Source organism: Citrus clementina, unplaced genomic scaffold (genome assembly GCF_000493195.1).
Source record: "Citrus clementina cultivar Clemenules unplaced genomic scaffold, Citrus_clementina_v1.0 scaffold_7, whole genome shotgun sequence".
NCBI lineage: Eukaryota > Viridiplantae > Streptophyta > Magnoliopsida > Sapindales > Rutaceae > Citrus > Citrus x clementina.
Genome location: NW_006262075.1, coordinates 14,096,555 through 14,168,643, shown reverse-complemented (window position 1 = coordinate 14,168,643; position 72,089 = coordinate 14,096,555). Strand labels below are relative to the sequence as shown.

The 72,089-nt window shown below is 33.2% G+C and overlaps 5 protein-coding genes across 5 annotated transcripts in view; 1 reads left to right on the top strand and 4 right to left on the bottom strand.

The window, feature by feature from the left end:
• Positions 1–14,740: 14,740 nt before the first annotated feature.
• On the bottom strand, positions 14,741–17,495 carry LOC18035773 (probable receptor-like protein kinase At2g23200). Its single transcript, XM_024180110.1, has one exon. It carries the CDS (start codon positions 17,405–17,407, stop codon positions 14,867–14,869), a length of 2,541 nt encoding a protein of 846 aa, XP_024035878.1. The 5' UTR covers positions 17,408–17,495; the 3' UTR covers positions 14,741–14,866.
• Positions 17,496–21,027: 3,532 nt separating this feature from the next.
• LOC18035779 (G-type lectin S-receptor-like serine/threonine-protein kinase CES101) lies at positions 21,028–23,028 on the bottom strand. The gene is made up of 6 exons (XM_006427512.2): positions 22,835–23,028; positions 22,544–22,737; positions 22,262–22,472; positions 21,857–22,094; positions 21,625–21,772; positions 21,028–21,411 (listed from the first exon to the last, which is right to left on the bottom strand). Exons 2-6 carry the CDS (start codon positions 22,724–22,726, stop codon positions 21,103–21,105), a joined length of 1,089 nt encoding a protein of 362 aa, XP_006427575.2. The 5' UTR covers positions 22,727–22,737; positions 22,835–23,028; the 3' UTR covers positions 21,028–21,102.
• Positions 23,029–29,376: 6,348 nt separating this feature from the next.
• Positions 29,377–44,779, bottom strand: LOC18036023 (probable receptor-like protein kinase At2g23200). The gene is made up of 2 exons (XM_024180256.1): positions 43,613–44,779; positions 29,377–31,004 (listed from the first exon to the last, which is right to left on the bottom strand). The coding sequence occupies exons 1-2, from the start codon at positions 44,651–44,653 to the stop codon at positions 29,505–29,507; spliced, it is 2,541 nt and encodes an 846-aa protein (XP_024036024.1). The 5' UTR covers positions 44,654–44,779; the 3' UTR covers positions 29,377–29,504.
• An 11,789-nt stretch (positions 44,780–56,568) lies between these two features.
• LOC18035810 (coumarin 8-geranyltransferase 1b, chloroplastic) lies at positions 56,569–60,465 on the top strand. Its single transcript, XM_024181214.1, has 12 exons — positions 56,569–56,632; positions 56,979–57,286; positions 57,416–57,499; positions 57,577–57,651; positions 57,987–58,070; positions 58,563–58,652; positions 58,767–58,868; positions 59,463–59,558; positions 59,680–59,751; positions 59,947–60,042; positions 60,143–60,247; positions 60,424–60,465. The coding sequence occupies exons 1-12, from the start codon at positions 56,569–56,571 to the stop codon at positions 60,463–60,465; spliced, it is 1,218 nt and encodes a 405-aa protein (XP_024036982.1).
• A 10,195-nt stretch (positions 60,466–70,660) lies between these two features.
• The window catches only part of LOC112096963, a 3,337-nt gene continuing 1,908 nt past the window's right edge, over positions 70,661–72,089 (bottom strand). Inside the window, exons 3-4 of the mRNA XM_024181213.1 lie at positions 70,976–72,001; positions 70,661–70,932 (exon numbers count right to left, since the gene is read on the bottom strand). Of these exons, the coding sequence (XP_024036981.1) occupies positions 70,661–70,932; positions 70,976–71,993 (1,290 nt within the window). The 5' untranslated portion in view covers positions 71,994–72,001. The remainder of the gene's footprint in view (positions 70,933–70,975; positions 72,002–72,089) is intronic.

The following is a 72,089-nucleotide window of genomic DNA, read 5'->3' as shown; positions in this document are numbered from 1 at the left end:
TCTTCCCAGACTAGCTTCTCTATTTGATCTCAAGGAACACACTAGAAGCTGCTACTTAAAGTCCGTTTTTGGTGTGTTAATTGCCAACGACCATTTCCCACTAAAACCAACCAACATAATAGCCTCATCACGTGCCAATCACAAGCCACTACTAATGAGATTAAAAGCGACAAACAACCTGCGTCGTTTTGAGCAGTCACAAATAGGTTATTATCACCTGTTATACATGTGAGTTATTTATAAATTCAGATGACATTCTAAACATATCGGTTTGGCCTTAATGCTTCGCTGATGACATGTCCGACAAACTCGAACAGTCAAAATGACAAGTCAACCATTTGAGTTTGAGTTCATCCTCATCGACGATTGAGGCTGAGATTAATCTTATCCAATTAAGTCTTGGTGCCGATACATAAACGTTGAAATCATTAATCGACCGATTTTGTTGATAATTTTTTTGGGAAAAGGAGAACTACACTCCTATGATCAAAGGTGGTCATAAAAAGTAATTTAATAAATATGTCAGTAGTTAGATTTATGGAATTACCGACAAACTTTAAATATAAGACCTCTTCACGTATACGAAGACTCTATTTTTCTCTAAATTGGCCTCAAGCTGGTCAATATTTCATAGATAATTAATCTTTGAGAGTCCATGCTAGATTTTAGTTGTAAGTAGACATCTTGTTTCAAATTATTAAGTGCAAGGTTGTCTATGACCAACTCTACGCTATAGATAATAGACTCATGCAGTTCATGATCACTTACAAGTTTATAAGAGTAGAAAGTAGAATCTAGAAGATCAAACCGTATGAAAGCATTTTTTTGCATGTATCTCCACCAATGTTTTATTGTCAATTATTGACATTTAACCAAAGCTTTCAATTTTTTTCCCGGTAATCCTTCTAAGTAATTAGTTTGAACTTCTGAAAATTTATGGATTAGGCTTTAGTATGGAATCATTGGTCAAGATTTATTTTTATTTTTAATTTTATATTTTACTTATCAATAACTACTAATTTAGTGCTCAACAAAAAATAGCTCAGAATTCTTATCCAAAATTTAAACTCTATTATTCTTTTAAGCCCAAAAGCAATTCAATTTTCCTCACATATTCTTGGAATGTCAAACCTCTTACTTTTAAGATTAAAAAAATTAACCGACTTAATTAATTGACACCCAAATAAAAAGATAACGATTAATAATAAAAAAATGAAATGAACTTTATCATTTTACCATCCCACACAATCTCATTCATTTAAATTTTATCTACAATCTCATTCACTATTTTCATGCCACAAAATTGGTGGTCGGTTGTTTTTCTGTAGACCTGAAGTCCTCCTCAGCTGCTTTCTAGTCAATTTCTACTTGCACCTCCCAACTTTTACGTTGGGGTGTACATAATTTCCAGGAAATTTGGCCATCTTTTTACAAATAATTAATTAGAAAGTGACAAGGACTTTAAGATTTTTCTTCGGACATATAAAATAAATGAGGCCGAGATTACCCTTAAGTCTTGTAGAGCAACAAAATAAATAAATGAATCGAATTTAAATTGAATCGTAAACAAATTAGGTTAAAATTCTACTGATTGAGATTCGATTTGTTTATTAAACAAATTAGAATCTTAGAATTTGAATTTGATTTGTTTATTAAACAAATATTCGATTCGATTCGTTTAATTTATTTAGTAGAATTAATAAATGAATTGAATCAAATCTAGATTTATTTACTATTTGTTTATCCTATAATGAATCCATAACGAATCGAATTACTAAATATTTTGTCTTATTATAATTTATTATTACTATATTAGCTTTCAAGTTTTAAAAATTTAGATACATATTTAAAAATAAGTAAGTAATTTAATTAAATAAATTTTAAATGAATAGATTGTATTTAATTCATTTATGTCCCATTTATTAAACGAACCTTGAATGAATCAATAAATCAATGTCTTCAAATTTAGATTCGAGCGAATCATACTAAATTCATCTATTTATTGAACGAATTAATATTTTTAAAGTCAAACCCATTTAATTTGCATTAAATTGAATTGAATAAGCCTAGATTGGCATTCCTAGTCTTGCGTGCCGACGCGTAAACGTTGATTCAGTAATCGACCTATTTGCTTCGATAATTTTTTGGGAAAAGAATAACTAAATAATAGCTGATGAAATAGTCATAGACTCCTTTTTAACAATATATAGCAAGTTAGATACAAGACTTCTCCACGTATAGAAGACTTTTAGTTTCCAAGTCTACACCTCTCATGACTCACGAAAGAGTTCACAGTTGATGGTGAAAGGGCCTGTAACTGTTATTCGTTATTGGTTTTGAGTCGATCTTTATCTTCAAATTGGCACCTACTTGGATATATACAGGCAATTTATAGTCAATATTTGCTAAACTTTAGTTGTAGCAGTAGAAAATTAAGACTCAATTTCAAAAAAAATCAAATAAAAATAAGAAAAGACAGACAAAGTCCCAAATTAATAAACTAGTTAACTTTTGGTGAAGAAGTATTATTGAAAAATTTATAACACTTAGGCGGCGATTGTTTTTTGTCTGAAATCTAAATAAATATGAATTAAGCTGAAATTTAAACAAAGTTAAATGCCTGAATTTGAATAGCATATTTCCTTTTTGTTTGAATCTTTGAAAATAACTATTGAGTTGTTTTTTATAACTTAAAAAATTTTAAAATTAGTACTTTTATATTTTTACCCTTATAAATTTTAAATGTTAAATAAATAATAAAATCTCAAAAACATAAATAAGATAGTATTTTATGATAACATGAATCATGTTCAAGTGAACATAAAACCTTTAATATTTTAAATTAGAATATCTTAATAAATTTTATTGCAATTTATGATGTTTCATATAAAAAAACTCATAAAAAATTATGAAGATAGATAATGCTAATTTAAAGAAAAAAAAAATTATATTATATTACCACAAGTTATAAAGATAAATAGTAACACTAATTGGTAGGTTTTATTTAGGTAAGGATGAAAAAAACTAATTAGATAGATATATTTTAAAGAGTATCCTTTAATGATGTTATTCAAAAAAATTGGATTAATTATAAATTTTAAAGATCAATCGTCTAGTATACAATTTGTAAGATTAACTTTGTAATAATATCGATAAGAACTTCTACAAATTTTAATTGCCATCAATTGTGGAAATTTAGTTTTGACTTTTCCAAGTCTCCAAAGTTAACTATTTGCGCCTCTGGCGTAATGGCACTCGCATCCCCGTCATATGTTAAGGAAATGTGTTCAAGTCTTATGAGACTCATTTCTTTCAAACTGATAAATTTCTCCATACATATTAGTGAGAGTGTATTTTGAGAGTTAATTTCTCCATACATATTAATGAGCTTATATTTTGACAATTTTAGTAGATTTTATACATTGTGTAAATTGTAAGAATTTCGTAAAAAAGAATAAAAAAAGTCTAGAAAAACTCGAGCACCCAACTAGCTATATATTTATAGCATTATGCCTCACACAAATGATTTTCTCGTCATTCTCTCGTTATCTAGCAAAAGAAATTATATGCACCAGAAGTACACATGACTTTTAATTTCATTATTCCATGTCAACCAAAGTGATTGAAGTCCTAGATACAAGGGGAGTGAATAGCGAAGGATTGAAGATGGCTATGCAAAGAGTATGGAAAACATCAAGGGAAGTGAAGATAGAGAGCCTCAGAGACAGTGTGTTCATGTTCAAATTCGGCTTAGAGGCAGATAAGAGAAGTATAATGGCTGGGGGGCTATGCCAGTTTGATAGAGCTCTCATGGTGCTTACGGAACCAGTCGAGATAAGGGATGTGAAAAAGCAAGATTTTAGACTTTTGAATGATGATGATGTGAAAAAGCAAGATTCTAAAATGATGATGCGTAGGCAGAGCATAATTATAATATGTAACCTCTTAAAACTTTTGAATTTTACTAGGAACTAAAATCAGAATTATTATTATTATTACTAGGGATATTATCATTTTACTACCAAAGTTTTACTGACATATCATGTCAGTACCAATGTTTGTCGAAAAGTGCATTTTATTACCAAAGTTTTGCGCCGTTATCAATTCACTACCATTCCGTTAACAACATTAAAAAATTACTGATGTCATAAGGACATCAAAGACATTTCCAGCTGTAAGAGTAAAATTGTCTATTAATTTGATAGATAAATTATCATTTTACTACCAAGTTTTTAGGGAAATTATCATTTTACTACCAAATTTTTAGGGGAATTATCATTTTACTACTGATTTTTTTGGGGAATTATCATTTTACTACCAAACTCTTGGGGGTAAAATCAATTTTTAACTCAATTCCCGTTAAACATTAACTTTTTCTTAGCGGAATGGTAGTGAATTGATAACGGCACAAAACTTTGGCAGTAAAATGCGCTTTTCGGCAAACTTTTGTACTGACATGATATGTCAGTAAAACTTTAGTAGCAAAAAGATAATTTCCCTTATTACTATTATAATAAACATGCATATATTGTAGAGAGTCAATAAAGTGGCTTCCAATTTCAAAATTGCAAGCTGTAGAATATGTGATTTTTGACAATCCTGCACCAAATGAAGAAAAATGAAAAAGGTTAGCAAAATTTGTCAAATTGACAGATAGGAGAATTGACAAATTGCAAAGCGGATGGTGCAATAGTGCCATTGTTTTGCCTATAAATAGATGGCACTTCTTTCATTATAAGCATCCCAAAAATTTGTTAAGCTTATAATTTTCTAAGCTTTTGAGAGTTATGAGAATGTGAGCAATTGGAGAGTGTGTGTGAGAGTACTGGTGTATTTGGGTTCTAGGAAAGTGAGATTTATTTACTCAAATTTGTACTCAAATAATTGTTAATATATAATTATTTTTCTTTTGCTCCCATGAACGTAGACATATTGTCGAACCACGTAATTCTTGTGTCCTTTATTTTTCTATAATTATCTGATGCGCTTGATTCCACATTCCGTGCACAACAAGTGGTATCAGAGCCAACGGTTCGTACTTGGGGGATATGATATTATTCACGTATACAGTGCTATTCACGTATACTGTACTATTCATGAATACGGTGGAGACGGCCATTTGTACTTGGGAGACAATCTATTGTAAGTAGTGTGTATTTTTGCATGTCTAGGAAAGTTCTGTCAACAAGGCGATAAGAATCTAAGGATTCTGGTTTTTAATTGGGATCGAGTTCCGATCTAGTCTCCTGGGAACTTTCCTGGTGCATTTATTCATGCGAAATTAACATCATAAAGGCTGTTTTTCAAGTGGAAATAGTTCATTGAGAAAATAGTAGAATGTGAAACTTCTAGAATTTGGGAGAGATCTACCAAGACTATTTCAGGAGACACTTCAGGTGGGAGGCGAGATTTGTCAAATCGTTATTCAGCACCTATTATAGGAGGCCAGAAAATCGATGTTGAAAAGTTTGATGGGAAAATCAACTTCGATATGTGGAGGCGCGAAGTTATGGATGTCCTTATTCAAATCGATCTCGATGTTGTTCTGAAAAATAAAAGACACTTGTATGATGAAGATATTTGGGATCGTATGAACGAGAAAGTCTGTGGTCAGATCAAATCTTTTTTTACCAAGGAGGTGAAATACTTGGTGAAAGATGAGGAGTGAGCGATGACTTTGTGGCGTACATTGAAGGAGAAGTACTTGCTGAAAAGTCCTGAAAATTATCTTCATGCAATGTGCCAAGTATATGGCTTTCGAATGAAGCTTGGGTGTCAATGCATGATCATGTCTCAAGATTTGAAAAATTACTTGCTGATTTGAAGAATCTTGATGAAGATATTAAGGATGAAGTCAAAGCTATGATTCTGTTACACTCACTACCAGAGGAATATAGTCATTTTGTGACTACCTTGATATATGGGAAGAGTATGATCGTCTTCAAAGATGTTTGCACAGCATTGACTAACTTGGAGATTCGGAATAATGATAAAAATTCTGAACGAGCATCGTCTGAAGCTTTGGTGAGTAGAGATTGGGCGATGGAGAAAAAGATGAAGCGTGGTGGAAAGAATTCTCGATCCAAATCGAGAAGCAGAAATATAACTCGAGATTAGTGTGCCTTTTGTCATGAAAAAGGCCATTGGAGGAAAGATTGTCCAAAGGCTCAAAAGAGAAATGAGAAGAAACCAGTAGCAGCAAACATGGCACGTAAAGATGAGGCCTTTGATTATTCGCTAAGTATTACTCCTGTAGCATACGTGGCTAGTTCGAGTGAGTAGATACTTGATGTTGGAGCAACCTATCATTTGTGTCCTATTAAGGAATGATTTATAGATTTTCGTAATCTGGAATCCGTGCAGTTGTGATGGGGAATGATTAACCTTGTCGTACATTGGGGATATGAACAATTCGGCTCAAAATGTTTGATGGAATAGTCAGAGAACTCAAAGAAGTTAGATTTATTCCAACTTTAAAGAAAAATCTAATTTCTGTGGGTGCTTTGGAAGCTAAAGGCTACAAGGTTACCATTGAAGATGACACAATGAAGTTTACACATGGGGCTATGGTGATTCTGCAAGGGGTTCGGCGTCACAATCTGTACTATTTGAAGGGAGGTACAACTAATGAAGCAAATGTTGTTGAGGCGCACAATGCCACCACTAAGCTATGGCACGTACGACTAGGACATGCTGGAGAAAAGTTTTTGCAAACTCTGATGAGGCACAGACTCTTAAAATGTACCAAAACCTGTAAATTAAATTTCTGTGAGTATTGTGTAGTAGGCAAGAAAACAAGGGTCAAGTTTGGTATGGCTAATCACGATACTCGTGAGATCTTTGAATATGTTCACAGTAATGTATAGAGACCAACCAAGACTGCAGCAATTGCTGGAAGCTATTATTTTATTATATTTGTTGATGATTTCTCTATACGTGTGTGGGTGTACACCATGCGAGTAAAGGATGAGGTTCTAGAGATTTTGTAAAATTGAAGAAATTGGTGGAGACTCAAATTGGTAGAAAGATCAAAGTATTAAGATCTAATAATGGGGGTGAATATACTTCTAATCCATTCTTGCAAGTATGCCAGAACGAGAGTATTAAAAGACATTTCACAATGAGACATACTCTGCAACAGAACGGTGTGGCTGAGCGTATGAATGGTACTTTATTGGAGAAAGTACAATGTATGTTATCTAATGCTAGTTTAGATAAAAAGTTTTGGGCTGAAGCTGTGAGCTACGCAAGTCACTTGATAAATTAGTTGCCTTCTGCTGCAATTGGAGGTAAAACTCTTATGGAAATGTGGTCTGGAAAGAATGCACAGGACTATGATTCCCTTCGTACATTCGGGTGTCCAACTTATTATCATGTCAAAGATGGTAAATTGGATTCTCGTGTTAGAAAAGCTATCTTTGTTGGATTCAAAGGTGTAGTAAAGGGCTTCAAGCTTTGGGATCTCAAAGATAAAAAATTTGTGTGTAGCAGAGATGTCACATTTGATGAAGCTTCAATGATAAAAGCTTCAAGTTCTCAGCAAGTGGAGAACAAGATCAAAGAGGTATTGCAGCGAGTGAAGTTTGATGCAACTCCGTATGTACCAGTTAGTTCTACATCAGAGAAGGGTTCAACTATGGAGGTGACACCTAGAGTTGAAGAAGAAGTTGTTTTTTCTAATGTCCCACAACATGAAGAAACAATTGATGATGTAGATAATGATCATTTTATAGCAACAGGGAGGCCAAGGAGAGAGATAAAGAAACCCAGATGGCTTACAAAGATATGGTGGTAGCCTATGCACTTCCAATTATTGATGATGACATCCCCAACAATTTCGGTGAAGCATTATGCAGCAGTGAAAGTGATCAATGGAAGTTAGCCATGGAAGAAGAGATGAAATCTCTCCATCAAAACCAGACTTGGGAACTTGTAGAGTTACCAAAGGGGAAAAGGGCTATTAGCAATAAATGGGTCTACACCAAGAAGCAAGGATCTCCAAATCAATCAACTCTTCGATACAAGGCAAGGCTTGTTGCAAAAGATTTTACTCAGAAGGAAGGTATTGACTATAATGAAGTTTTTTCTCCAGTTATAAAACATACTTCCATTCGTATTATACTTGCCTTAGTTGCAGAATATGAGTTAGAGTTGGTCAATTAGATGTTAAGACGACGTTCTTACATAGAGATTTGGAGGAAGAAATCTATATGACTCAGCCTTGTGGTTTCAAAGTTGCTGGAAAGGAGAATCATGTGTGTAGGTTGATTAAATCTTTGTACGGACTGAAGCAATTGCCAATGCAGTGGTACAAACGATTCGATCAATTTATACAATGGCAGAAATTCACCAGAAGTGAACACGATCATTGTGTTTACTTTAGAAGACTACTAGATAGAACTTTCATCTATTTGTTACTCTACGTCGACGATATGTTTATAGCTTCAAAGAATAGAGATGAGATTGAAAGATTAAAGAAGCAACTGGCTTTTGAGTTCGAGATGAAAGACTTGAGTGGTGCACAGAGAATACTTGGGATGGAGATTCCTAGAGATAAGAAGAATGGGAGCGTATAATTTACTCAAAAGTCTTATTTGAAGAATTGCTGGAGGTCGATTCTACAATCGACAATTGCTTTGTCCACTACGGAAGCAGTGTATATGGCAGCAACTGAAGCTGTAAGAGAAGCTATCTGGTTGAAAGGTTTGTTAGGTGATTTGGGAGTAATCCAAGAGAATATTGTGGTCTTCTGTGATAATCAAAGTGCGATATTCCTTGCGAAGAATCAAACATATCACGCTTGGACGAAACACATAGATGTGAAATATCATTACGTGAGGGAGATTATCGAGGGTGGCGATGTGTTGTTAAAGAAGATCCATAACAAAGATAATCCATCAGATATGTTAACAAAGGTAATTTTTTTAGTTAAGTTTCAACATTGCTTGAAACTATGTCAAATTCTACGAATGTGTTAAGTTTGGAGAATTTTGAATTACGGTTGGCTTGATCCAAGATTATGGGTACGTAGGTAATCACAGAGATGCAGCCACTTTGGGGATGATGATTGGTTGGTAGTCAGCTCAGATTTAGCCAAATCTTTGCTGAGGTGGAGATTTATAGAGAAGTCAATAAAGTGGCTTCCAAATTCAAAATTGCAAGCTGTAGAATATGTGACTTTTGACAATCCTGCACCAAATGAAAAAAAATGAAAAAGGTTAGCAAAATTTATCAAATTGACAGATAGGAGAATTGGCAAATTGCAAAGCGGATGGTGCAATAGTGCCATTGTTTTGCTTATAAATAGATGACACTTCTTCCATTATAAACATCCTAAAAATTTGTTAAGCTTATAAGTTTCTAAGCTTTTGAGAGTTCTGAGAGTGTGAGCAATTGGAGAGTGTGTGTGAGAGTACTGGTGTATTTAGGTTATGGGAAAGTGAGATTTCTTTACTCAAATTTGTACTCAAATAATTGTTAATATACAATTATTTTTATCTTGCTCCCGTGGGCGTAGGCATATTACCGAACCACGTAATTCTTGTGTCCTTTATTTTTCTGTAATTATCTGGTGCGCTTGATCCGCATTCCACGCACAACATATACTTCTTTTAAAAAGTTTATTTATTTATTTTGTTATTGGAAAATAGATAATTTTAACTAACGGCATTTTTATATCTTGTTAACGATCTACTCCAATTATAAGATAAAGTAAATATATTAATGGGTATATTATTGATTCTTATTGTTGTTGTTGTATTTCAAATAATCAAATTATTCTGATTTTCATTCTCCACTCTAATTCAACTTATTACGATTACGATTCATTTCAATTTCAACATATTCTAATTTTAAGTACGTGACGCTCCATGAATGGTGAGATTTGAAAATTAAGTTGATACATAACTACATTCTGTAAAAGAAAAATATGCACATTAAGAATCCTTATCCTATTTAAATTAGTTTCCTAGATTGTAGTTAAGATATGTACATTTATTCAACTCTCACAGTCGTGCAATTACTTGAGAAAATTTTACCTCTGCTTCTGGGCTTGGTCCTCACGCGGTAGAAAATCAAGCCTAAGATGCCCACTGCGGCCAGGTGATCGACAATAATAACAAGATGATAAAAGAAGCTGAACCTACTCCTCTAGATAAACCAAAAGTGAATGCTAATATCAAGAAGACAGCAGACACCAAGGCAACAAACATAATGAGGATTGCAAATGATCCATTGAGATCAAGGATCAAATGAACACGTTTAGAAAAATGCCAAGGACGACTTCAGGTCAGCAGGGAAGAGTCGTAAACATCATGTGCTGATTATGCACATGGATTTTGAAAGTACAGCGAAGATTCGTAACATGTTGTTGGACAAAGAATCGAAGATACAAAAGTTCAAACTAATTAATGCAGGCAAGATTTAGAAGGATCAGCGATAAATCTTTTTTTTAAAAAAAAAAAAAAGAATAGACGAGGATCAGCTATTTTTTCCTCTTTTTTTTTCCCTTGATCTTGTTTCATAAAAACTGGAGTTAGTTTAAGAAAAAGTAAATGGGCAAGTATTAAAAAGAATAGCATTTAGTTATTACCATAAAAAAATTTTAAATTTCTATAACTAATGCTTTATGATAATGTTCAAAAATCTCATCTAAAAAAAGGAAATAACATGTACAAACTAAAAATCATATACACATGGAACCGTGTTTGTCAAAACAAACAATTTGCAAATAAAATTAACTCCAGTTCTTATTAAATAAGATTTGGAAAAGAAGGGAAAAAAAATCGGATATTATACTAGAGAGATACGTACGCAAAAATTTGACAAAGAGGGAAAAAAATGGTAGAAAAATTTTCAAAATTTACAAATAAACGGTTGCTGTACCAAGAGGGTTGCTAAAAAGAATGCAGAAAAAAGTATTTTGTGGGCCTGGCTGGGAGACAGCCAACCGACAAACCCCATTTTTTTTCAAACTCTTCTCCGCAGTGCTTTAGAAGTGGAAAAAGGCCAATTTACAGGCCCCCCAAATATATTTTCTTGAATTTCATTTTTGCAATACGGAAAATATCAAATAATATCACACACAACATGAGGCAACAAAAATATTGAAGATTGCAAAGCGATCTGTTGAGATCGATCAAATGATTATTCCTAAGGGTGTTTGCGGATCATATTTTACGGATTGGATATTAATTCATATTCGATCCATATTTTACGGATTATAAATTCTCAATCATATCATATCCATAAATTGGTAAAATTCAATCTAAATCTAATTCATATGTTTACGGATCGAATATGAATTTGACTCAATCCATATCCAATCTACCATTTTATAAAATGGTTTGAGAATAAAAAAGTTTTAATTATGTTCAATCCATAAATTAATTAAATATAAAATTAATTTTTAATTATGTCCATCCAAATTCAAAATGGAATAAGATTAAATAAATTAAATTTTTAAATAAAACTAAAAAATACATTCAAAGTTTCAAAATATAACACATTGAAAAGAAAAAATCTCATTTATTTCGATACATGAAAATTAACTAAAATTACGAGAATTAATTGTTTGAGAAGTTATATTTGTTCATTTAATTATTTTTATTTCATATTATTATCGGATAAGATATAATACGGTGTTAATATAACTATATTTTAATTTATTTAATTATTAGTAAGCACTAATGCCATATTTATAAGTTTTTTAATTAAATAAATATTTCTTTTTTTTTATGGATTTTACAAAAGTAAATCCATATCCAATTCACCAATTGCAGATTTTTTAATTTTCAATGCAATCAAATCCACTAATCCACAAATAAAAATTTTATTTTTACGAATCAGACGGATTGAGTGAATCAGATTGGATTTTGAACAACCCTAATTAATATAAATCAATAAAGAGTTTTTAATTGTTAAAAAATTATTTAAAATTTTTTTATCCAATCACTTTCAGGCATTCATTATGGGGTGGGTACCGTGGATTTATTTTATAGTAAAATATTTTTATTTTATAATAAATTTTTTTGTCTTCTAATAAATATATTATATATATATATATATATATATATATATATATATATATATATATTTTCATGCATCAGTATGATAAATATCTAATAATTGATTGAATGCAATTGGTCCTCGCGTCCAACTCAATCCCTGCTTGCGGGTCCCCGTAGACATGGTAGCGTCTTTAATCATTTTATCGTTGGTTCTATGAAGAGTCAAGTCAAGATTCATATGCGCGTCAGAAAATTAGCATATGAAGAAGGACCAATGAATCATTTACCACATAATCTCTAGCTCGTTAATTACTCTATCTCACAGCAACTACTGAATTATAAAGTCATAAATATCACCTCAATCCAAAACAAGGTTAAGAACTGTATGTTGATTTGATATTTACACTGGCTACTTAGAAAGATTTGATTAGTAACTATTGGATATAAATAGAAATATATGTAGGTCTACAGTGGTAACATACTCCATTTATTGTATTTTTTTTTAATTAATTACACTGCAATCCCTATTTTATTATAAAATTAAAAAAATAGTCTTAAATTCCGGCTCATTAGTCCTACTTATTTTAATTTTTTAAATTTAAATCAAAAGGTGGGGCTATTTTTCTAATTACTAATTCACACACCAATCATCAACATTGTAAAAAGAAAATTTACTCTGTACATCTACCTAAATGTCATATATAACCTTGATAAAAACTATTTTTTTTACTAAATAAATTAATTAAATAACATATAAAAAAACTAATTAAATTGTTTACATGCCCGTTAGTTTCAATTTCATATCTCTAGCAATTAACAATTGCATTTTATCATTGACTCAAAGTTATCGAGTATGAGATGTGAAAAAAAAAATTCTAAAAAGTGTGGAGCATAAAATTGTTTTGGCTCCAAATCCTTATTAAAAACTTCCAAACTTGTTCATCAAGCTTCTAGATGTAAGAATAAAAGAAGAGCTTTTTTTTTTTTTTTTTGGGGCTCAACTTTTGGTACTGTCTTATTAAGCAATAGAAAAACACATTATTAATTGGTAAATTAATATATTTTTACTACGTATTGAAATTATTGACTATATATTGAATAAGTATCATGAAAAGAAAAATATTAGCTACAAATTAAGAACAAGAGATTAAATTCATATTCACATTTATCATAAAATATAGTTCGCAATTAATACATGGTATTACGATATATTAAATTAATTATTTAATAAAAAACAGTGTTAAGTTGAATATATTATTTCAAATACAAGAATAAGTCATTTTATTGGTGAAATTAACTAGGTCAATACACTTAAGTTTAAAAAATTTAAAATATTGTGGACTTATGTGTTAAAATTTTGAACTTTTTCACTTTTTAATTTCGTAGCAAACATTAGGGACTATAAAGTTAATAACTAACAGAAACATCTCAGCCGCTGAACTAATTTTGGGATAGATCTTAACAGTGGATCAGGAAAAGACAAAAAAAAGGGATATGTTACCATACATCAAATGTGATACAATCAACTAAGATATACTTTGAGGAGGCCAAGAACACCACAAAAGTTTTTAAGTACAATTTCATTAATTTATAGCACGCCTTTTATTTTGCGCCCTTCCTAATTAGAGTTAGAAACTTATTTTCTAAAATGATTAAATTATATATTTATTGTCAATGGGCCTTTAACCCAGCGGTGAACCTCTACACTCACAGTTAAGCATGATTGTGAGGGTAGGGGTTCGAGTCCCCATGGACTCAAACTCCCTCAATTAAGCGCACAAACAAGCGTGTAGATCAGTTGGCACATGACTGTTCTACCTTAACCAAGGTCCTCGGTTCAAGACTTGAGAACCATCTACGTTAAATACTTATTGTGAGAGATTTCGCGCCCTAGTGGTCATACCCGACTTGAATCTAAATTAGTCGGGGCCCAATGTGGTCTTCGAATACCAAATAGTTTAATACACCGAAAAAATTATATATTTATTAAATAAATTAGAATCATTACAAATAAAAATGTTAGTAATGTTAGTATTGTTTTAACCTATTATAAAAAATATTATAGTTTAGTATAATTGGGGAAAATAAAGGTATGTCAATATATTATAATAGTGTTGCTGGTATTAAAAAGTTACAAAATTATATATTAACAATTGACAACATATATCATATTTTCTATCACTAAAATAAAAAAGAGTTTCAGAAATAATATTTTTAATGTAATGTTTTAATAATTTATATTATAATAAGCTAATTTGTTGCAATGTTGTCATTCTTTATTAAATATATGTATTTTACTAAAAATTTATTGTTGCGTTACTCAACATATATGTTGTTTTTACTCCTTTACCGGATTGACATTCACACAAATATTACTCAATGAAATTTATAAATTAGCGTCGCATCATAAAAAGTCAAGGGTCCACCCTTGAGTACTAATATATTTGTCAAAAAACTTTTTAAAATAATGTGAAAGTTAAGTTAATTTTACATTATAATTATATGATGAAAAACTTTATAATACCTTTATTTTCTTGGTCAAAATTATAATTTTACAATTATAGTTTTATTTGCTTAATATCTCAAAATTAAACAAAGGCCTAAATAAATTCCTAATAGTTTTTTAATCATCTATAATAGTTAAAAATAAAATCATAGTTGTTGTCTTGAAATATATTCCAATTATACAAAATTTCTTACAAACTAAGCAAGTTTCGTAACAGAGTGCATAATATAAGTTGCCTTAAACCATAGAGAATAGATTAGAATTAATAAACAGAGAAAGCAGAGCAAGCTTGTCCAGATTATATTTACCTAATACAAATTGCAGAGGCTAAAGAAACCTAAATTCGGTAACTTTACCTGGCATCTTCAATTCCCAGCTGAGAGAAGACTTTACTTTCTGATGAGATTGAATTGTCCTGGTCTCTCAAAATGGGCATATCAACTTCGTTCATCGACGCGCTATATGAAGGAAAACGCCTGACATTAGGGAATGGTAATGCAGATGAAGCATCGTTTATACTGTCTTCATGTGGTTCTCTCGTCCTTGCAGTTTGTTGAAGCTGTAATGCATACTCCAAGTCCCACAACACTTCGCCCATTGTTGGTCTGTCATCACCATCTTCCCGCAAACATTTCTCAGCTATCTCAGCAAATTTCCTCAATGAGTTTGGACTGATCTGAACCTTTATCAAAGGATCTACGATCTCCCCAAGAAGCCCTTTGTTCTTGCAAAGCATTGCCCAATCAGCCAGGTTCACTTGCTCTCTTGGGAGTGAGGCATTGATGGCTGGTCTTGCACATAGAACCTCGAAAAGAACAACACCAAATGAGTAAACATCAGATTTTTCTGTTAATTGTTGTGACCGAAAGTACTCAGGATCAAGATAACCAAAAGTTCCTTTAACAGCTGTGCTGACGTGGTTTTCATCACGCGTTCCCAATCTTGAAAGGCCAAAATCAGCAACTTTGGCAACATGATTTTTGTCCAGCAAAATGTTTGTGGGCTTCACATCACGGTGAATGATTCTGTCAGCTGAACCTTCGTGTAGATAGTGAAGACCTCTTGCTGCACCAATGCATATTTCAAGCCTCTGTATCCAGGACAAACAGGGTGACTTTGACTTGTATAGGTGATCCCTCAAAGTCCCTTTTTCCATGAAATCATACACTAGTATCATCTGAGACCGTTCATCACAATATCCAATTAAGGAAACAAGATGGCGGTGGCGAATTTTTGATAAGACTGTTATTTCAGTTTGGAATTCTGGAAGGCCTTGGCCGGAGCCTGGTTCGCTTCGTTTTACAGCAACTTTCATGCCGTTCCTGAGAGTTCCTTTGTAGACATTCCCAAATCCTCCCTTGCCGATCACTAACTTTCTATCAAAATTGTGCGTCGCAAACTGAATTTCTACAAAAGGAATTTTTAATCCAAGGTTTACATTAGGCATTGGGGAGCCGCCAGTTCCCTCAGGGACCTTACCATGAGAACTCCCTCCTCCACGTACATGTAATGGAGACCAATCCAAAGCCAAAGGAAATTCACCAGGCTTTTGCTTTCTGTATGTCAAAACAAAAAACAGTACAACTGCCAATATGCAAATCAGAAGCAAACCTCCAAGCACTGAGCCAACTACTACCATGACATGCTTTTTCTTATGTCCATTCTCCACAGGAACTGTACCCGATTTCTCCATAATCTCCATTATCTCAAGCCCATTCAAATATGCATCACGCTCACTCCCTGCTTCTGCTTTAGGGCCTACACTGATGTTCATAATTCCACGATCATTCGAATCAACCACGAAATCAAAATAAAAAGGTGTTGCAATCTGGGAAATATCGGTGTACGGGTGGTACGGGTCGATTTCTTTCGAATAGGTGGCATCGATATAGAGAAAAAATTTGAAAACATTCGGAGATGGGCTAACAATGTCACAGAAATGAACCCGAACAAAGTGCCTAGCATTCTTACTCACCATAAAACACCATGTTATGTTGAAGTTATTAGAAAGCCTACTGTTGTTTTTATTCATGTGCTTTGCAGTCTGGTAAACAGAATCCGGAGCAGTGTATTCACTAGCTATTCCCAGATAGTTAAGATTAGCTATAGGCCCAACAATTTTTGCTGTATCTGGATTGTAGAGATAACGATCATCAGGAATCCAGTTCCTCCCTAGAGTGTCATTCTCTTGCGAAATCATAGGGCCACCAACATTGATCCTATAAATTGTCTGTAGAGCCTTTGGGTGAATTCCCGGGTAAGAATTAGTCTTAGTTCCTATAGGACTAACATGTGGACCATTATCAGGAATGGAACTTAGAGGTAAAGGGTCCACAACGAAGACTTCAATGGCACTAACAAACGCGAAAGATGATTCTTGGGGCCTAAAGTAGACACAGAATTTTCCTTGAGTGATGCTAAGAAAGAAGTCCTTTATTACCGGAGACTGGCTACTGTTTTGGACATTAAAATTATGCAACAGCAAAAACGGATGGGAAGTGGAAACGTTGAAAACAGCGTTGTAGAGATTTTTTGCAGAGGAGAAAGCAAAGAAATGAAGGCGTACTAGATGAGTGCCGTTACTGCTGATATCGAACTCGTAGTGAGATGATTGATCAAAAACTCTTGCCGTCTGATAGAGAGCTAATGTATCTGGTAACTGGCTGCTGTTTTTAACAGGATAGCTCGGCTCTGAAAAGGAGATGGAATCTGAATTCCGGTCCCCTCTGAATATCCGATTGCCAGAAGTCACTTCGGTGTCTGAACCACAGTTGATGAAATACTTTTCTGGAAGACTATATGCTGCACAATTAAGTCCAACTGACAAGAGATGGAGGAGAAAAATGAGTGGGGATGAAGATTTGGGGACTTTCTTGGTTTGAATCTTTGCCATGAATTCAGGTGGAGGAAAGCTAATCTCTGTTAACTTTGAAGACTTTGTGGTTGAAAGATTTTTATATGATATCCATTTTGGAAGAGAAGACTCGAGTCAACATAGTTGAAAAATCAAACATGAAAATCCGGAAAAGAAAATATAGTTATCACATAATTTTATGAAGGAAAACAAAAAATATGTCACGAGAGAAATTGGTGCCCACCATTAGAAGATGCTCTTGCCCCTTGATATTGACTTAGCTGACTATATACAGGCCAATTATATAAGCCAAAATAAATGTGGACCCGTGGAAAATTCAGAAACTGGCTAAACGAATTGTATGTCCCCTTGCATGTGGTGGGTGAAGCAGAAGGCCCCACAATGGTAGGAATTCTTCAAGAATGGCACTCCTTGCAGTCTACTAATGGGTTAAGGCAGCAGACATTGTCCATATGCTGAATCCATGGCATATTGGCATGCTATATATTTTTCATTCTCTGTCCGATTCCTGAAGGCCTCGAATGCTGATCCTGTGAAGGCTTCGAAAACCTGGTACTTGGTAAATATCATATACAGGTTAAACTGATACTGCACAGTGAGGCGAGATTATTTTCACAAGGATGAAAGAGACTTTCGTGGCATCAACTAAAGCAAAAGGTATTTAACTCTATGAAAGGAAGTCAAGTTGTAACATATTAGCCAGAATGAAAAGTCTATTCCGCACTAGTGATTGATACTATCTGATCACGGAAATTAGGAAGAGGCGGATATTTGTTAGCAAAATTTCTTTTATTTATTTCTTTATGTTGTGTCCCTTTCAGATTTTAATATTTTTCGTATAACAAGAAGGAGCTGAAATATCTCCCCGTCCGGAAATGCTGAGCTTGTTATTGCGGGTCGTGTTTTGCTTTTAAAATGGCTATTAAACTAGCCGGCACAGACATTTTGACACAGTAAGAAGCTGTGAGCCAGTAATAATCTAGAGAAACGTGGGCCTAAAAAGCCCAACGGCTCCCTCATTCCACATCTGGGCTAACGATGTAAAGCCTGGGCCTATTTGATATTCTAGAAGCCCAGTAATTAAAGCTTTACTACAACCATCTAAAAGGGTTACAATGCTGAGTCATATAAATAGGGTCCAGCTATCTTGTAACAGCTGCAAGGTACCCAAACTTTGTCCTTTTCTAATTCAGCCAATAGATCTAATGGCTGAACTATTGAACGGCTTAGATGTATTCAATTGGTTATTAACAATGCAGTCCCTATAGTTTATTACATTACCATAAAGGTTAAAATAGTTATATGCTTATTTATATAACTCATGTTGTTTTAAATTTTTAAAGTTTGATCCATTGACTTAGTTTGAATCATGTTCAAGTGAATATAAACCTTTAATATTTTAAATTGGAACATCTTAATAAATTTTATTACAATTTATGATGTTTCATCTAAAAGAAAGTACTCATAAAAAATTATGAAGATAAATGATGTTAATTTGAAGAAAATAAAAAAAATTTATTATATTATCACAAGTTATAAAGATGAATAGTAACACCAATTGGTAGGTTTTATTTAGGTAAGGATGAAAAAAACTAATTAAATAGAAATATTTTAAAAAAATCTTTTAATGATGTTATTCAAAATTTTTGGATTAATTATAAATTTTAAAGATCAATCATCTAGTATACAATTTGTAAGATTAACTTTGTAATAATATCGATAAGAACTTCTACAAATTTTAATTGCCTTTAGTTGTGGAAATTTACTTTTTACTTTTCAATAGGGGTGTTCAGAATTAAATATGATCCGCTCAATTCGTCTAATTTGTAGAAATCCGATCCGTAAAAATTTGATCCGTGGATTGGTGGATTGGATTGGATTGAAAATTTGAAAATCCGCAATCGGTAGATTGAATATGGATTTACTTACTAATAAATAAATAAGTTAAAATATAGTTATATTAACACCATATTATGTCTTATCTAATAATAGTATAAAATAAAAAAATATAACTTCCTAAGCAGTTAATTTTCATGTACTAATTTAAACAAATGAGATTTTTTTCTTTTTGATATGTTATATTTTGAAACTTTGAATGTATTTTCTATCTTTATTTCAATAAATAACTTATTTAAATCTTATTTAATTTTGAATTTGATTGGTAGTAAAATTATTTTTATATTAAATTTTAATTTAGTTAGTTCGTGGATATGACATGATTAAAAAATTTTATCCCACAAACTAATCCGCAAAATGGTGGATTGGATGTGGATTGGGTCAAATTCGCATCCGATCTGCAGACGTATGGATTAGATTTGGATTGAATTTCATCAATCCGTGGATTGAATTGGATTAAAAATTTATAATCTATAAAATTATGGATCTGATATAGATTGATGTCCAATCCGAAAAATTCGATCCGCGAACACCTCTACTTTTCAAGTCTCCAAAATCAGCCATTTGCGGCTCCGACGTAATGGCACTCGCATCCTCGTCATATGTTAAGGGAATGTGTTCGAGTCTTATGAGACTCATTTCTTTCAAATTGATAAATTTCTCCATACATATTAGTGAAAGTGTATTTTGAGAGTGTATTTCTCCATACATATTAATGAGCTTATATTTTGACAGTTTCAGTAGATTTTATACATTGTGTAAATTGTAAGAATTTCGTAAAAAAGAATAAAAGAAGTCTAGAAAAACTCGAGCACCCAACCAGCTATACATTTATAGCATTGTGCCTGACACAAATGATTTTCTCGTCTTTCTCTCGTCATCTAGCAAAAGAAATTATATGCACCAGAAGTACACAGGACTTTTAATTTCATTATTCCATGTCAACCAAAGTGATTGAAGTCCTAGATACAACCAAAGTGATCTGCCTTCTTACTTGTTTTAATTTCATTTCATCAATTGATAAGTAATAGGCCGTGAATTGACAACATTAATTGTTATTTTTGAACTTTAAATCTTTGGTACCAGAGATACAGGGAAAAAATTTTTGTACGGATTTGAATAAAATAAACTTTGTCAAAGGAGCCCCACCTATTATTATCATGTTCACACTGCGTTACCATCTGATGGTCAATAAGCTGAAGGCCAAAGAGAGCATTGCTTTGCAGGCTGTAGCCCTGAGAGGAGACAAGAGGAAAGTTGCGAGAAAATTGACGAGGTACACTTTATTCCAAATTTCTAATTTGTTACTGTATTGTATTGCCACAAGAGACAACAAATATTAAGTAACTATTGCGCTAAATTTTGGATACTTCGCTCATATAAAACCTTTTTTTTTTCCTACTAAAATGATAAAGGAGTGGGTAAAATTTAAATTAATTTTTAACTTCTTAGTTCATCAGATTTAAGTTTAGAACTTTGAGTAATGAGCTAAAATAAAACTCCTTAAAACCATCTGAATAAGTCCAACCAAATAAAATTGACTAACAGCCACATAATCAAACTCCTGACACGCTCCTTGAAATTTATTTCTACATTTTTGAGATATTTTGAATTTGTATGAGTAGATTCCTGAAACTTTGTATCTGGGCTAACATTTTTTTTTTAATTTGAAATACCAAGAAAAAAGAAAAAGAAAAAGAAAATAGATATGAATCTATACGTATAATAACAAGCCTAAATACCAAATGGTGAGTCCAATGGATTGAATGCAACATGCAAGCTTAATTAAAAGGAGTCGGCATACATTAAAATAAAAATTAGCGCGCTTCTAAAATTGAAATCGTCACTTGGTTGACTGAACAATCTTCTACCTTGCCGGTGGACGATGTTGAAGTCACAGTGTTTCTTACATATGAAAAAGCAGGTTGTTTCGGAGGAAGTAATGCTGCAGCTTCATTTGTAAGCATCGATACAACATCAATCATGGTGGGTCTATCATCAGCACTTTCTTCTACACAAAGGAGTGCTATGTTCACATATCTTAACAGCATCTGCTTGGAGGATTCATCCTCTAATATTGCATCAGTCAACTCCAGTGTCCTGTTGCTTGTCCACAGATCCGATGCCTAAACAACCATACGATGTTATTAGACAGTTGTGCACTTGATATACAGAATATACTGAAAACGCTTTGGTGTGGGTGTAAGCACGAATTTTCTCATACTTTACAGCACTGTAAAAGTACGAAGTGTGCATCCTCACCCGAGCATACTCAGGAATATAATATTTACACTTAAAACCACATAATTAGAATATGTGTAACTGCTTTTGTTACTTACATAACCTAGCAGATTGAGAGAGTCGGTTCGATAAAATCCAGTGTTCTTCTTACCACTCAAAATCTCAAGCAACAATACTCCAAAGCTAAACACATCGGATTTAATTGAAAATATTCCTTCGAGTGCGTATTCCGGGGACATATAACCACTGTAATTCAATAATTAATAAATAATAATCAGTAATTTATGGATAACTTAATCACTTTAATTTTGGTTTGTGTCATTTACTTACTAAGTCCCAACGATCCTACTAGTATTTGCTTGTAACTCATTTCCTCCACAAATTCTTGCCATTCCAAAATCAGATATTTTGGGATTCATGTCTTTATCCAACAAGATATTACTAGCTTTCAGATCTCGATGGATAATTCGCACTCTAGAGTATTGATGAAGATAAAGAAGCCCTTGAGCTATCCCTTCAACAATAAGAACACGCGTTCCCCAATCTAGTAATATTCGCTTGCTTGGGTCTATATAGTTTTCAGCAAATAAAACTAAATGTCATTATGCACGAACAAAAAATGTAGACCGCATAATCTAATTATTTGTATCTAGTGACTTAATTTTTTTATTAAAAAAATAATGATAATTCGATGATGTTAACCATTTAACTTAAAAATAGCCGATTGAAACTAACCAAAAAGAAAGAAGTCCAAGCTTTTGTTAGGCATGTATTCATAGATCAGAATCTTCTCATCTCTATCAATGCAGCAGCCCAAAAGTCTAACAAGATTCTTGTGCTGAACCTTGGCTATCACTGAAGCTTCATTTTTTAACTCTCGCAGTCCTTGTCCAGATCTTCCTGAAAGCCTTTTCACTGCTATCTCATCTCCATTTTTCAATACTCCCTGAAAATGGTATATTTATAGTTCTATTAATAATGAAACTATTGTTCCAAAAAAAATGATGTCTCAATTACCTTATAAACAGGTCCAAAACCACCCTCTCCGAGCTTATTTGCGTCCGAGAATTTATTTGTTGCGGTAGAAACACTGGAAAAACTGAATAAGGGCAATTGATCAACTTCCTTCCTTTTGCTTCCTTTTGTCCTTTTATTGTTTACGGGATCGGCTTTCAGGTTCAAATCCAAATCAAACATCATCAAATCCTCCCCTGAATGGTGCAGAAATTAAAGCTTTAATTAACATATGTATAGGTATGTAAGTATATTCAACTCTCAAAATCGTGTAATGAAATGAGAAACTTTTACCTCTGTTTCTGGGCTTTCTCCTCACACAATAGAAAATCAAGCCTAAAATGACCACTGCTGCCAGAGTGATCGACAAGACTAAGCAAGAAATTGCTAGTGGACTGTAAAAAAAATAACCACTAGACAAACCAAAAGTCAATGCTAATATCAAGAAGACAGTAGACACGAAGGCAACAAAAATAATGAAGACTGCAAAGCGATCCATTGAGATCGATCATATGATTATTCCAAATCAATAATGAGTGTTTAATGATAAGAAGAACAATTTTAAGAATAAACTTGGCAGTAAGATAATTGTTAAACATATTAAAAAAAAACTTTAATTATACCCAATCAGTGTCAAGCAGAATTATTCATGGGGTTTGTATATTCTTCAGAACTTTCCCAAGTCTCAGTTACTAGAGTTTACGCGTGATACACGCGAAGGTGAAATATTTAGCTAAAATTAGCATGGTCTCTACAATTATATATATACATACATTACCAGTTTTTGACTCGTATGTTGACAAATTATGGATACTCACTGGACTCTTATTTGTACCCTCTTTTAATGAAATAAGAAGTATATTTAGAACCCGCGTTTCAAAAGTCAAAAAAGGTAGAAGCATTTCCATTACAAATGGACCATAAATGTGTACTTGTTTAATTTTTCTTTCTTTCTTTTTTTCCCCTCCGTTTGAAAGGCAAAGGACTGCTTTAAATAATTTCTATTTAAAATTCTAAAGTGGTAATGCGTAGGCAGAGCATAATTATAATATGTAACCTCTTAAAACTTTTGAATTTTACTAGGAACTAAAATCAGAATTATTATTATTATTACTATTACTATTATAATAAACATGCATATACTTCTTTTAAAAAGTTTATTTATTTATTTTGTTAATGGAAAATAGATAATTTTAAGTAACTGCATTTTTATAACTTGTTAACAATTTACTCCAATTATAAGATAAAGTAAATATATTAATGGATATATTGTTGATTCTTATTATTATTGTTGTATTTCAAATAATCAACTTATTCTGATTTTCATTCTCCACTCTAATTCAACTTATTACGATTACGATTTATTTCGATTTTAACATATTCAAATTGTCAATACGTGACGCTCCATGAATAGTGAGATTTGAAAATTAAGTTGATGCATAACTACGTTCTATAAAAGAAAAATATTGAAGTAAGTATAACCATTTCAAATGAACTTGAAGGTGTTTTTTTCTTTTTCTTTTTTTTTTAGAAGGATCTAATGCACATTAAGAATCCTTATCCTATTTAAATTAGTTTCCTAGATTGTAGTTAATATATGTACATTTATTCAACTCTCCTCACGCGGTAGAAAATCAAGCCTAAGATGCCCACTGCGGCCAGGTGATCGACAATAATAACAAGATGATAAAAGAAGCTGAACCTACTCCTCTAGATAAACCAAAAGTGAATGCTAATATCAAGAAGACAGCAGACACCAAGGCAACAAACATAATGAGGATTGCAAATGATCCATTGAGATCAAGGATCAAATGAACACGTTTAGAAAAATGCCAAGGACGACTTCAGGTCAGCAGGGAAGAGTCGTAAACATCATGTGCTGATTATGCACATGGATTTTGAAAGTACAGCGAAGATTCGTAACATGTTGTTGGACAAAGAATCGAAGATACAAAAGTTCAAACTAATTAATGCAGGCAAGATTTAGAAGGATCAGCGATAAATCTTTTTTTTAAAAAAAAAAAAAAGAATAGACGAGGATCAGCTATTTTTTCCTCTTTTTTTTTCCCTTGATCTTGTTTCATAAAAACTGGAGTTAGTTTAAGAAAAAGTAAATGGGCAAGTATTAAAAAGAATAGCATTTAGTTATTACCATAAAAAAATTTTAAATTTCTATAACTAATGCTTTATGATAATGTTCAAAAATCTCATCTAAAAAAAGGAAATAACATGTACAAACTAAAAATCATATACACATGGAACCGTGTTTGTCAAAACAAACAATTTGCAAATAAAATTAACTCCAGTTCTTATTAAATAAGATTTGGAAAAGAAGGGAAAAAAAATCGGATATTATACTAGAGAGATACGTACGCAAAAATTTGACAAAGAGGGAAAAAAATGGTAGAAAATTTTTCAAAATTTACAAATAAACGGTTGCTGTACCAAGAGGGTTGCTAAAAAGAATGCAGAAAAAAGTAGTTTGTGGGCCTGGCTGGGAGACAGCCAACCGACAAACCCCATTTTTTTTCAAACTCTTCTCTGCAGTGCTTTAGAAGTGGAAAAGGCCAATTTCCAGGCCCCCCAAATATATTTTCTTGATTTTCATTTTTGCAATACGGAAAATATCAAATAATATCAAACACACCATGAGGCAACAAAAATATTGAAGATCGCAAAGCGATCAGTTGAGATCGATCAAATGATTATTTCTAAGGGTGTTTGCGGATTGAATTTTGTGGATTTGATATCAATTCATATCCGATTCATGATTTTATAAATTATAAATTTTTAATTATATTATATTCATAAATTGGTGAAATTCAACTTAAATATAATTTATATGTTTGCAGATCGGATGCAGATTTGACTTAATTCATATTCAATCCACCATTTTATGGATTGTTTTGCGGACTAAAATTTTTTAATTATGCTCAATCCATAAACTAATTAAATAAAAAAATTTAATATAAAAATGATTTTACTACCGATCAATAAAATTAAATAAGATTAAATTAATTAATTTTTTAAATAAAACAAAAAAATACATTCAAAGTTTCAAAATATAACACACTTAAAAGAAAAAATCTTATTTATTTCGACACATGAAAATTAACAGTTTGAGAAGTTATATTTGTTCATTTAATTATTTTTATTTCATATATTATTATCATATTTGATATAATATGATGTTAATGTAACTATATTTTAATTTATTTAATTATTAGTAAGTACTAATGCCACATTTATAAGTTTTATTTTTTAATTAAATAATTTTTTTTTTTGCGGATTCACGGATTTATAAAAGTAAATGCATATCTAATCCACCAATCATAGATTTTTTAATTTTTAATCCAATCCAATCCACATAAAAATTGCATTTCTACGAATAAGACAGATTAAGTAGATCGAATTGGATTCTGAATTACCCTAATTATTACAAATTAATAATGAGTTTTTAATTGTTAAAAAATTATTTAAAAAATTTATATCCAATCACTTTCAAGCATTTATTATGGGGTGGGTTTATTTTATAGTAAAGTATTTTTTTCTTTTATAATAATTTTTTTGTCTTCTAATAAATAAATATATTTTTTTCACGCATCAATACATTGAATGCAAATGGTCGCCGCGTCAAACTCAATTCATGCTTGCGGGACCCCGTAGACTTGGTAAAGTCTTTCATCGTTTGATAATTGGTTCTTTAAGAGTCAACTCAAGATTCATATACGCGTCAGAAAATTAGCATATGAAGAAGGACCAATGAATCATTTACCACGTAATCTCTAGCTCGTTGATTACTCTATTTCACAACAACTAGTGAGTTAAAAAGTCATAAATATCACCTGAATACAAAAATAGGTTAAGAATTGTATGCTGATTTGATATTTACACTAGCTACTTAGAAAGATGTGATTAGTAATGTTGGGGACTTAGCATAAGATTTCTAAATATCTAATTCAAAAGACTAGTTTATTAGGTGGAGTGACCTACCTTGTTATAAACCTAAGTATTTTCATTTTACTAGCCAATGTAGGACACAACTCAACAATTCCTTCTCGGACGAAACCACCGTCAGACTCCGGTCTTTTTGTCCGACATACCTGAGTTGTTTCACCGCCACATTCCGACTACTAGGGTTTAGCTCTGATACCACTTGTTGGGGGAACTTAATATAAAATTTCTAAGTATCTAACCTAAAAAACTAGCCTATTGGGTAGAGTGACCTACCTCCTTATAAACTCAAATATCTCCCCTTTACTAGCCAATGTGGGACACAACTCAACAATCCATGTGAGGAAATAAGTTGCTAGTATGTTGGGTTTAAATGCAAGATTTGAAGAATTCTTGGGGCAGTGTGCATATCGACTTCAGTTGGAGGGGCCTTGTTGAAAAACTTATGCTGATGTGGTAGAATTCATTAAGAGTTCGTTATGACGTTTTCCAGAAAGATCAGAATAAAAGGCACTTGTGACTAGCCTCTGATATCATATTGATATCTTCTTCATTTCTTGTTCATTTTGCTTGCAATTTGGTTCTTTGTGATTCTTGTAATTTCTTCTTTGTTATCAGCCTGTAATTCGATTGTTGAGATTAATAAAAGAGCAGTTTTTTCCTTCATCAAGTTGTGCACTTGAAACTGTGCTCTGAGTCTGATTCTTGTGATTTCTTTCTTGTTAGATTAAATCTGATTTGTTCTTTCAAGTCCGATTTATCAAGTTCTTCTCGAAATATCTTGTGTAGCTATTAGGAGCTATAACAAGTAATTATTGAATATAAATATAAATATATGTAGGATCTAGCTATGTTATTACAATGGTAACATACTCCATTTTTTTTTAATTTTTTTGAATTAATTACATTGCAATTCCTATTTTATTATAAAATTAAAAAAAAATCAGATAGTCCTAAATTCTGGCTTGTTAGTCCTACTTATTTTAATTTTTTGAACTTAAATCAAAAGGTGGGGCTATTTTTCTAATTACTAATTCACACACCAATCATCAATGTTTTAAAAAGAAAATTTACTCTGTACATCTACCTAAATGTCATATATATCCTTGATAAAAACTAATTTTTATTTTTACTAAATAAATTAATTAAATAAAAAAACTAATTAAACTGTTTACATGCCCACTAGTTTCAATTCCATGTCTCTAGCAATTAACAATTGAATTCCATCACTGACTCAAAGTTATTGAGCATGAGATGCAAAAAAAAAAAAAAAAAAAAAAAATTCTAAATTAATGTGGGGCATAAAATTGTTTTGGCACCAAATCCTCATTGAAAACTTCTAAACTTGCTCATCAAGTTCTAGATGTATGACTAAATGAAGAGCAATTTTTTTTTTCTTTGGGCCTCACCTTTTTTGGTACTGTCTTATTAAGCAATACCAAAACACCTTATTAATTGATAACTTAATATATTTTTACAACGTATTGAAATTATTGACTATATATTGAAAAAGTATTATGAAAAAAAAATATTAGCTACAAATTAAGAACAAGAGATTAAATTCATATTCACATTTATAATGAGTTTACTATATACTAAATTAATTATTTAATAAGTCATTTTACTATGTATTAATTATATTAAATTAATACATGGGTTTACTATATATTAAATAATTATTTAATAAGAAAGAGTGTTAATTTGAATATATTATTTCAAATATAAAATAAGTCATTTTATCGATCAAATTAACTAGGTTAATATACCTAAGTGTAAAAAAATTTAAAATATTGTGGACTTATATGTCAAAAGTTTGAACGTTTTTACTTTTTTTAATTTTGTAGCAAACATTAGGGACTGTAGTGTTAATAATCCAACAGACATTTTAGCCGTTGAATTAAGTTTGGGCTAGATCTTAACAGTGGATCAGGAAAAGACAAAAAAAGAGATATGTTACGGTACATCAAACGTGATACAATCAACCAACCATATAAATAGTTTGAGGAGGCCAAGAACACCACAAAAGTTTTTAAGTAAAATTTCATTAGTTCATAGCACGCCTTTTTTTTTTTTTTTTTTTTTTTTGGCGCCCTTCCTAATTAGAGTTAGAAACTTATTTTATGAAATAATTAAATTATATATTTATTAAATAAATTAGAATCATTATGAATTAAAATGTTAGTATTGTTAGTATTGTTTTAACCTATTATAAAAAAAATTATAGTTCAGTATAAATGGAAAAAAAAGTATGTCAATATATTATAATAGTGTCGCTAGTATTAAAAATTTACAAAATTATATATTAACAATTGACAACATATATCATATTTTCTATCACTAAAATAATAAAGAGTTTCATAAATAATTTTTTACTGTACTGTTTTAATAATTTATATTCTAATAAGCTTATTTGTTGCAATGTTGTCATTCTTAATTAAGTATATGTATTTTACTAAAAAATTTATTGTTGCGTTGCTTAACATATATGCTGTTTTTACTCCTTTACCAGACTGACATTGACACAAATATTACTCAATTAAATTTATAAATTAGCATGGCATGATAAAAAGTCAAGGGTCCGCCCTTGAGTACTAATGTATTTGACAAAAAAATTTTAAAATAATTTGAAAGTTAAGTTAATTTTATGATATAATTATATGATGAAAAACTTTATATTACCATTATTTTCTTGGTCAAAATTAGAATTTTACAATTATCGTTTTATTCGCTTAACGTCTCAAAATTAAACAAAGGCCTAATTAAACTCCTAATAGTCTTTTAGCCATCTATAATAGTTGAAAATAAAATCATAGTTGTCTTAAAACATATTCCAATTATACAAAATTTCTTACAAACTAAGCAAGTTTCGTAACAGAGTGCATCATATAAGTTGCCTTAAAACACAGAGAATAGATGAGAATTAATAAACAGAGAAAGCAGAGCAAGCTTGTCCAGATTATATTTACCTAATACAAATTGCAGAGGCTAAAGAAACCTAAATTCGGTAACTTTACCTGGCATCTGCAATTCCCAGCTGAGAGAAGACTTTGCTTTCGGATGAGATTGAAGTGTCCTGGTCTCTCAAAATGGGCATATCAACTTCGTTCATCGACACGCTATATGAAGGAAAACGCCTGACATTAGGGAATGGTAATGCAGATGAAGCATCGTTTATACTGTCTTCATGTGGCTCTCTTGTCCTTGCAGTTTGTTGAAGCTGTAATGCATACTCCAAGTCCCACAACACATCGCGCATTGTTGGTCTGTCATCACCATCATCCCGCAAACATTTCTCAGCTATCTCAGCAAATTTCCTCAATGAGTTTGGACTGATCTGAACCTTTATCAAAGGATCTACGATCTCCTCAAGATGCCCTTTGTTCTTGCAAAGCATTGCCCAATCAGCCAGGTTCACTTGCTCTCTTGGGAGTGAGGCATTGATGGCTGGTCTTGCACATAGAACCTCGAAAAGGACAACACCAAATGAGAAAACATCAGATTTGTCTGTTAATTGTTGTGACCGGAAGTACTCAGGATCAAGATAACCAAAAGTTCCTTTAACAGCTGTGCTGACGTGGTTTTCATCACGCGTACCCAATCTTGAAAGGCCAAAATCAGCAACTTTGGCAACATGATTTTTGTCCAGCAAAATGTTTGTGGACTTCACATCACGGTGAATGATTCTGCCAGCTGAACCTTCGTGTAGATAATGAAGACCTCTTGCTGCACCAATGCATATTTCAAGCCTCTGTATCCAGGACAAACAGGGCGACTTTGACTTGTATAGGTGATCCCTCAAAGTCCCTTTTTCCATGAACTCATACACTAGTATCATCTCAGACCGTTCATCACAATACCCAATTAAGGAAACAAGATGGCGGTGGCGAATTTTTGATAAGACTATTATTTCAGTTTGGAATTCTGAAAGGCCTTGGCCTGAGCCTGGTTCGCTTCGTTTTACAGCAACTTTCATGCCGTTCCTGAGAGTTCCTTTGTAGACATTCCCAAAGCCTCCCTTGCCGATCACTAACTTTCTATCAAAATTGTGCGTCGCAAACTGAATTTCTACAAAAGGAATTTTTAATCCAAGGTCTACATTAGGCATTGGGGAGCCGCCAGTTCCCTCAGGCACCTTACCATGAGAACTCCCTCCTTTACACACATGTAATGGAGACAACTCCAAAGCCAAAGGAAATTCATCAGGCTTTTGCTTTCTGTATCTCAAAACAAAAAACAATACAACTGCCAATATGCAAATCAGAAGCAAACCTCCAAGCACTGAGCCAACTACAACCATGACATGCTTGTTCTTATGTCCATTCACCACAGGAACTGTACCCGATTTCTCCATAATCTCCATTATCTCAAGCCCATTCAAATATGCATCAGGCTTACTCCCTGCTTCTGCTTTAGGGCCTACACTGATGTTCATAATTCCACGATCATTCGAATCAACCTCGAAATCAAAATAAAAAGGTGTTGCAGTCTGGTAAATATCTGCTGTGTACGGGTTGATTTCTTGCGAATAGGTGCCATCGATATAGAGAAAAAATTTGAAAACATTCGGAGATGGGCTAACAATGTCACAGAAATGAACCCGAACAAAGTGCCTAGCATTCTTACTCACGTTAAAACACCATGTTATGTTGAAGTTATTAGAAAGCCTACTGTTAGTTATATTCATCTGCTTTGCAGTCTGGTAAACAGAATCCGGAGCAGTGTATTCACTAACTATTCCCCGATAGCCATAGTTAAGATTAGCTGTAGACTCAAAAGGTTTTGCTGTATCTGGATTGTAGAGATAACTATCATCAGGAATCCAGTTCCTCCCTAGAGTGTCATTCTCTTGCGAAATCATATGGCCACCAACATTGATCCTAAAAATTGTCTGTAGAGCCTTTGAGTGAATTCCCCGGTAATCATTAGTCTTAATTCCTATAGGACCAACATGTGAAGCCTCATCAGGAATGAAACTTAGAGGTAAAGGGTCTACAGGGAAGACTTCAATGGCACTAACAAACGCGAAAGATGATTCTTGGGGCCTAAAGTAGACACAGAATTTGCCTTGATTGATGCTAAGAAAGAAGTCCTTTATTACCGGAGACTGGCTACTCTTTTGGACATTAAAATTATGCAACAGCACAAAGGGATGGGAAGTGGAAACGTTGAAAACAGCTCTATAGAGATTGATCGCAAAGGAGAAAGCAAAGAAATGAAGGCGTACTAGATGAGTGCCGTCACTTCTGATATCGAATTCGTAGTAAGATAATTGATTGAAAACTCTTGCTGTTTGATAGAGAGCTAATGTATCTGGTAACTGGCTGCCGTTTTTAACAGGATGGCTCTGCTTTGAAAAAGAGATGGAATCTGAATTCAGGTCCCCTCTGAATATCCGATTGCCAGAATTCATGTCGGTGTCTGAACCACAGTTGATGAAATACTTGTCTGGAAGACTATATGCTGCACAAGTAAGTCCAACTGACAAGAGATGGAGGAGAAAAATGAGAGGGGATGAAGATTTGAGGACTTTCTTGGTTTGAATCTTTGCCATGAATTCAGGTGGAGGAAAGCTAATCTCTGTGAACTTTGAAGACTTTGTGGTTGAAAGATGCTTATATGATATCCATTTTGGCAGAGAAGACTCGAGTCAACATAGTTGAAAAATCAAACATGAAAATCCGGGAAAGAAAATATAGTTATCACATAATTTTATGAAGGAAAACAAAAAATATGACACGAGAGAAATTGGTGCCCACCATTAGAAGATGCTCTTGCCCCTTGATTTTGACTTAGCTGACTATATACAGGCCAATTATATAAGCCAAAATAAATGTGGACCCGTGGAAAATTCAGAAACTGGCTAAACGAATTGTATGTCCTCTTGCATTTGGTGGGTGAAGCAGAAGGCCCCACAATGGTAGGAATTCTACAATAATGGCACTCCTTGCAGTCTACTAATGGGTTAAGGCAGCAGACTTTGTCTATATGCTGAATCCATGGCATATTGGCATGCTATATATTTTTCATCCTATATCCGATTCCTGAAGGCCTCGAATGCTGATCCTGTGAAGGCTTCGAAAACCTGGTACTTGGAAAATATCATATACAGGTTAAACTGATACTGCACAGTGAGGCGAGATTATTTTAACAAGGGTGAAAGAGACTTTCGTGGCATCAACGAAAGCAAAAGACGATTTTTGAACTCTATGAAAGGCTTTGGTTGACTTGAAGCTTCTGTTTACAAGAAGAAAGGAAGTCAAGTTGTAACATATCAGGCAGAATGAAAAGTCTCCTCAGCACTAGTGATTGACACTATCTGATCACGGAAATCAAGAGGAGGATGTGGATATTTGTTAGCAAAATTTCTTTTATTTATTTGTTTATGTCGTGTCTCTTTCAGATTTTAATATTTTTCATATAACAAGCTGAAGGAGATGAAAATTCTCCAAGTCCGGAAACGTTGACCTGGTGGTTGGGGGTCGTGTTTTGCTTTTAAATGGCTATGAAACTAGCCCGCACAGACATTTTGACCCAGTAAGAAGCTAGGAGCCAGTAATAATCCAGAGGAACGTAGGCCTTAAAAGCCTAATGGCTTCCTGATTCCCCATCTGGGCCGACGATGTAAAGCCCAGGCCTATTCGATATTCTAGAAGCTAAACCACCTGAAAATGTTTCAATGCTGAGTCCGAATGGTTTCACTGCGTGGCACCTAGTTTTAATTTCTTTCCATTCCAACCATATTATAAAGGAAAAAGTTATTTACCCCAACTTGCACCCCGAATGAAACTCACCGTTTTACTTAAATAGAAAACTCACCGTTTGGAAATTTTTTTCCTTTCGTTTGGAAAGACTTAGCTAAATTGAAAACACCCTGAATGAAGCTCCAAAACGAACCGTTTTCATGAAGCATTCCTCAAGTTCTCATAGCCATCACGGGAGCCAAAGAGGACCAACCACAGCCATCACGCGATCGAGGTCGCCGTTGCCATCACCGACAGTCACACGACAACCAACACTCACAAAGCTTATTGGGATTTGTGTTTGTGTGTGTGTGTGATACTTTTTTTGCTGCTGGAATTGTTGCTGATTTGTGTGTGTGTGTGATAATTTGGTTGATTGAGATTTGTGTTTGTGTGTGTGTGATACTTTTTTTGCTGCTGGAATTGTTGCTGCTGGAATTATTGATACAATTCCAGCAGCGTTGTTGTTGATTTGTGTGTGTGATACAATTCCAGCGTTGTGAGTGTCGTTCGTGTTAGCTTTGTGAGTGTCGGCTGTCGTGTGATTGTCAGTGATGGCAACGGAGACCTCGCGTGATGGCTGATTGGCTGTGGTCCGTCGTCTGTGGCTCGCGTGATGGCTGTGGTCTGTTGTCTGTGAGCGATCGCAATTGTGGCTGGAGAAGATTTTGTGGGTGATGGCAATTGTGGCTGGAGAACTCGCGTGAGAGTTGAATCAAAACGGTTCATTTGGAAATTAAAAGGCAACAGATCACAGCGAAAACAACATCGTTTTGGGGATTTTCGGGGTTTAACTCGGGTAAATAGCAGCGCTGTATTATAAATAGGGTCCAGCTACCTTGCAACAGCTGCAAGGTACCCCAAACGTTACCCTTTTCTGATTCAATCAATAGATCTAATAGCTTAATTATGGAAGGACTTAGATATATTCAATTAGTTATTAAAAATGCAGCCCCTACAGTTTATTACATTATAATAAAGGCTAATTTTTTTTAAATATTTATTTATATAACTCATGTTGTTTTAAATTTTTAAAATTTGATCTGTTGACTTAGTTTAATCATAAAAATGAGTGACGGTATAAGGACACCAATGTAATATCACATAAACTTTTTTAAACACACGAAAATTTATAAATGTAAACAATATTTTTCTATTTAATATATATTTAATATAGAATAAATAAATAAAATATGGGTTATTAACCTTTTAGTACTTCAGAAAATTGTAAAATTAAAAAAGATGAAATTTCAAAATAAAAAATATGTAAGAAGCATTAGGTTGTAACACTTTATTATTTTATCATTATAAAACTTTACTTTTTCACTACATTTATGTTTCGGCAAACCCTAAGTTACAGGGAGATCCTTATGTTTTTAGTATTAATTGACATGTTAGTTTGCTTATACATAAAATATGTTAGTTTACCTATAAAATACCAATATCACCCTTGAAATGCAAGGGAGTCAATTTAATTTTTTAAATTTCTAAATGTAGCCCAACAAAGTTATAAAAAGATAAACAAGGAATATTACAAAAGGAAGTTAGTTATTTATTAGTTTTTTAAAGAAATTTTCAAAAGTTTTTTAGCTTTATGTTTTTTGAGAATTATTATTTTTTAGATATTTGGGTTTGTGGATGTTGCTGTAATGATAATTTATAATTTATTTTGATTAAAAAGTAATTCAATAGTAAATTTATTAGTTTTCAAATGCTCTTTTAAATATAAGGTGGTTGCTTAATTTTTATTGAGACAACTTAAACTTATCGGTGATGGCTAGTCATGCACTTAACTTATCACTGGCATGTATTCATAGATCGGAATCTTCTCATCTCTATCAATGCAGCAGCCCAAAAGTCTAACAAGATTCTTGTGCTGAACCTTGGCTATCACTGAAGCTTCATTTTTTACCTCTCGCAATCCTTGTCCAGACCTTCCTGAAAGCATTTTCACTGCTATCTCATCTCCGTTTTTTAACACTCCCTGAAAATGGTACACTTATATTTCTGTTAACAAGGAAATTACTGCTCCAAAGGAATTGATGTCTTTATTACCGTATAAACAGGTCCAAAACCACCCTCTCCGAGCCTATTTGCGTCGGAGAATTTATTTGTTGCAGTAGAAACACTGGAAAAACTGAATAAGGGCAATTGATCAACTTCCTTCTTTTTGCTTCCTTTTGTCCGTTTATTGTTTGCGGGATCGGCTTTCAGGTTCAAATCCAAATCAAACATCATCAAATTCTCGCCTGAATGGTGAAGAAATTAAAGCTTTAATTAAGATACGTACCTATGTGTACGTATATTCAACTCTCAAAATCGTGCAATTAAATGAGAAACTTTTACCTCTGCTTCTGGGCTTTCTCCTCACACCATAGAAAATCAAGCCCAAAATGGCCACTGCTGCCAGAGTGATCGACAAGATTAAGAAAGAAATTGCTAGTGGACTATAAAAGAAATATTTACTAGATAAACCAAACGTCAATGCTAACATCAAGAAGACAGCAGATACCGAGGCAACAAAACTAATGAAGACTGCAAAGCGATCCATTGAGATCGATCAATTGATTATTCCAAATCAATAATGAGTGTTTAATAGGAAGAAGAACAATTTTAAGAATAAACTTGGCAGTAAGATAATTGTGAAACATATTAAAAAAAAAACTTTAACTATACCCAATCAGTGTCAAGCAGAATTATTCATGGGATTTGTATATTCTTCAGAACTTACCCAGGTCTCAGTTACTAGAGTTTACGCGTGATACACGCGAAGGTGAAATATTTAGCTAAAATTAGCACGGTCACTAAAAATTATATATATACATGCATTACCAGTTTTTGACTCGTATGTTGACAAATTATGGACACTTACTGGACTCTGGTAAGCACCTTTTATTGTCTGTTTTGGGAATTTGGGTCCATCTTATTTGTTCTACTCTTTTAATGAAGCAAGAAATGTTTTAGAACCCGCGTTTCAAAAGTCAAAAAAGGTTGAAGCATTTCCATTACAAATGGACCATAAAAGCGTACTTGTTTTCTTTTTCTTTCCTTTTTTTTTTTTTTTGTTTCCTCTGGTTGAAAGACAGAGGACTACTTTTAAATTGTTTCTATTTAAAATACTAAAATGGTAATGAGTAGGCAGAGCATAATTATAATATATAACCTCTTAAAACTTTTTAATTCTACTAGGAACTAAAATCAGAATTATTATTATTATTGTAATAAACATGCATAGACTTTCTTTTAAGAAGTTTATTTATTTATTTTGTTATTAAAAAATAGATAATTTTAACTAATGGCATTTTTATAACTTTTTAATAATCTACTTTAATTATAAGACAAAGTAAAGACATTAATGAGAATATTATTAATTCTGATTATTATTTTTGTAGGTCATATAATCAACTTATTTTAATTTTTATTCTCTACTATAATTCCAGCTCATTACGATTAAAGTTCATTTTGATTCCAGCATATTTTTATTGTAAGTAAGTGATGCTCTATAAACTATGAGATTTGAAAATTAAGTTGATGCATAACTGCATTCTATAAAAGAAAAATATTGAAGCATAACCATTTCAAATGGGCCTGATGTGTTTTTTTTTTTTTGGAAGGATCTAATGCACATTAGGAATCTCTATCCTTTTTAAATTAGTTTCCTGGATTATAGTTAAGATGTGTACATTTATTCAACTCTCACAATCGTGCAATTAATTGAGAAACTTTTACCTTTGCTTCTGGGTTTTCTCCTCACACAGTAGAAAATCAAGCCCAAGATTCCCACTGCTGCCAGAGTGATCGACAAACATAATGAAGATTGCAAATGATCCATTGAGATCGAGGATCAAATGAATATGTTTAGGAAAATGCCAAGGTCGACTTTAGGCCAGCAGGGAAGAGTCGCAAACATCATGTGCTGATTATGCACATGGATTTTGAAAGTATAGGGAAGATTCGTAACATGTTGCTGCACAAAGAGTCGAAGATACAAAGGTTCAAACTAATTAATGCAGGCAAGATTTAGAAGGATCACCGATAAAAAAATTAAAAAAAAAAAAAGAATAGACGAGGATCAGCGATTTTTTTCTCTCTTTTTGTTTCCTCAATCTTTTTAATAAAAACTGGAGTTAATTTAAGAAAAAGTAACTGGGCAAGTGTTAAAAAGAATAGCATTTAGTTATTTCCATAAAAAAATTTAAAATTTCTATAACTAATGCTTTATGATAATGTTCAAAAACCAATCTAAAAAAAGGAAATAACATGTACAAACTAAAAATCGCATGCACATGGAACTGGGTTTGTGAAAACAAACAATTTACAAATAAAATTAAACAAGATACTTACGTACAAATTTGATAGAGAGGGGAAAAAAAGGGAAAAGGACAAACACACCCCCAACGTTTAGGCAAAGGGACAAAAATCCCCTAACGTTTTAAAAAAGACATTTACACCCCATTTTATTATAATTTTACCATTATACCCTTCTAGCATATAAAAAAATTTATTAGATTGTCCAATTTATCTATATATTGTTAATAAAATTATAAATAAACAAGTTGGATATTATAAAAAAAATTATAAATATACCTTTATTGCTCAATTCCTCTATTTAAATTTTTATCAATAACCAATTTAAAAAAAAATCTATACACCTAAAAAAATTGTAAATAAATTATAATTTTAAAAATAAAATTGGTTATTAATACCATAATAAATAACATGTCAATTATTTAAACTTGTATATTTATAACTAATTTTCTATGTTATTTATTATGGTATTAATAACCAATTTTATTTTTAAAATTATAATTTATTTACAAATTTTTTTAAGTGTGTAGGTGTCTTTTTTGAAAATTGATTATTGATAAAAATTTAAATAGAAGAATGATGCAATGAGGGTATATTTATAATTTTATTAATAATATATAGACAAATTGGATAATTTAATTATTTTTTTTATATGCTAGAATGGTATAATGGTAAAACTATAATAAATTGGGGTGTAAATATCTTTTTTGAAATCTAAGAGAGATTTTTATCTCTTTACCTAAATGTTGGAAATGTTGGGGGTGTGTTTATCCTTTTCAAAAAAAAAAATAGTAGAAAAATTTTCAAAATTTTCTAATAAAGGATTGTTGTACCAAGAGAATTGCTAAAAAGAATGTAGAAAAAGGTTGTTTGTGGGCCTTGCTGGGAGACAACCAACCGACAAACCCCATTTTTCTTCAAACTATTCTCTGCGGTGCTTTAGAAGTGGAAAACGCTAATTTACAGGCCGCCCAAATATATTTTCTTGATTTTCATTTTTGTAATACGGAAAATATCAAATAATATCAAACACACCATGAGGCCACAAAAATATTGAAGATCGCAGAGCGATCCGTTGAGATCGATCAAATGATTATTTCTAGTGTTGTTTTCGAATAAGATTTTGTAGATTGAACATCAATTTATATCCGATTCATGATTTTATGGATTATAAATTTTCAATCCAATCTCATCTATAAATTAGTAAAATTCAATTTAATTCTAATCCATATGTCTGCGGATCAGATGCAAATTTAACTCTTGACTCAATTCATATCAAATCCACTATTTTATAGATTGATTTACGGACTAATTCTTTCTAATTCATAAACTAATTAAATAAAAAAAATTTAATATAAAAATTATTTTATTACCGATCAAATTCAAAATTGAATAAGATTAAATGAATTAATTTTTTAAATAAAACTAAAAAATACATTCAAAATATAACACACCGAAAAGAAAAAAAATATTATTTGTTTCGATAAATGAAAATTAATTAAAATTATAAAAATTAACTGTTTGAGAAATAATATTGGTTCATTTAATTGTTTTTATTTTATATTATTATCGGATAAGATATAATTATTAGTATTAATGTATCTATATTTTAATTTAGTTAATTCTTAGAAAGCATTAATTCTATATTTACAAGTTTTATTTTTAATTAAATGATATATATATATATATATTTTATGGATTCATGGCTTTCTAATAATTTATAAAAGTAAATCCACATCTAATCCACAAACTCTGGATTTTTCAATTTTAAATCCAATCTAATTAAAAAATCTATAAATAAAAATTTTGTGCATTGTATTTCTACGAATAAGACGAATTGTGTTGATCAGATTGAATTTTAAAAATTTCTAATTATTACAAATCGATAATGAGTTTTTAATTATTAAAAAATTCTTTAAAAAATTTATATCCTATCACTTTCAAGCATTTATGATGGGTGGCTTTATTTTATAGTAAAGTACTTTTTATTTTATAATAAATTTTTTTATCTTCTGATAAATACATTACTTTTATATTATTTTTTGTGCATGCATCAACGCAGTGAGTGATAAATAATTAAATATCTAGTAATTGATTGAATGCACTTGGTCGTCGGGTCAACCTCAATTCTTGCTTGCGGGACCCCGTGGACTTGGAAAAGTCGTCAATGATTTGATAATCGGTTCCATTAAGAGTCAACTCAAGATGCAGGGAAATTTTATAATACATCTATTGTATATAATTATTTAATACATGTATAATATGTATAATTGAATTTATACAACCACTACTTATATAGTTGTATGATAGTTGTATGACATTATTTATTTGTTGTATGAGTGACAAATCAATAACTCATAAAATCAATAAATAATATCATGACATAGTACAATAAATATATTCTAAAATTTTTCCAAAATTCATATACGCCACAGAAAGTCAAAAAATTAGCACACGAAGAAGGCCCAATGAATCATTTACCACTTAATCTCTATTTCACAGCAACTAGTGAATTAAAAAGTCATAAATATCACCTGAATCCAAAAACAGGTTAAGAATTGTATGCTGATTTTATATTGACACTGGCTGCAGTGTAAATATAAATATATGTAGGGTCTAGGTATGCCACTACAGTGAAAACATACTCTATTTTTTTTAATTAATTACACTGCAATCCCTATTTTATTATAAAATTAAAAACATAGATAGTCCTAAATTCCGACTCATTAGCCTACTCATTTTAATTTTGTGAACTAAATCAAAAGGTTGGACTGTATTTCTAATTACTAATTCACACACCAATCATCAACGTTTTGAAAAGAAAATTTGCACTGTACATCTACCAAATGTCATATATATCCTTGATAAAAATTAATTTTTTTTTTACTAAATAAATAAATTAAATTTATATATAAATATGATTAAATTGTTTACATGCCCACTAGTTTCAGTTCCATATCTCTAGCAATTAATAATTGAATTCCATCACTAACTCAAAGTTATCGAGCACGAGATGTAAAAAAAAAAAAAATCTAAATAAGTGCCACTCATAAAATTCTTTTGCCACCAAATCCTTATTGAAAACTTCTAAACTTATTCATCAAGCTTCTAGATATAAGAATAACTGAAGAGCAATTGCTTTTTTTTTTTGGCGTCACCTTTTGGTACTGTCTTATTAAGCAATTGAAAAACACATTATTAATTGATAAATTAATATATTTTTACTACACACTGAAATTATTGACTATATATTGAATAAGTATTATGAAAAGAAAATATTAGCTACAAATTAAGAACAAGAGATTAAATTCATATTCACATTTATCATAAAATATGCTTCATAATTAATACATGGTTTTACTATATGTTAAATTAATTATTTAACATGAAAGAGTGTTAATTTGAATATATTATTTCAAATATAAGAATGAGTTATTTTATTGGTGAAATTAACTCGGTCAATACACCTAAGTGTAAAAAATTTAAAATAACTTATGTATCAAAATTTTGAACGTTTGAACTTTTTAAACTTTGTAGCAAACATGAGGGACTGTAGTGTTAATAACCCAACAAAAGTATCTTAGCCGTTGAACTAATTTTGGGGTAGATCTTAACGGTGGATCAGGAAAAGACAAAAAAAGGGATATATAACGGTACGTCAAATGTGATACAACCAAATAACAATGTATATGGTTTGAGGAGGCCAAGAACACCACAAAAGTTAGATTTAGAAACTTACTTTATGAAATGACTAAATTATATAGAATCATTACGGATTAAAATGTTTGTAATGTTAGTATTGCTTTAACTTATTATTAAAAAAAATTAAGAAAACTATGTCAATATATTATAATAGTGTCACTAGTATTAAAAAATTACAAAATTATATATTAACAATTGACAACATATATCATATTTTCTATCACTAAAATAAAAAAGAATTTTATAAAGAATTTTTAATGCATTGTTTTAATAATTTATATTATAATAAGCTTATTTGTTGCAATATTGTCATTTTTTATTAAATATATGTATTTTACAAAAAACAAATTTGTTGCATTGGTTAACATATATGCTGTTTTTACTCCTTTACCGGACTGACATTCACACAAATATTACTCAATTACATTTATGAATTAGTGTGGCGTGATAAAAAGTGAAGGGTCCACCCTTAAGAACTAATGTATTTGGAAAAAAAACTTTTTAAAATGATTTGAAAGTTAATTTTACACTACAATTACAATTATATGATGAAAAAGTTTATAATACCTTTATGTTTTTGGTCAAAATTTTAATTTCACAATTATAGTTTTATTTGCTTAACATCTCAAAATTAAAAAAAGGCCTAAATAAATTCCTAATAGTTTTTTAGCCATCTATAATAGTTAAAAATAAAATCATAGTTGTTGTCTTGAAATATATTCCAATTATACAAAATATAAGTTGCCTTAAACCGTAGAGAATAGATTAGAATTAATAAACAGAGAAAGCAAAGCAAGCTTGTCCAGATTATATTTACCAAATACAAATTGCAGAGGCTAAAGAAACCTAAATTCGGTAACTTTACCTGGCATCTTCAATTCCCAGCTGAGAGAAGACTTTACTTTCTGATGAGATTGAATTGTCCTGGTCTCTCAAAATGTGCATATCAACTTCGTTCATCGACACGCTATATGAAGGAAAACGCCTGACATTAGGGAATGGTAATGCAGATGAAGCATCGGTTGTACTGTCTTCATGTGGCTCTCTCGTCCTTGCAGTTTGTTGAAGCTGTAATGCATACTCCAAGTCCCACAACACATCGCCCATTGTTGGTCTGTCATCACCATCTTCCCGCAAACATTTCTCAGCTATCTCAGCAAATTTCCTCAATGAGTTTGGACTGATCTGAACCTTTATCAAAGGATCTACGATCTCCTCAAGAAGCCCTTTGTTCTTGCAAAGCATTGCCCAATCAGCCAGGTTCACTTGCTCTCTTGGGAGTGAGGCATTGATGGCTGGTCTTGCACATACAACCTCGAAAAGAACAACACCGAATTGAGTAAACATCAGATTTTTCTGTTAATTGTTGTGACCGGAAGTACTCAGGATCAAGATAACCAAACGTTCCTTTAACAGCTGTGCTGATGTGGTTTTCATCACGCGTACCCAATCTTGAAAGGCCAAAATCAGCAACTTTGGCAACATGATTTTTGTCCAGCAAAATGTTTGTGGGCTTCACATCACGGTGAATGATTCTGCCAGCTGAACCTTCGTGTAGATAATGAAGACCTCTTGCTGCACCAATGCATATTTCAAGCCTCTGTATCCAGGACAAACAGGGTGACTTTGACTTGTATAGGTGATCCCTCAAAGTCCCTTTTTCCATGAAATCATACACTAGTATCATCTCATACCGTTCATCACAATATCCAATTAAGGAAACAAGATGGCGGTGGCGAATTTTTGATAAGACTGTTATTTCAGTTTGGAATTCTGGAAGGCCTTGGCCGGAGCCTGGTTCGCTTCGTTTTACAGCAACTTTCATGCCGTTCCTGAGAGTTCCTTTGTAGACATTCCCAAATCCTCCCTTGCCGATCACAAACTTTCTATCAAAATTGTGCGTCGCAAACTGAATTTCTACCAAAGGAATTTTTAATCCAAGGTTTACATTAGGCATTGGGGAGCCGCCAGTTCCCTCAGGGACCTTACCATGAGAATTCCCTCCTCCACGTACATGTAATGGAGACCAATCCAAAGCCAAAGGAAATTCACCAGGCTTTTGCTTTCTGTATGTCAAAACAAAAAACAGTACAACTGCCAATATGCAAATCAGAAGCAAACCTCCAAGCACTGAGCCAACTACTACCATGACATGCTTTTTCTTATGTCCATTCTCCACAGGAACTGTACCCGATTTCTCCATAATCTCCATTATCTCAAGCCCATTCAAATATGCATCACGCTCACTCCCTGCCTCTTCTTTAGGGCCTACACTGATGTTCATAATTCCACGATCATTCGGATCAACCACGAAATCAAAATAAAAAGGTGTTGCCAACTGTGAAATATCGGTGTACGGGCTGTACGGGTTGATTTCTTGCGAATAGGTGCCATCGATATAGAGAAAAAATTTGAAAACATTCGGAGATGGGCTAACAATGTCACAGAAATGAACCCGAATAAAGTGCCTAGCATTCTTACTCACGTTAAATCGCCATGTTATGTTGAAGTTATTAGAAAGCCTACTGTTATTTATATTCATCTGTTTTGCAGTCTGGTAAACAGAATCCGGAGCAGTGTATTCACTAACTATTCCCCGATAGCCATAGTTAAGATTAGCTGTAGACTCAACTTTTTTTGCTGTATCTGGATTGTACAGATAACTATCATCAGGAATCCAGTTCCCCCCTAGCTTGTCATTCTCCTGCGAAATCATAGGGCCACCAACATTGATCCTCCAAATTGTCTGTAGAGCCTTTGAGTGAATTCCCGGGTAAGAATTAGTCTTAGTTCCTATAGGACTAACATGTGGACCATTATCAGGAATGGAACTTAGAGGTAAAGGGTCCACAAGGAAGACTTCAATGGCACTAACAAACGCGAAAGATGATTCTTGGGGCCTAAAGTAGACACAGAATTTTCCTTGAGTGATGCTAAGAAAGAAGTCCTTTATTACCGGAGACTGGCTACTGTTTTGGACATTAAAATTATGCAACAACAAAAACGGATGGGAAGTGGAAACGTTGAAAACAGCTTTGTAGAGATTGATTGCAGAGGAAAAAGCAAAGAAATGAAGGCGTACTAGATAAGTGCCGTTACTGCTGATATCGAACTCGTAGTAAGATGATTGATTGAAAACTCTTGCTGTCTGATAGAGAGCTAATGTATCAGGTAACTGGCTGCTGTTTTTAACAGGATAGCTCGGCTCTGAAAAGGAGATGGAATCTGAATCCCGGTCCCCTCTGAATATCCGATTGCCAGAAGTCACTTCGGTGTCTGAACCACAGTTGATGAAATACCTGTCTGGAAGACTATATGCTGCACAAGTAAGTCCAACTGACAAGAGATGGAGGAGAAAAATGAGTGGGGATGAAGATTTGGGGACTTTCATGGTTTGATTCTTTGCCATGAATTCAGGTGGAGGAAAGCTTATCTCTGTGAACTTTGAAGACTTTGTGGTTGAAAGATGTTTACATGATATCCATTTTGGAAGAGAAGACTCGAGTCAACAAAGTTGAAAAATCAAACATGAAAATCCGGGAAAGAAAATATAGTGATCACATAATTTTATGAAGGAAAACAAAAAATATGACACGAGAGAAATTGGTGCCCTCCTTTAGAAGTTGCTCTTGCCCCTTGATAATGAATTAGCTGACTATATACAGGCCAATTATATAAGCCAAAATAAATGTGGACCCGTGGAAAATTCAGAAACTGGCTAAACGAATTGTATGTCCTCTTGCATTTGGTGGGTGAAGCAGAAGGCCCCACAATGGCAGGAATTCTACAATAATGGCACTCCTTGCCGTCTACTAATGGGTTAAGGCAGCAGACTTTGTCTATATGCTGAATCCATGGCATATTGGCATGCTATATATTTTTCATCCTATGTCCGATTCTTGAAGGCCTCGAATGCTGATCCTGTGAAGGCTTCGAAAGCCTGGTGCTTGGTAAATATCATATACAGGTTAAACTGATACTGTACAGTGAGGTGAGATTATTTTCACGAGGATGAAAGAGACTTTCGTGGCATCAGCTCAAGCAAAAGATGACTTTTGAACTCTATGAAAGGAGAAATTCTAGAATACATCTGAGATACCATGTCATTCATATAACAAGTAATAATATCTTGACATGTGTGCACTTATTTTGAATTACTATCATGCAAGTGGTGATTGTATTAAATTCAATTACACTTGTCAGGCATGCATCAATTGGTTGTATTCTAGAATTTTTCGTATGGAAGGCTTTAGTGGACTTGAAGCTTCTGTTTTCGAGAAGAAAGGAAGTCAAGTTGTAACATATTAGGCAGAATGAAAAGTCTCCTCAGCACTGGTGATTGACACTATCTGATCACGGAAAATCAAGAGGAGGATGTGGATATTTGTTAGCAAAATTTCTTTTATTTATTTGTTTATGTCGTGTCCCTTCAAGATTTTAATATTTCTCATATGACAAGCTGAAGGAGATGAAAATTCTCCATGTCCGGAAATGTGGAGGTGGTGATTGGGGGCCGTATTTTGCTTTTAAATGGCTATTAAACCAGCCTGCACAGACATTTTGACCCAGTAACAAGCGGCGAGCCAGTGATGATCCAGAGGAACGTAGGCCTTAAAAGCCCAATGGCTCCCTGATCCCGCATCTGGGCCAACGATGTAAAGCCCAGGTCTATTTGATATTCTGGAAGCTAAGTAGTTAAAGCTTTACTAAAACCACCTAAAAAAATTACAATGCTGAGTCAGAATGGTTTCGCCGCGTGGCACCTAACTTTAATCTCTTTCCATTCCACCAATATTATAAAATGGGTCCAGCTACCTTGCAATAGCTGCAAGGTACATCAAACTTTGTCCTTTTCTAGTTCAGCCACTAGATTTAATGGCTAAGCTGTTGAACGGTTTAGATGTATTCAATTAGTTATTAACATTATAGTCCCTACTATTTATTATATTATTATAAAGGCTAAAATTTTTTAAACATTTACTTATATAACTCATGTTATTTTAAATTTTTAAAGTTTGATCCATTGACTTAATTTGACCTTTAAAATGGGTGACGGTATGAGGACATCAATGTAATATCACATAAAAATTTTTAAACACATGAAAATTGATAAATGTAAACAATATTTTTCTATATAATTTATATTTAATATAGAATAAATAAATTGAATATGTATTAAAAATATGGGTTATTAAACTTTTAATACTTCTGAAAATTATAAATTAAAAAAGATGAAATTTCAAAATAAAAATATGTGAGAAGTATTAGGTTATAACACTTCATTATTTTATCATTATAAAACTTTACTTTTTCACTACATTTATGCTTTTAGTATTAGTTGATATGCTACTTTGCTTATACATACAATATGTTAGTTTACCTAAAAATTACCAATATCACCCTTGAAATATAAGGGAGCCAATTTAATTTTTAAATTTCTAAATGTAGCCCAAAAAAATCGTAAAAAGATGAACAAAGAATGATATAAAAAGAAATTAGTTTATTTATTATTTTTTAAGAATTTTTCAAAAGTTTTTGAGTTTTGTGTTTTTTGAGAATGATGCTTTTTGTTAGATATTTGGGCTTGTGGACGTTGTTATAATGATAATTTATAATTTATTTTGATTAAAACTAATGGTAATTTATAATTTATTTTGATTAAAAAATAATTGAATAGTAAATTTATCAGTTTGTAGATGCTCTTTTAAATGTATGATTGTTGCCCAATTTTTATTGTGACAGCCCAAACTTTTTGGCCATGCCTAATCAAGCATTGCGAAAAAACTTTGCCACAATTATCTTTACCTTCTCTCCATCTCTCTCCGCTATTATAACTCAAAGAGTTAAGAGTTCGTTTGGGCACAATATTGTATTATAATATATTATATTATTTAATGTAAGTGTATTATTATGTTATATTGCATTAGCGGTATACTATAATAATATTGTACAATATTTGGTATCACATTGTACTATATTTATATTAATATTAAACTAACATTATTTAAATTTATTATTAATTAAATTAAATTATTAATTATATATTAATTTTTAATATATAAATAAAATATGATATAATAAAAAAATATTACAATATAATTTATTTTTATATTTTTATTTATTATAATGAAAAAATATAATTAAAATATATTTAATGCCTCAATTAAGGAAAAATAATAATAATGACAATAATATTAATTAAAACAACAAAATTAACAAATTTTAATAATAATGATGATGATGATATCAATAATAATTTAATAATTAAAATAATAAAATTAGTAAATTTTATTCATAACAATATTAATAACAATAATTAATAATAATAATAATAATATATAAACAATAAATAATGATATTAGTGACAGTAATAATAACAATTAAAATAATAAAATTAAGAAATTTTGTTAATAATAATAATAATTAATGAAAATAATTATAAATAATAATTAAAATAGTAAATTTTAATAAAGATACTATTAATATAATGATGATGATGATAATTCTTTTCAAATGCCATTTTATCCAAAAATGGACTTATATGTAAAAATTTGTAACTTCTGGTGTCTATTTAATTTTGCATTAAATATAAAGCAATGTAGTGTAATTAAACAAAAAAACAAAGATTGGTGGTATGTTGCAGCCGTTGCAACATAGTTTCGTCTTTATAAATAAAATAATATAGATGCATTTGGGATAAATTTACCTTACTTTAAATCCATATGCATAATAAAAATTAAGATTCGTATATGCTTAAGATCTATCATATATCCATGTGTTTCACTCTATATCTAGATATAAAGAAAATAAAGATATATATTTACTCTAAATCCAAAAATAAAAATCCAAATTTATTCTTGATCTGTCATGCATTTTGAAACTCAATAATAAAAGAGTAATAATTTTTTAGAAAGAAAATTAAGAATTAATCTATGTTGGTAACAATTAAATTATATAAATTGTCTAAAAAATCTAATAAATATTATAACTTATGCTGTTACACCAAAACAAACAAATAAGAATCCATAAAAAATAATTGCAAGCGTAAGACCAGTGTAATATTTTAATATCTTCTTCATCATTCTAATATCGACATCACACCTATCATCATTTCTACAATATCAAATGATGACATATAATTCAAATATGATTTATATTCAATTCTTCATTATTTTTATTATGACCATATTTAAGTAAATATACAAATAGCATATTAAAGGATTTATCTAGCAATTAAAGGACTAATTCAAGCATTAAAACTCGGTGTAGAAACGAAAGTAAGCTAAAGAGAAAGTAAAAAGTTGAACCAAAGAGTAAAAGACTTAAAGAAAATTAGAACTGGCTGTCATAGCTTTAATCTACACTTAATTATTTTCTCTTATTATCATTTAAATTTACAAAACCGACTTTTAAGTTTTAAAGTCTTTAAATACATGGTAATTACCACTATTATGTTATGAATAAAATTTATTATAATTTATAATTACATAATAGTTAACAAATTTTTAAAATAAAATAAAATTAAAAAAAGATGGATATAGATCTCGATCTAGATGTTAAGATAGATCCAAACTTGCTCTAAATCCATCTTAGATTATAGATCCGTGTATCGATATCCAAACCCAATCCAAATCCATTTTAAACCGACCCAATTGGATTTGGATCACGTGGATCTTGGGTGAGATCTCATATACCGCCATCCTTATCAAACACTTAAAAGTCAATTGCGCCATCAAAAAAGCTAAACAAAAAGAACCAAGACAACATTATTAGGTGTGGATCAATGGAAGTTGACAGAGCCAAGCTACAGGGGTGAGGTGTTAGAGGCAGATGAACATGTCAAGATTGCCAATTAGGTCAGGGCTTAGATCAATTCCATGGCCCCAAATGTCCCACCAAGCCCAACCGAAGAAACTTAACTCTATTGCCACCACTAACACTAACGACCAATCTGATCTGTTGTCAACGAAAACATCTTTGAGCATGACAAGCTTTGATCTCTTCAGTCTCAATCTCATGTCCATATGCATCCTGATCTACGTATCTTTCCTTTTCATCTTCATTTATTTGTTTAATCTTTTAGTCTAGTTGTTTTATTTTTATAAGTATATATTCACTGGCTGGCGTTTTATATCTAGCTAAAGTAAACAATACAGTTCAAGATGAGTTTGTTAGAACAATAAACTTTTGGTAAAAACCATTATCTAAACTTTAGAAACATTCATATTGTATTACCAAGAATTAATAAATGAATATGCGGAAATGTATCTAAATCCATAATACTTAATTACTCTCTAAAATCATGTGATTTGTCTTCTAGATCAACACAATCTCCTGGAGAATTAGTTAATCTTCTCTATGCACTCTCTCTGGTAACAGAATATCAATAGAGAATAAATTGATACGTGTGATCTGGAGACTATAATCACTTATATAGACAACTTGTCTTGTTGTTTTAATTTATTTTTATTTTAGCCCATCATAAAAAAAAAATATCCTTAAGTTTCTACACATTAAAGGCCCACATCCTATTAGATATACTAAAGCCTAAATTACTAAATGCCTTAATAGATTACTTTTAATTTGACATAACCTTATATGACAGTTTGCTATGAATATTTTTTTTTTTCACATATAAGCCCAACATTAGACTAAGGATCTACTAATATTGGATTAAAGACCCAACATCTCCCACTTGGGCTATATGTGTAACTTTATAATTATGCTTTGTAAAAATAACCATATGACCTCAACCTTATTGTCATTATCAAAATATATCTATAACCAAGCCGGTCCATCAATCATACGAACATAGGATCAAGTGGCCATTATTGTATTTGTAGTAACTCAACCCATCAGTGGCCACTATACCAATATAATTAAATGACATGGATCATGATGTGGATGCGTACCATGAAAATTTCATGTAATGTGATCTTAATACGCCTATTTCTAATTGGTTCACCTTAAACCTTAGTGAGATCAATATAGCTCTTTTGTGATAATCGAAAAATACCCCAGGAGCTATCCCAATGTATCTGTATCTCTTCTATGGTGCAATAAACTTATATCGTTACTGGTAAGCAAAATGTCATCGACATATAAAATAAAAAAAATATACTTGCTCCCATAGGACTTATGGTATATACAATTATCGATCAAATTCATCTAAAAATTGAATGAGATGATCGTTTAATGAAATTTAAAATACCATTATTGAGATGCTTGCTTGAGGCCATAAATGGATTTTTTAAGTTTGTAAACCATTTTCTTTGGTTCTCCTGACACAAAGTTTTTTTGTTATAGCATATAAATCGTCTTATCCATATCACCATTGACAAACATTGTCTTCACATCCATCTGATATAACTTAAGATTGAAATATGCCACTAATGCCATTATGATCCTAAATGAGCCTTTCGAAGAAATTGAAAGAAAGTCTTTTTATAGTCAATGCATTCTTTCTGTGTAAAGTCCTTGTACCTCTCCATATTGGTTTTTGAATCCTTCTTGATCTTAAATATCCATTTGCAAGTAATAGGTTTTGCATCTTTTGGCAATGGGATAAGATCACATACATCATTGTTCTTCACAGATTTTATCTCCTCTTCACAATATTTATCTACTTCTATGAGTTATAACTTTCTAGGCCTTGACAAAAATTGATTGAACCATCTTTTATCACTCTAATGTCTACGTCATGTTCTTGAAGAAATACAATGTAGTCATTTGCCACTTCACTTCTCCTTTCTCTAATAAATCTCCTTAATGGTATAGTTTATGAGATGGTAAATTTTGTTCTTCTGGATCAACTTCTTGTATAGGGAGCTTTCTAACATTTTCTTGATATGTTCTGTCTTGAATAAAGTCAGGAATGAGTTCTCCTGGATTGTTCAGTATTAAATAAAATGAAAAATTACCGTCCTTGAGTCTAGTTTCATTTTATTAGGCATGTAAGACCTTACCTCATTTGGACATTCCTAAATATGCAAGTATTTTAGACTAAGCTTTTTACCTGTCCAAAGTTCGTAAGGGGTTTTGACAGTCATTTTAGATGGAACCCGATTAAGGATATATGTTGCAATCTTAAGCACTTCTCCCTCGAGTGACTCTAGTAAGGTGGATTGGTATATCATACTTCTCACAATGTCTGTAAGCTTCCTATTTCATTTTTCAGCAACAACATTCATAGTAGGCGAATCTAGCATAGAGTACTATACGATGATATCACATTCCGGTAGGAACTTAGCAAACGGTCCTGGATATTGTTCATCTAAACTGTCATATCTGCCATAGTATTCACCACCACAATCAGATCTGACCATTTTGATACTTTTGCTAAATATATCTTCAACTTTAGCCTAAAATTTTCGAACAGATTCAAGGATTGTGACTTCTCATTAGTAGATATATGTGGTCATATCTAGAAAGATCGTCTATGAATGTCATAAAATATTGTTGATAATTTTAAACAACCATAGGAAATGACTTACAATTATTTGTATGTATGAGCCTAAGACATCTAAAGGCCTCTTGACTTCTAATGTCTTTTTATCTGTTAGTTTTTCCTTGATACAATTAATACAAATATCAAAATATATAAAATCTAAGGGGTCAATAGATTCATCTAACATAAGTCTCCATATTCTTTATCTAAAGATAGGACTCAATCTTTTGTGCCATAACACAGCTGAATTCTAATTAGTTAATTTTCTTTCTATACCTCATATACTTAATTGCATGGATTTATTAAATGAAGCAATCGTATCTATCAAATAAAGACTATGATAGCCTGGTAAAGAATTAAAACCAATCAATTTTTAATCATGAAACAAATGAGATTTTCTATTCCCAAGTGAAAAATAAAATACTAAATTTGTCCAAAGCGGAAATGGAAATCAAATTCTATCTAAAGGACAGAATAATAAATGTTTTATCAAGATTGAAATAAAATCCAGTTTTTAATCATAATAATCTAAATTTTCCAATTGCTTTAACTTCAACTATCATGCCATCGCTTACATAGATGTATCTTCTATCATTACTTGACTTTTAACGGCTAAGGCAACCCTATATAAACACACTGATGTAAGTGGTTGCACTAGAATCTATCCACCACACGTGTGAAATATTAACTGGGCAACCCAAGAGGGGGGATGAATTCGAATTCTAAAAATTTTAAGCAACTAGAACTTCGTGCAATTTAAACAAAGTAATTAAATTCGAAATAAAAAAATTAATGTGCATTGGAAAATAAAGAGATAAGATAAGAGATAACAAACACGCAATTTTTACGTGGTTCGGCCAACAGTGACGACATCTATGCCTCCAGGCTCACCGAGCTTAAAGATTTCACTAAGCGAGCCTCCAAGGCTTCAACAACTGTTACAATTGACTTCCAATGTGTCAATAGACCTTTAAAACAAGAGATTATCCCCAATCTCTTAATCCAAGTGTATCCCAACACTTACAATCACTCAAAAATAAAGATTATAAATGAAAGCTCAATGTGTGAATGAATGAAATAAAAAAAAAATTTAAAGCTCAATAAGAGTTGTATATTTAGTAGCAAACTCAATGATAACTGTTGGATCACTTTTTATTCGAATTTGATTGAGCTATTTTATAGTTGGAGTTAAAAACTACTTGTTGTAGACTTTCTGAGAATAATCGGATTGCCATAAATTGTTGTTGGTTCACTGTTTTGACTTGTCCAAATGACCGTTATGATGAGATTTTTAAATAGTCGGTTAACCATTTGATGTTATCGGTTAGCCATTTATTTCTAGAAACCTGCAAAACAAATTTCACTAACCGTGTGTACCAAATGGTTCACGGTTACAATTTAATTCATCTCTGAAAATTATCGGTTAACTGTTTTCAGTAAACAGTTCACTGTTATTTTTCAGAATCAGCATTTAACAACCTTTTATAGAAAATGATTTTCCGATTAAAGTTAATGGTTATCCAGATTCATAAACATGTCTAAAATATTATATGAATTTAAGAGTTTGTTAAGAATTGCATCATTTTGTAAGAAATTTAGCTTCTCTTTGAATTTGATTCAGGTTCTTATGAGGACTTTTTTTTTGGGCAGGTAACTTCTAACAGCATACTTCCGTTCTTTGGCTTCGAGCACAACTGTTGATCTCTCCAGTAAAGCATCAACACTTTCTTTTTACGTGTTCATTTGGAAGGCAGGTGATTCGTTCTTAATATGAGAATATTAAATCAAATCCAATTACGTTCCAAGTATGTAGCTTGAAGCTCACTTGTTATGTTATTATATCTATATTCACACTGTGTTGAATACCTCCTTATTCATTTTGTACGTTGAGAAAGCAACGAAGGTTTCAAATATCTGTGACAGATAGCAATGGCAACACTGCAATTGCTGTAATAATATCTTAAGTAATTTCTTTTCATCTATTGTTTTGCGTTATATTTAGAAAGGAATTAATAATTAAACAGTGGATTGCAAGTTTTGCAATATATTTCCATGATTCATGCTTGTGACGACATTAATTAATTATCCTCAACTCTGTCATAATCAAACAAGAAATCAAAGGTATGAATAAGATACCAGATATATGACTCTGATTGAAATGAAGAAATATCATATTTTCCTAGAGTAATTAAATCATATTTTATAATACATCACTTCTCCTGGGAATTATATAATTTTTTTGAGTTCCTTAAATTTTCAAAATTTTTTTCATCCCTGTGCTTGTTTCTGGAAATAAAAAGCCCATTCGATACTCTACCCACACGGTAATTCGACTAAATAAAAATTGCGAGATTGAATCAAGAGTGGATTTAGAAAACGTCCTAGGTGGGATGCGTTCAAGCAGTAGAAGAGAGTGAAACGTTTTAAATTTTAATATAAGTTGTTTTATTCTCTTTTGTGGGAATATTTTTCAAAATTGGTTGGTTATTCATAATCATTGCGTTATAAGAACTACAATATGCTAAGTCATGATTTAATATATATATATATATTCAGAGCTCCTGTGTAAGGAGCATTTTAAGTACCTTCAAGATGAGAGATTGATATTTTCTTTTTACGGAAATAAATATATGCTACTTATTCCTTTATTGTTTTCATAATTTTCACTTATCTCCATGATAACATAATTTTACAGTATTATCATTATTTTCAAATACACTTTTATTCATATTCATTACAAATTAAATAAATCATATCAATGGAAATTAAAATAAAAAAAATTTAAGGACTAAAACTAAGAAAATATATGTTTTAGTGTGAATAAAAAGTTAATAATAACATATTTTCTTATACTTTTTGTTATTTTAAAATATTTTTCTTATGACAAATATATATTTTATATTTCGAAGATAAATTATCATATACATGACCCTTTTACCTCTCTTTTTCTTTAAGTTTTTCATACTAAGAGGGTTTTTGGATATTATGAAAATTAGATGGAGATAAATGGTATATATTGATTTCTATAGGGGGAAATCAACACTCTCCCCCTTCAAGATTCTAAAATATTGTCTAATAACTTTACAAAATAATAATAACATTTTCTGAATTCTACAACTTCAACTCGGTATCAAGCCTAAAGCTTTTACAAATGTAATTTATTTATTTTAAAAAAGGTAAATATAAATAAACTCATAATCCCACCCTTGTGTACAAATTGTACGATTTCTTTTTTTTTTGCTTTATTATTAACAATTATTAATTTTTGATGATGTTATGAGGGTAATTTTGACATTCAGCATTTTAACATCACAAAATTATACACCCAAATTTATAAAACGGTAATAATTCTCCGCCCGTTGGTAGATTATAATTTAAAAGAAAAATGGTCATTTTCTAAAGATTTTTAAATAGAAAGATTATACAATCTATAAATTTTATTGTAAAAATTCGGTAGTTTCGAAAATTGACGATGGTTGATAATTTCTCAGGATCTTTCGACTTGATCGTTGTAACTTGTAAGTGTCAACGTTTGTTTTTTTTTTTGGTCTGAATCGCATATTATATTTAAGCTTGCGTGGCCCATGAAAGGTAATACTGTAATTCCCTTATTAATCTTTCTAAGAGCCCAACAACTTCGGCCTAGACGAAAAAGGAAGACAATGTGACAAACGACTGAAAATTACCATCGAGTGATTCTGAATTACAAAGGGTGCCAATACAATTGTAATGGTCTCCTCTTTTTATTTTTTTTCCCCACTATTTCTCTAAATATCTATAAATTAGATATAATGCCTATATTATACTGATCACTTTCAAACAAATGCGATATTATATCATTTTTATATTTAAAAAGAATAAAATTGCTTCAATTTTTTATTTAAATTTCATTAATATCATTGAACAATAGAGTAAGGAAGATGATTTTTTAATAAACGTGGGTAATTGTGTAAGAACACAGCATTATATGACCAAAAACGGTACCGAGTGCACAGTTTTGACTTTTGACCATATGCCTTTCTTCTGCTTTTGTTTTGCTTGTGACTGGAAGGCCAGCCAGTGAGTCAGTGACTCACGAATCTAAATTCCAAAGGAAATAATCTAACCCTAGATACTACAATTAATTAATTTTTTTAATTAAAGAATAAAATGGTTAATTTTTTGACATGATTGTGGATGGTCGTTACCAGAACTAGCTGGCGTTAACTATCACCTTCATATGTTTTCCATTTCTACAGAAATATATAAAATAGCATGCCTTGATTGAATAATTGCCCGCGTTTATTTTTGTTTTTTCTTTTGAATATTGTTCGTGTCACAACAACAATCTCCTTTTCTTTCGCCTTCTCCGTGTACTTTCATTTGTTAAAGATAAGCGTGAAATGCAATGCGACATATTAAGCATAAATGTGGATCAGGGCCCATGTTTTGATTTAAATCTTAATAAACTTTGGATAGAAACTCAATAATCATTTACTACATATACTCGGATTGTTATAACATTTTCCATTAATTAACGTTGTTTCTAAAGATCTGTGCCGGCAATGAAGAAAATTTAATCTCTTTAAAAGACAAGTATCACGATGACTTCAATAGATTGCTTTTGTGGTACAGTACGTGGTATTAATAGTAAATAGTTGCTTCATTGGCTTTTGCGTCCTAAACTGCATCTTCTGTCTTGTCATTTTCTCTCCATTTGGACGGAAGTTTTGATGTACACAATATTTTGTATGCACAATATTCTTTTCTAGTTGTTATTAAAGCTCGATCATTAACTAATGAGCAATATCATACAAATTAAACATCGAGTTTTTTATGTTGATTTTTGTTAAACTCATTGTCATTGCATAAGAGAGCTGGCTAAGCAGAGGTAGAGAATGATGCTTCACATGATATCGCGTTCAAGCTCCTGTTCAAAATATCATCCTTTACATCAAGCTGGTAAGTCTCCTTTCCCCATGATTCTTCTTTTATTAGTTTTTATCATTCACAAAGAGAATATGTGAAAAATATTAATTTTCTAAGGAATACTAGAAACAGTCGGTCAATTATTTTGTTGATTGAGAATTAATCTTTGAAAAGATTGACAAAGATTGAGCTTTGTTTTTGCATAGCATTTTCAATGAGAGAGGGAGATTCTACAATCAACTTTGACTTGGGCAGGATTATGAAACTTCATAAATACAATTTAAGATCCTCGTCATTATATAATATCCATGGTTGACAGATAGCCAATATTACTTACATTTTACTATCGGATAAATTTGTATCTTTTTGGCCATTTCAGGTTGCATTAAAACGCTTCAATTGCCTTCAACACAGATCCATTGCGTGACAAATAGAAGTCCATGCAAAAAATACTCTATCAAATGCCCTCAAAGTTCAATTAATATAACCAACAATGTTAGAAACAGGGAGGATATAAGCAGCAGAAACTGTAAACAGTTCAACAAGTATCGTTGTTTTCTCACATTACAAGATGGTTATGAACCAAAACACATATATAATAATTATTCGACAAGCTTTCGAGATGTTTTCTTCAGGAATCTTATTTCATTCTACCGTCTAACTCGTCCCTATACATGGACTGGAACTGTGAGTCGCTATTTTAGCCGCAATATTCTTCTTAATTAACAACATGTATATTTGTAATAACATGAGGTTTCTATAAATTGTCATATATCATGAGTATTTCCTTTTTCCCCTATTTTTGCTGTTCGTCAGGTCATAGCGATAACGTCGGTTTCCTTTCTTCCAATACAAAATCTTGCTGATTTGACTCCCACATTTTTCATGGGAATATTGAAGGTAAATTTAAGTGACAAACGAAGTAATAGTAATGACTAAATGTTTCGTGACACTAATAATTCTTCTTGATATTTCAGGCCTTGGTGCCCGCGGTACTAATGAACATTTATGTGGTGACCTTAAACCAGCTCTATGATGTTGAAATAGACAAGGTAAGGGTATATATAGATTGAAAACGGAACCTTAATGAAAACAGATGGCATAAATTCTTCAAAAACCGTATTAAATTGGTTTAATTTTCGGGTTAAAATCCTCTCTCAATATGAACTTCTCCTTAGCATAAGTTCACGATTGGTGGTAAATATATTAAAAAAATAAAATAATTAAATTTTATCTATACACTATTGCGATATGACACATAACACAATATCTTTAAAAACTTAGTAGAAGATCCTAATAATTTTTATAGATTATATGCTTTCAAGCTTCGCAACTTTTTTTTCTTTTTGGCTGTTTTTGCTAATAATTTTACTTAACATTGTTAAAGGTTAACAAGCCTGATCTCCCACTTGCTTCTGGTGATTTCTCAAGGGGAACTGGAATCGCAATTGCTTTAATATCTTCATTGACAGTAAGCAACTGCCAACATAACAGACACCTCTAGATGTTATTGGGTGGCTAAACATTTTTACTTTTGACTTTTCAATTTAGAATGTGAAAGTGGACGTCCCTTATTTTATTAGTTTGAGTTGAAAAAATGACAGTTCAAAATTATCTCAAAACTAAAACGACCGACAATGTCATTTGATAGTTTCATATTTATCTGCCATGTCAAACTTGTGAAGACAGCTTGTCGTCTGTTTCGCATACTCTTCGAAACGGGTCAGGAAGCTGCCTTTTGTTGCCATCACTTACGCACGCACAAGTTCTCGATAAATTCGTGTATAGAGTTCATAATTGAGTCTTTAAGTTGCTAATCAAGATCTTGGGGTTGATTCGATTGAGAACTAATGTTTATTTAATTAAAAAAAAAAAAACGTCTGTCTTTCTTTACGAATCTGTATTTATTATCAATAGAAGATGCCGTCAAAAATTTTGTTACCACGAATTTCTCAATTTTCAGAGTCTGACTATGGGAGTCATGTTTCGATCTCCACCACTTCTTTTGGCCCTCATCATATGGTTCCTACTTGGAAGCGCTTATTCCATCCAAGTAAACTGCCCAAATTGATAGCATTTTGCTTTTTAATATATTTGTTTTTAATTTCTTGACTTATACTTGTTATTTGATCAAAATTCAGTTACTTGTTGGTCCTCAATCTTGCAGCTTCCCTTTCTAAGATGGAAAGGACATCCATTTCTTGCGCCGTTCTCCATGATGATTTTGATGGGCCTTGTATATCAATTGCTATTCTTCATTCACATCCAGGTATGTGTGTGTATTACACAAATTCTTCATATTTGATAATTGGGAATTTTTTTAATAATGATCTAGAGAAGATGATTATAAGCTTTCATGTACCTCCAAATTGATAATCCAATCGTTTTGACCTCTTTCAGTGGAAACAAGTGGTCAAATATTTAATTCCAAATGGTACATTTTAAATTGTTAGGAAATAAGAGGATTGCTAAGAAGTAAGTAGTTTCATTCAGAATTTACCTTGTTTAAATTGGAGTTCTAGGCAGGCAAGGAAACATTAAATATGATATATTAATTTTAGGGTATGAGAGAAAGAGATGTGAGCGGGGTCACACACAAGGTGTGTCCAATATAGAGATGAGAGGAGATTGATGAAAACAATGGGGTTAATTTTGGTAGGATACCGATGAGTAGGATTGAGTTTTTGGTGTTTGCACTCTTGTGATATCTTTTACTGTGAATTTCTCGACATATTTCAATTTGGATAAACGGCGTTAAATAATTGTGTCCCCTTATGCTATGTGATTGGTTATCCCTCTACTTGTTTCTTCTTTCCTTCGTAAATTTTTTTCAGTGTTTTCTAATGACCACTTTGACACACAGAAATACATGCTTGCAAGACCTGTAGTAATTACAAAACCATTGGTATTTGCAACCGCTTTCATGTGCGTATTATCCTTTGCAAATGGTCTTCTAAAGGTAATTAACAAATTGAATGCTCATAGGAAAAAAAAAAAGTAAGTCTAGTTTATTTTCCTAATTAGCAGCAGATATGTACGTAATCGATATTACTAATTTACTTGTTTTAATCTCTTTAAAGGATGTACCTGATGTCGATGGCGACAGGAAATTTGACATCCAAACACTCAGTGTCATTGTAGGGAGAGAAAGAGTGAGTAAGCTAGGAAAAGGTTAACTACAAAGAAATTGTCTGTTAAGATAGTGAGTGGTAGGGGAAAATGAAAAACATTAAGAGGAAATTGAGAATTTCCAATTAGTAATATTTCATTTCCATCATTTATTTTAATATTTGGCGAGTAGCCCAATATAAGAACTGATTAAGAAATATTGTTTTCTTTCTTAAAAGGTATTTTGGCTTTGTGTTTCTATGATGTTAACTGCCTATGGAGCTGCTATATTAGTTGGAGCTTCTTCATCTTTTCCACTAAGCAAGCTTGTCACTGTAAGAATTGCATCATTTTGTAAGATATTTAATCTTGGATATACTTGTGCTTTAATTTGATTCAGTTACATATGAAGACCCCTTTTTTGCCCCCTTGCAGGTAATTTGCCACAGCATACTTGCTTTCATTCTGTGGCTTCGAGCTAAAACTGTTGATCTCTCCAGTAATGCATCAACACTTTCCTTTTACATGTTCATTTGGAAGGTAAGTGATTCTTCTCTCTTCTTTTTTTTTTTTTTCCTCCTTAATTGGATAATTCTTGCCAAACCAAGGAAAAATTTATAAAGTGATTCTTCTTTGATATGAGAATAATGAATCAAATTCAAGCAAGTTTCAATTATTTAGCTCGATACTAACTTGTTATCTAAATGCATCTGCAGGTACACTATGTTGAATACCTCCTCATTCATTTTGTACGTTGAAAAAGTAATTAAGGGTCAAATTCCTGTAGCAGATAGCAATGGCAGTTTTTTCATCTATTATTTTGCATCATACTTCAAACTAGGGGGTTCTAGTTCCTGTAAGTTTTCAGATAATTTTTTGGTATGGATTAATCACATAATAAAGTTTTGTAGCATATCTAATATGATGTATGCTTATGCATTAACCTCAGCTGGCAACTGTATCAATTGCATTGTCGCCAAAGGGACTGATATTTAAGTACAATATTTTAAAGAACAGACACAGCTAGTATCATTGAAATGGAAAGGTATATAATGAAATCGATTTTTTTAAATAAAAAATTACACTCACAATGAGAAATTTTAGGGAGATTCGAACTTTTCACTGTATAATAAGAAGAGAAACAACTGACCAACTCAATTAAAGAACTATTTTTTTATATATTGATATAATAAGAAGAGAAATTGCTGAGTAACTCAATTAAGTAGCTATTTTTTTTTTTTAAATTAGGTTCTATAGTTATTATAATTCTTTACCTTATTAGTATTATTGTCGTCCAAAGTCCAAACAAATATTTTGATTCCACATTTCCACCAAAGCGTGCATTTCCGATTTTTACCATTAGGGCTTTTGTTGCTGCTGTCAGCGTATGTTTTATCAATAATTGAGATCAAGCAAAATTGTATAATTAATGACATGTACAATTTGAATTCAATAAGATGATGGTACATATATAAAAGTGTATTTGAAGTTTGCAATTAAGTTGACGTGACAATTAATATCAGAAGCTGTCATGTACATGGGAGTGAATGATTGAGTGTGTGAAGTTAAAGAACTACATTGAGAAAATAGGAAAAAAAATTACAGATGAAGAAAAAGTTACAAGGTTGAACAAATAACTCATTGAGCGTGCTCGTGATTTGGGGGCTACGACTTTTGTGGGCACAACTGATTCAGTGAGTTCAGAGTCATGGTTAATAAGACTGCGGAGGATTTTTAATGTGATGAGATGTACTGATGAAGAAATATTATCCTTCACTGAGTTTCTACTAGAGGGTAATGCGTATCACTGGTGGATGTCTGTATTACGACGATATGAGGGACATAGAGCTGTTACTTGGGCAGATTTTCAGAGAGAGTTCACTGATAAATTCTTTCCCATTGTTTATTAGCAAGACATGATGAATGAGTTTATGACTTGTATAGGGATCTATGACAGTAGAAGAGTACAAGCGTAAATTTTCTGAGTTATTGGGATTTGCCCAATTCACTGTACCGAATGAGAGAGAGAAATGTAGGCGGTTTGAATGGGGTATTCGAGAAGACATAAGAACGATAGTAATCGGAACAGAATGTACAGATTTTGTCACCCTAGTTAGAGTCGCTACGAGAATCAAGAGGAGTCGTAGAGAAGCACAAAGGGCTGAGCCGCAACAGCACAAGCGGGGCCCGACCTGGCCAATCAGTGAACCTAGTAGCAGAACTAAAAAAAGAGAAGTAGAGCATAGAGATTTCTAAACTAGTCAGTAGTACAACCGACGACCAGAGTTTCTCGGAGGGAAGAGACCTTCTAGTAGTCATGATAGTGTTCAACAGAGTCCCAATGTAGGCAGAGGCAATTATCTGCGGTGTAATGTTTGTGGGAAACTTCATAGGGGACAGTGTTTGAGTGGTTCGTTATGTTGCTTCCAATGTGGACAGCCGGGACACTTGAAGAAGGATTGTCCAAACTTGACGTCGAGCAGCAGGTTTTTGCCAGGTCGAGACCCTCGCTACCCTCATAGTGGCAGTAGTCAATTTCAAGGGCGGGGAGGTTTTTAAAGAGGAGGACATACATTTTCTAGCAGGTCCCAGTCTAATGCAGGAAAGATTAGTGGTAGTCGTCAGAGGAGCCAGCCAAGCAGATCACATACCCAGGCACGTGTATTTGCTCTGACCCAGCAGGAGGCCCATGCCACACCTGATATTGTGACAGATATTTTGACTATTTTTTGCCGTGAGGCATATATTTTAATTGATCCGGGCTCTACACATTCTTTTATTTCTCGCACATTTGCCATGCATGCGGATAGAGAGATAAGACCATTAGATTATACTTTAGTAGTGGCTACACCGGTTGGTAATTCTTTATTAGCTGAGAATGTATTTCGAGATTGTGCGGTAAAAGTGGGTAATAAAGATATGGTAGCAGACCTGATTATGTTAGACATTTATGATTTTGATGTTATGTTGGGTATGGATTGGTTAGCAAATCATCGTGCTATAGTGGACTATTTTCGGAAAGAAGTAACTTTCAGGAAATCTAGAGAATTTGATATCATTTTTTGTGGAGAACGACGGATCCTACCTTCTTCTGTGATATTTGCTATTTATGCTAGACGATTACTTAGAAAAGGTTGTTTTGCTTATTTGGCTCATGTTATTGATAGCCGAGGCAGTGATGTGAAACTAGAAGATATTCCTATGGTGAAAGAATTTTCGGATGTGTTTCCTGATGACCTTTCTGGTTTGCCACCTAATAGTTATGTTGGGTATGGATTGGTTAGCAAATCATCGTGTTATAATGGACTATTTTCGGAAAGAAGTAACTTTCAGGAAATCTAGAGAATTTGATATCATTTTTTGTAGAGAACGACGAATCCTACCTTCTTCTGTGATATTTGCTATTTATGCTAGACGATTACTTAGAAAAGGTTGTTTTGCTTATTTGGCTTATGTTATTGATAGCCGAGGCAGTGATGTGAAACTAGAAGATATTCCTATGGTGAAAGAATTTTCGGATGTGTTTCCTGATGACCTTTCTGGTTTGCCACCTAATAGAGATGTAAAATTTACTATTGATTTGGTTCAAGGCACAACCTCTATATCTATGACCCCATACATGATGGCTCCATTAGAGTTACGAGAGTTGAAAGTACAGTTACAAGAATTAGTCGATAAGGGTTTCATCAGACCTAGCGTATCTCCGTGGGGAGCACCGATGTTATTTGTGAAGAAGGACGGAACTATGAGATTGTGCATAGATTACAGGCAGTTAAATAAAGCCACTATTCGTAACAAATATCCGCTTCCTCGAATTGATGATCTGTTTGATCAGTTACAGGGTGCAACAATTTTCTCGAAGATAGATTTACGTTCGGGTTATCATCAATTAAAGATTAGAGATGCTGATGTACCCAAAACCATATTCAGGACCTTTTATGGACATTATGAGTTTTTAGTGATGCCATTTGGGTTAACTAATGCTCCCGCAACATTTATGGATCTCATGAACAAGGTGTTTCATCTTTATTTGGACCAGTTTGTTATTGTATTTATTGATGACATCCTGATATATTCACACAGCAAAGAGGAACATGCAGAACACTTGAGGATTGCTTTACAAACCTTGAGACATTGGTGGCCTTATGCTAAATTCAGAAAATGTCAATTCTAGTTAGACAGAGTTACATTCTTGGGCCATGTGATTTCCGCTGATGGTATTTATGTGGATCCCCAGAAAATAGAAGATGTAGTGAATTGGGAGAGTCCGACCAGTGTATATGATGTTATAAGTTTTCTTGGCTTGGCAAGTTATTACCGCAGATTTGTTGAGAGTTTTTCCAAGATAGCTTTACCTCTAACGAATCTGACAAGGAAGAAAGTGAAATTTGAGTGGACAGATGATTGTGAGCAGAGTTTTCAAGAACTCAAGAAAAGATTGACTTCAGCTCCAATTCTTACACTTCCATCAGGTACCGAAGGATTTGTAGTTTACAGTGATACATCCAGATAGGGACTAGGTTGTGTATTGATGCAGTATGGAAAGGTAATTGCTTATGCTTCCTAACAGCTCAAGCAAAACGAACTGAATTATCCGACACATGATTTGGAGCTTGCAGCAGTGGTATTTGCATTAAAGACCTGGAAACATTATTTATATAGAGCTACTTGTGAGATTTATATAGACTACAAAAGCCTGAAATACTTATACACACAGAAGAAATTAAATCTAAGACAATATAGATGGGTTGAGTTGATTGCAGATTATGATTGTACTATTGATTACCATCTAGGCAAGGCGAATGTGGTAGCTGATACTCTCAGTCAGAAGTCTTCGAGTTTGATTTGAGGTCTTTGGGTACAGACTTGGCAGTGAGTCAGAATCGAGCACTTTTAGGTTATGCCTATTTTGATTGATCTGATTCGAGAGATGCAGGATCAAGACCCAAAATTAATTGAAATAAAAGAAGATGTGAAGAACAAATTGTGGACCGACTTTTCACTAAGAGATTATGGTACTTTAGTTATAGGTAGTAGGCTCTATGTGCCGAATAATTTAGATTTGAAGAACCATATTTTAGAAGAAGCATATAGTTCAGCATATGCTATGCATCCAGGTAGCACGAAGATGTATCATATTTTGAGGGAGCATTATTGGTACCAAGGGATGAAGAAAGAAATAGTAGAATTTTTAGCACGTTGTTTAACTTGTCAGCAAGTTAAGGTAGAACATCAGAGACCTGCAGGAGAATCTCAACCATTATCTATTCTTGAGTGGAAATGGGAACACGTCACCGTGGATTTTGTAATAGGACTTTGTCATACTAGCAGTGGCTATAATAGTGTATGGGTAATTGTTGATTGTCTCACAAAGTCTGCTCACTTTCTGCTTTACAAGAGCACGTACTTTTATGATAGAATGACGAATTTATATGTAAGAGAAATAGTATGTTTGTATGGAGCTCCTGTGTCTATTGTTTCAGATAGAGACCCACGGTTTACTTCCAGGTTTTGGCCATCCCTACAGCATCCCTGAAACGACCCGCCCCGAAACCCCCCAGGCGAGTCTATCTAGTTACATCAAAACAGACTTAAAAATAATATTATACGTAAAGAATCTGCTGAAAATTCGACAGAGTCTCCTTTATATATATAACACTCCCAAAGTACAAATATGAATATACAACAAACTCCAGTGCTCAACATACTCAACCAAAAATACTGAGTTATATAATATACAACCCCAAAAGAACAAGATGACCAAGATGTCCCAACAAAAACATTTATATACTCTAGCACCATCACGTGGCCAAGACTCAAAATATATACAGTCGCTGGGTCGGTCTGGTGTACCTGCAACCTCCTGGTGAGGGGGGAAAATATAATAAAAACGGGGTGAGTTTAAAACTCAGTGAGATCAGTGAGTGGATAGTAGGTTTGAAAATTAATCTTTACTTTAAAAGAAATAAGCATATCCAAACACGGTTTCATTAAACCATAAGTGAGAAATCAGAAATAAATCATTAAATATTTAAATCAGATTACCAACCATAGAAATCATATCACCAAATCATATCGATTTCACAAATCTGAAAATCATATCTCATCATATCTCTGCATGCATAATCTAGTCCCCAAAGGACAAAAGCGCCCAAGCACACGGCCCAAAGCCTCTGTGTGTACTCAGACGGGCCCCAAAGGCCTCCTTATAATCAGAGCGCGCACCTCCCTTATTACCCCTCAGTTTGGCGGGCCTCCCTTATTACCCCTCATCTATATCACTGTACTCATATTCACATACCTCTTTACCACATTTTAAATCATACCACATTTGAATCCACTTTTCTTAACTTTCAAATAATATCACACTTTATTCAAAATCGATACGCAAAATTATTAACCAAACATTTTCATATAATATCAACAAGTGAATAAAATCCATTTCGAGAAATCATTAAATCAGCACATTTAAAAATACTTATTCCGCAACCATGCTTTACTATCATAATTAACTCTAAAAATAAGTTTCGTATATTCCACTCACAGTGACGGTGTTCACAGTCGGTTATCGTCTACGTCCGCGGACCGGTTCTCGCTCGCGGATCCTCCTAAATCAAGGAAACGACATAATTATTCTCCGTAAATCGGAATTCCGACTAAATATATGCAATAACTCGAAACGAACATTTATCCATAATTAACAACTCCCGTGACGATAAAATTACTAAAATGCCCTTGAGTCCGTAAATCATTAACATGCTCCGAAATCATAAATCACCGAATTATCCTCGAAATCGTAATTACACCCAATTCACAATTCTATGCATTACTAAAATATCCACAGGCTCAGAAATGACAAAATTGCCCTCATAGTGTGAAATTACCAAAATGCCCTTGCCGGTCAACGGTCACCGGAATTTGGTCAACGCTGGCCAGGAAGCTCAAATCTTAAAGTGCCAATCACGCTGAGTTCAATGGTACCGGCGGTGAGCTCCAACGCGCGGCAACGACGCCGGAATCTAGCTCGACAGCCGTGAGTTCCAACAATCGACCGGCAGCAAAACGACGACTCTCGGTGCCTATGAATGGTCGGAAATGGAAGAGGGAGTCATGAGGAACAAAATCCAACCGGTGGTGTCACTCAAAACCGACGAAAATCTCGGCGGAGTAAAGTGAAGCAGTCGCGGGTTTCAAGCTTCGATCGCCGGCGTTCCGGTTCGTTTTCGGCAGTGAGGATGGCAGGGGAACGACGGTCGGCTTCTAAGCTTCAGATCGGTACCAAGCTCGGCCAAAACGGTGGTCGGAAACGTGAAATCCGTCCGGGTTAAAGTCGCGGGTCGGGTCGGATCCGGCGGGTCAAGATCGGGTAAGTTGGCAGCTTCTCTCTCTCTGCTTTGCACGTGCATGTGTTTTTCCTCTGTTTCCAACATATTCCTTTGCTTATAAACTCTTTCACCGCCTCATGCCATTTTACATTCACAGGTATTACAATCCTCCCCCCTTATAAAAATTTCGTCCTCGAAATTTACGTACCTGATAAGAAAAGATAGGGATATTGAGCTCGCACTAAGTCCTCGCGCTCCCAGGTAGCCTCTTCCTTTGTATGATTCCTCCATCGCACTTTTACTAGAGGGATGGTCTTAGAACGTAGAACTTGGTGTTTCTCTTCCAGTATCTCCACCGGTTCCTCTTCGTAAGTCAAATCTTCCTTCAACTGAATTGGTTGCTTCGACAACACATGACTCGGATCATATATGTACTTCCGGAGCATCGAAACATGAAACACATCGTGGATTCTGGATAACTCGGGTGGTAGAGCTAATCGGTATGCCAACGGACCAATACGCTCCACGATCTCATACGGCCCAATATAACGTGGACTTAACTTCCCACGTTTCCCAAATCGAAGCACCCCTTTCCAAGGAGATATCCGTATGAAAACTCTATCACCAACTTCGAATTCAAGTTCCCGCCTACGTTTGTCTGCATAACTTTTCTGTCTATCTTGAGCCACCTTTAATCTATCCCGAATCAATTGTATCTTCTCGTTCGTATCCTGGACTAGTTCTGGACCGAATAACCTCCGCTCACCAACCTCATCCCAACATACTGGAGTCCTGCATTTTCTATCATACAAAGCCTCATATGGTGCCATCTCAATACTAGCTTGATAACTGTTGTTGTAAGCAAACTCCATCAGAGGTAAATAATTGTCCCAATTTCCTTTAAATTCCATAACACAAGCTCGCAACATATCCTCTAGAGTTTGAATAGTTCGCTCTGACTGTCCATCAGTCTGTGGATGAAAAGCTGTACTGAAGTTCAACTTGGTGCCTAAAGCATTTTGCAAGCTAGTCCAGAATTTAGAAGTAAACCGGGAATCTCTATCTGAGACTATGGACACAGGTACTCCGTGAAGTCGAACTATTTCAGCCACATAAATACTTCCCAACTTGTCCATCGAATAAGTGGTCTTGAAATGTAAGAAATGAGCAGATTTTGTAAGTCGATCTACAACCACCCAAACACCATCATGTCCTTTCTGAGTATGTGGAAGTCCCGCCACAAAATCCATAGTGATGTGCTCCCACTTCCACTCTGGAATAGGAAGCGGCTGAGAGCACCCTGCAGGCCTCTGGTGTTCAGCTTTAATCTGTTGACAGACCAAACATCGAGAAACAAATTCTGCTATCTCTCTCTTCATGCCCTGCCACCAATAATGATCTCTCAAGGTACGGTACATCTTCGTACTACCAGGATGCATCGCATAGGCTGAACAGTGAGCTTCTTCCATAATCTCTTTTTTCAAATCTTTAATATCAGGTACACAGAGTCTATTACCCATGAATACAACTCCATCCTCTCTCACCATAAAATCGGTTCGTAAACCTTTCTGCACATCCTCTTTTAACTTCATTAACTGTGGGTCCTGAGCTTGCATATGGTGAACTTTGTCAATCAAAGTCGGCCTAACGCGGAAGTTAGCTATCAAAGCTCCACGATTGTCAGTATTCAACTCGACTTCCAAAGATCTCAACTCGATCAACAGAGGTACATATTTCACTCGCAAGTGAGCGATAGAGCTGGAAGACTTTCTACTTAGTGCATCAGCCACCACATTTGCTTTGCCTGGATGATAATCGATAGTGCAATCGTAGTCCTTAATCAGTTCGATCCATCTCCTCTGTCTCAAATTCAACTCCTTCTGAGTAAACAAATACTTCAAGCTCTTATGATCGGTAAAAATCTGACATGTTGCTCCATATAAGTAATGCCGCCATATCTTGAGTGCAAACACCACTGCTGCTAGTTCTAAATCATGTGTTGGATAGTTTTGTTCATGCTTCTTAAGTTGTCTAGAGGCATAAGCCACCACTTTCCCATGCTGCATCAATACACAACCCAATCCCTGCCTAGAGGCATCACTGTAAACCATAAATCCTTCATTACCAGATGGAAGTGTAAGAACTGGTGCTGAGGTCAAACATGTCTTAAGTTCTTGAAAACTTTTTTCACAGTCATCATCCCACTGGAACTTAGCATTCTTTCTGGTTAATCGTGTCATAGGAATAGCAATCTTGGAGAATCCTTCCACAAATCTACGATAATAACCAGCTAACCCAAGAAAACTCCGAACCTCTGTGACATTTGTAGGCCGTTCCCATTTCACAACTGCTTCAATCTTTTGAGGATCAACATAAATACCTTCAGCTGATATCACATGGCCCAAAAATACGACTCTGTCCAACCAAAACTCACATTTGCTGAACTTGGCATACAACTGCTTCTGTCTCAAAGTCTGTAAAACAATCCACAAATGCTCTGCATGCTCCTTCTCGTTTCGGGAATACACCAAAATATCATCAATGAATACAATCACAAACCGATCTAGGTATAGGCTAAATACCCTGTTCATCAGGTCCATAAAAGCAGCTGGGGCATTTGTCAATCCAAATGGCATCACTAAGAACTCATAGTGCCCATAACGGGTTCTGAATGCTGTTGTAGGAACGTCAACATCTTTAATTCTAAGCTGATGGTAACCCGAGCGCAAATCAATCTTAGAAAATACTTTTGCCCCTTGGAGTTGATCAAACAAGTCATCAATACGCGGAAGTGGATACTTATTGCGTACCGTAACTTTATTCAACTGCCTATAGTCGATGCAGAGTCTAAAAGTCCCATCCTTTTTCTTAACAAATAAGACTGGAGCTCCCCACAGGGACACACTAGGTCTAATAAACCCTTTCTCTACCAACTCTTGCAATTGAACCTTCAGTTCCTTCAATTCTGCTGGAGCCATTCGGTACGGTGCCATAGATATTGGAGATGTTCCAGGGACTAAGTCAATAGAAAACTCAACTTCTCTGTTAGGTGGCATTCCAGGAAGTTCATTTGGAAAAACATCTGGAAATTCTTTAACTACTGTAATATCCTCCAATCTCAATTCTCGAGCTTCTGTATCTATCACATGAGCTAAATAAGCTGAGCATCCTTTTCTTAACAACCGTCTTGCACTAATAGCAGATATAACACATGAGGGTAGAACTCTGCGCTCCCCACAAAATTTCACCTCAGCTTTCCCTGGCTTTTTAAACACAACATCCTTTTTGAAACAATCCACCGTAGCATAATGAGATTCAAGCCAATCCATACCCAAAATAGCATCAAAGTCATAAATCTCTAAGGAAATCAAATTCGCCTCAAATTCATGTTCACCCATTCCAATCATACAATCTCGATACACACTCTGAGCAAGTACTGACTCTCCGGTAGGTGTACGAACAACTAATTCGCAATCTAGCAGTTCGGGCTCTCGCCCTATATGCATAGCAAAAGTACGAGAAACAAAAGAGTGTGTGGATCCAGGATCAATAAGAATATGAGCCTCGCGGCCAAGGATAGATAATATACCCATAATAACTTCGGGTGCAGCACGTGCCTCCTGCTGCGTCAAAGCAAAAACTCGAGCCTGAGTATGAGGTCGACCAGACTGACCTCTCTGACCTGAAGCAGTCGTCTGACCCCTAAAGGTAGATGTAGAACCTCCTGTCTGCACTCCTCTCTGACCCTGAATCTGGCCAGAGTAAGGCCGGTACCGTGAGGCTGTCCCTCCTGTAGAGCTATCACCCTGAGATAAAGTAGGGCAAAATCTCCTGATGTGTCCAGGCTGACCACATAAATAACAAACTCTGTCTCCAACACGACATTGGCCCTGATGATTCCTGCCACATGAAGGGCAAGAAGTTAGCTGGAAACTCCTAGAACGATCATCACGATATCCCCCGCTACTGCGGTCGTACTGTCCCTGAGTCCTGGTATTACTCCCTACCAATGGTTGTACAGAACTATGACTAACAGCTTGTCTCGAGTCCCCTCTGAAGCCTGTACCCTGACTCCTTTGCATACTATCAGAATAACTCGTAGGAATACCCCCTCTCTTGGGCGGCCTACTACTAGAGTCACCCTCTGCCCAGCTCTGGCTACGCTTTTGCTTCAGTGCATGAAATCTACGTCCCTCTGCAATACTGTGCTCTACTCTCCTGGCTGCCTCAACTACCTCCCCAAACTCAGTATATCGTGATGCAGTCACGGTGGTACGAATCTCAAATCGGAGGCCATCCTCAAACCGTCTGCATCTCTCTCTCTCATCACCGACTACAGATGTAGCAAATCTAGAGAGATCTAAAAATTTCTTCTCATACTCCTCAACTGTCAGAGATCCCTGAACCAACCGAAAGAATTCACTCCGTTTAATATCCTGATATACAACAGGAAAATAATGATCGTAGAATTCCTTGCGGAAAATAACCCAAGTAATCGCAGCATGTCCCTGATATCGTCTCTCCACTGTCTGCCACCAATGGTAAGCTCTATCCTCGAGCAGGAAAGTGGCGAAGGATAATCTATCATCTTCTGGACACTTCATCACATCAAAAATACGCTCTAACTTAACAAACCATGACTCAGCCTCAGGTGGTTCTCCGAAACCATTAAAACTCTTCGCCCCTAAACTCCTCACTCGCTCAATAGTATTTGCATTACCGACATGTGCTTGAGTCTGATTTTGCACAACTGTAGTCATGATTTGAGCCAGCCTATCAAATGACTGCTCAATATTCGGGGCATCCCCCGGTGTCTGTTGTGCAATTCCATGCGTAGAGGATTCAACTATCCCCTCATTCGCGGGTTCACGTTCCCCCGCAGGTACACTACCAGAAGTCAACCCAGCTATTGGCCTAGTACGACCACGGCCACGGCCACGTCTACTACTACGACGAAGCATGATGGTGCCTACAAGAGATAAACTCTGACTTTAATAAAGATAAAACTTATTATGATTAAGACAGTAAAGTCTACAGAATCTAAAACCATGCTCTGA

Excerpts from the sequence above, each read along its gene's own strand:
- LOC18035773 (XM_024180110.1), bottom strand. The coding sequence starts at position 17,407 with ATGGCAAAGATTCAAACCAAGAAAGTCCCCAAATCTTCATCCCCACTC.
- LOC18036023 (XM_024180256.1), bottom strand. The coding sequence starts at position 44,653 with ATGGCAAAGAATCAAACCATGAAAGTCCCCAAATCTTCATCCCCACTC. Across the intron at positions 31,005-43,612 it reads CCTATTCGCAAGAAATCAAC|CCGTACACAGCAGATATTTA; the intron begins CCGTACAGCCCG and ends CAAGAAATCAAC.
- LOC18035779 (XM_006427512.2), bottom strand. The coding sequence starts at position 22,726 with ATGATGTTTGATTTGGATTTGAACCTGAAAGCCGATCCCGTAAACAAT. Across the intron at positions 22,473-22,543 it reads GTTTTGGACCTGTTTATAAG|GGAGTATTGAAAAATGGAGA; the intron begins GTAATTGAGACA and ends TACCATTTTCAG. Across the intron at positions 21,412-21,624 it reads CTCTCAATCTGCTAGGTTAT|GCATCGGATCTGTGGACAAG; the intron begins GTAAGTAACAAA and ends ATGGTTGTTTAG.
- LOC18035810 (XM_024181214.1), top strand. The coding sequence starts at position 56,569 with ATGATGCTTCACATGATATCGCGTTCAAGCTCCTGTTCAAAATATCAT. Across the intron at positions 58,071-58,562 it reads CTTTAATATCTTCATTGACA|AGTCTGACTATGGGAGTCAT; the intron begins GTAAGCAACTGC and ends CTCAATTTTCAG. Across the intron at positions 58,653-58,766 it reads GAAGCGCTTATTCCATCCAA|CTTCCCTTTCTAAGATGGAA; the intron begins GTAAACTGCCCA and ends TCAATCTTGCAG.